General features: G+C 52.7%; 2 protein-coding genes across 11 annotated transcripts; both read right to left on the reverse strand.

Moving 5' to 3' along the window:
- Positions 1-2,447: 2,447 nt before the first annotated feature.
- VSTM1 (V-set and transmembrane domain containing 1) lies at positions 2,448-28,780 on the reverse strand. 5 transcript variants are annotated; one of them, XM_079118232.1, is made up of 10 exons: positions 28,627-28,780; positions 24,454-24,489; positions 24,039-24,323; positions 23,045-23,338; positions 19,445-19,483; positions 4,227-4,319; positions 4,108-4,135; positions 3,899-3,933; positions 3,780-3,811; positions 2,448-2,662 (listed from the first exon to the last, which is right to left on the reverse strand). In XM_079118232.1, exons 1-10 carry the CDS (start codon positions 28,658-28,660, stop codon positions 2,555-2,557), a joined length of 984 nt encoding a protein of 327 aa, XP_078974358.1. In that variant the 5' UTR covers positions 28,661-28,780; the 3' UTR covers positions 2,448-2,554. The 5 variants fall into 5 exon arrangements, with proteins under 5 accessions (XP_078974358.1, XP_078974357.1, XP_078974356.1 ...); XM_079118231.1 differs by having other exon boundaries at positions 3,780-3,814; XM_079118230.1 differs by having other exon boundaries at positions 3,899-3,936.
- A 4,413-nt stretch (positions 28,781-33,193) lies between these two features.
- Positions 33,194-41,996, reverse strand: TARM1 (T cell-interacting, activating receptor on myeloid cells 1). 6 transcript variants are annotated; one of them, XM_079118218.1, is made up of 7 exons: positions 40,516-41,996; positions 38,685-38,936; positions 36,273-36,308; positions 35,889-36,179; positions 35,307-35,603; positions 33,896-34,033; positions 33,194-33,326 (listed from the first exon to the last, which is right to left on the reverse strand). In XM_079118218.1, the coding sequence occupies exons 2-7, from the start codon at positions 38,719-38,721 to the stop codon at positions 33,256-33,258; spliced, it is 870 nt and encodes a 289-aa protein (XP_078974344.1). In that variant the 5' UTR covers positions 38,722-38,936; positions 40,516-41,996; the 3' UTR covers positions 33,194-33,255. The 6 variants fall into 6 exon arrangements, with proteins under 6 accessions (XP_078974344.1, XP_078974345.1, XP_078974342.1 ...); XM_079118219.1 differs by lacking the exon at positions 40,516-41,996 and adding an exon at positions 39,854-40,502; XM_079118216.1 differs by lacking the exon at positions 38,685-38,936.
- Positions 41,997-51,117: the final 9,121 nt, after the last annotated feature.

A 51,117-nucleotide genomic window follows, 5' to 3' on the forward strand; every position in this document is an offset into this window, starting at 1 on the left:
TGCCACCGTGACCGGTCCAGCGCTCTGGCAGCTGAAGTGGAAGCTCATCATCTTCGGTTCTGGAACCAGAAGTCTGAGACCAGGAGTGGCAGGCCGGCTCCTTCGGGCCTGCAGGGGAGGACCTGGATGGCCTCCGGGCTCTGGGGCTCCATGGGTGCTTGGCTGGCCGGCCAGTAAAGGCCTTCCACCTCCGCCTTCTCGCTTGCTCGGGTCCCCACGTGTGAGTCTCCGCATCCAAACTCCCCCTCTGCGTGGGGACACAGGCCTGTGGACGAGGAGCCGCCCAGTCCACGCTGGCCTCTTAACCACGTCTGCAAACAAGGCCCCCGTGGGGTCAGGACCCATGAGAATTCCACCTGTGGCGGTGTGCGTGGGCATGTGGAGGTGTCGGGGCTGAGCAGCTCTCCCTGTGCGTGTCTCCGGATGTCTACGTCCCCCCAAACTCCCGACCCCCAGTGTGGCACACGCGCGTGCACACGTTCATCATCCCGGGCTGTTTTTCGTTCCCCTAACAGAATACTTCAGACCGGGTGATCTATAAAGAAAAGAGGTTTATTTGGTTCCTGTTCTGGAGGCTGGGGGTTCAAGATCCAGTGTGGCCCTCGGTGAGGGCCTTGCACTGTGTGGCAACATGGCGGCTGGCATCCCATGGGGGCCGGTGTGTGACCAGCGAGCAGGCACGTGTGGAGAGAGGAGGGACCACAGGGACACACTTTGCCACCCACCGTCACGGCACTCGGCCCTCTGCTCCGAGCCGCTTTTAAGGTGGAACCGTGATCCAAACGGCTCTTGGCGCCCACAGCTCTCCACACCGTCAGTCAGTGATCGAGTGTCAGCATGAGGCCGCACCTGTGGTCTGCCTCTGAGGTCCTCCTCCCTCTGGCTGCTTTGAGCCGTCCTGAGCTCCGCTTCCTCACTCTAAGACCCAAGCCGCAAGCTTTCCCCAAACAGGCGCCTCCCAGGTCCCTGGTCCGAGGAGACGCTGGCTGGGCCTCCCCGGGAGACCCGCCCTGGGGCAGGAGGGGCCGGGCGCCCAGCGAGTGGAGGCGGGAGGACGGGTGGCCCCATCCCGCAGCTCTCTCTCTATGCTTCTGAGGAGGAAGAGGAGGAGGAGCCTTCCCTGCCCCCTGAGCCCATGTGCTGGCTCCCTCCAGTCCCTGTTCTGGTGAGTCTTTAGAGTCACCGAGGCCATGCCTGGGACGGCCCCAGCACGCCCCGCTTATTTGGGAGGATGGAGTTCCATCCGAGCACAGCCACCTGGGATTCAACTGCAACAGCCGGGTCGCGCAGCCTCGGGGGTCCCGTGGCCAGAGCTGAGAGCGCGCTCCCTGGTCCGACTCAGGGCACGGTCCCTGTCCTCTGGTCCAGGGGTCAGCGGGTCTGGGCTCAGCGCTGGGTCTGCCACTGTTGCCCGCATGACTTTGGAAGGACGATTCCTGAGTCTCAGATCCATCCATCACCAGGGACTTGACCGAGGTGACGGACGGGTGAGACAGCCCCTGAGAAGGACTCTCCTCCAGAGGTGCCACCCAGGACCCCCGGTGGCTTTGAGCCTGTGTACCAGGTCCCACTAACATTGCACTCAGCTGTTTGTGGCCACCCATTCGGGAGTGTTTGAGAGGTGTGGAAGCAAAAGGAGAATCGTGACGTTTTCCATTTATTCAACACTCATCCCCTGAACCCCCATCCTTACAGGTGCTTAGGGCACATCGGTGACAAAAACAGTCAAAGACACCCTCGTGGACACCTGGCCCTTCCCTTGCTATCTCCTGAGCCAGCGGAGCAAGGCGCTGCAGGAGGCCCCGGCCAGCGCTGCTCCTGACTGCTCTCCGAAAGCTGATGGAAACACTCGCGTGAGCTTTAAGTTATCTTCTGTTCCCTCTCCATCGAACGAACAGGGTTTACACGGAAAGACCATTGTCCCAGGAGGCTGAGGCAGGAGGATCACTTGAGCCCAGGTGCTAGAGGCCAGCCTGGGCAATATAACAAGAGCTTGCCTCAAAAACAGCAAAAGCAAATGAAAAAATAAAAATGAGGTCATTCATTGTGAGCACTAGATGTGTGACATGCCCATTTGTTGCACCTTTGCTTAAGTGTCACTCCTATCTATTGTTCAACTTTCTATCTGTCACTCATTGGGTAAAACAGGCCGTGGAGTTGGGTCGAATCCACTTGAGAATTCTTCTTCTGTCTCCTGGAGGTGCTCACTAATTACTTGCTGACAGTGGGTCAATAATTCTTGGTTATTTCCTTGAATTGCTCAAGGGAGAAATGTGGGGTGGAGGCAGTGGGGTCTGGTTCTTGGTCTTGATGATGCATAAAGAAGTCAGACCCTGGGGGCTGGGGACATAGCACAGTGGTGCAGTCTTGCCTGGCATGCACAAGGCCTTGGGTCCAATATCCAGCACCACCAAAAAAAAAAAAAAAAGCCAGAGCTTTCTGAGATGAGAAGCTTCTTTTATTGACATGGCAATGAGCAAGGGCCAGAGAGACAAGTGGGGGTCCGCACGCCCACCACGTGCCCTGAATCCCCCTCATGGGGTCCCCTCCTCTTCTACACTTCCTGCACTGCACCTTCTCGGGATCCTGGGGTCACATCAGTGGGGACAGAAGCCACCTCGGAGGGTACGTCTTCGGTGCTTGGCTCAACACAGGTCACTTCCTGGGGAGGCATACGATGGGTTTAGAGCTGGGTGGACAGTGTGGTAGCCAGCAGCCACAGAGGCCCACATAGATCCACGTGAATCTAAGTCGCATTGAATTTGAAATTCAGGCCCTTGAGGCCACTGGCTGCCCCTCACGGGCACCGCGGCCTCCTGCGCTGGCACCTGCTGCAGAGCAGGACAGCCGTGGTGGCGGTTCCGCCGGACATCCCCATTCCAGCGCTGTGCTCGGGGAGGGTGGGTGCCCGCGACCCAGGGCAACCCATGCTCACGGGGGACTGGCGGGGTTGAGGGAAAGGGCTGCCTGCCACCCGTGACTGTGGGTATGAAGCAGCACATCAGGACCCAATTCCTCTGCCAACCATTCGTTAGTCGATGCCAAAGACCAAACGTGTCAAGTGGACCAGATCAGGGAGGGGAACGGGGCTGGGAGGCGGGGGACCTGAGGACATGCTGGCAGAGGGGGTGAAGCCTCAGCCGTGCAGAGTAAAGCTGCAGAGCCACCTGGAGAGCCTCTGAGCAGCGGCCAGGACTGCGCAGGAGAAGGTGCCCAGGTGGCAGGTCCTGCGTTAGCACGTTTACCACAGGAGCCGGGAGCCCCAAGGAGGGCAGGAGAGAGTTTGAGAGGTGACAGAGAGGGCTGTGGCCGGACGTGGCGCCGGGTGGTTTCTCGGGTGCACGCTTACCTCCAAGGCTCAGGCTCGGACTCTGACACACAGCAATTTGCAGAACAGACAGAAAAGCATAACCCAGATGGGATCAGGCGTGTGTTCTCCGAGGCTGGGCTGCCAACCTTGACGGAGACCCCGGCAAACCCTGATGTCTGCCACACCGCTGGGACCCACCGGACTCGACTGCCGTTAGGTGGGGGTGGGGGAGCCAAGGGTTCAGCCCGTGGGGATCCTGTGATTCATCCAAGACCACGAGGGCGACCACTGTTTGTGGGCCCCTGGGAACCCAGCCGCTCTGAACTTGGGCCTCGGGGTGAACGCAATGCCCGCTGGCCTCCTGTGAGTCGGGGGCTTCGTGAAACAGAGCGTGGGGTAAACCAGGGGGCAGACGCGACCCTCGCTGGCAGTGAGTGAGCGTCTGGGCATTCCCAAGGGGGGCACTCACGGGGACAGGGGTCTTTCCCAGGTGAGAGAAATCTGCCGGTGAGAGAGAGAGAGAGAGACTATCAACTGCAGGCTGCAGGTCTTCCCCCAGTGGATTTCGTCTGTCTCCTAGTCACTCACCTGAAGTCTCCTGCTTGGGAAATGTGGAATGGCTGCTTCTGAGAGAGAGAGAGAGAAGGGGGCAGGAGGTCTGGGGTCTGACGATTGGAGGGAGAGGCAAGGGCTCTGGGGAGGTCGGGGAAGGTCACAGAGCAGGCTGGCTGGGCTGGAGGCCAATCCCTGAAGGACCGGTGGGGGTCCGGGGCTGGTCCAGGGCTGTGTCCATGTACCTCTGGGTGGAGTCTCCACCTGGCGAATCTGAGGAGGGCCGGGGAAGGACGTGCTCCTGAGACTCCTCTCACTGCCCACCCGCCAGACCCGGCAGACCGCCCGCCGCCCGCCGGCTCACCTTGCCCTGTGCACCAGATCACCAGGAAGACACAGAAGAAGAGAGAGACGATGGCCAGGCCGCTGAAGGTGGCCACAAGGATGCTTCCGGGACCTGGCGGGAGAAGGGCGGGGCAGACCATCTGCTGGGCGCAGGGCCACGCCCCAGCCTGGCGACGCGGCTCGAGCTGGGCCCTCCGCTCCTCCTGCCAGCGCCTCTCTGGGAAGTGAGGCAGCGGCTGCCTGGCTGCGGGTCGGCCGGCCCCCGGGGGCAGCGCACAGGCAGAGGCCTCCGCCCAGCCTCGTGGGAGAGTCCGAACCTCCGGCTGACTGCAGCCGTGCTGCTCCGCGATGGCGAGCTAGCTCTGCGCTAGCTGCTGCGTGTTTGTTCTCCCCGTCTCCACAACTAGGCGTAAAACAGGTTTACTGCTTACCGTCTCCAGCTTGAACTTCTAATTCAATATTTTTTAACTTTTTGGTGCTGGGTATGGAACCCAGGGTCGTGCTCCTAATAGGCAATTGTTCTGTTTCTGAGCTACATCCCCAATCCTTTTAATTAATTTATCTGTTTTCAAGACATGGTCTCACTAAGTTGCTGAGGCTGGCCTCAAGTTTAAGATCCTCCTGCCTCAGCCTTCCAAGTTGCTGGAGTTACCAGTGTATGCTGCCACACTGGGCTTCCAATTTGAAAGCTCTTAACTAAACTAAATACTAGGAAATAAAGTGAGTAGCCCAAAGTCACACAGCCAGGATGGGTTCAGACTCCTGGTATGACACTGTTTTAGGCAAGTCTACTGCAAGGTCCAGATAGTTCTGTGCTGGATGCTGGAGGTGGAGGTAGGAGTACCTGAGACTCTGACCCTGTCCCAGGGACTCACAGTCGAATGAGATAGTGTGTTAGTCAGTTTTCCACTGCTGGGACCACAGGACTGACAAGAACAGCATGGAGGAGGAAGAGCTTGTTTTGACTGATGGTTCAGAGGTTCAGTCCATGATCCACCGACTCCATAACTCTGGGCCCGAGGTGAGGCAGAACATCACGGTGGAAGGGTGTGAGGAGGAAGGCAGCTCAGGATATGACAGCCAGAAGGCAGAGAGAGCCCCACTCACTAGGGACAAAATACAAACCCCAAAGGCACAACCCAGTAACCCTCCTCCTTCAGCGACTCCCAGCGTGCCTCCGGTCCCCACCCAGTTAGTCCATATCAGTGAATTAATGCACCAATTAGGTCACACCTCTTGTAATCTGACCATTTCCCCATTGAAATGGATGCATTGTCTCACACCTGAGCTTTTGGGGGACACCCCATATCTAAACCATGAGGGATAAACATTTAGCCAGTTACTGTAATGGGTAGGCACAATAATTGATGAATGAAAGTTCCAACTCGAGATCCAAGATGGCGGACTAGAGGAAGGCTGCGTTCCTTGTTGCTCCGTAACTCCGGTTTCAAGCAGAGGATATCGGTTTCTTGGTGAGGCAGTTTTTGCTGCTTATCGATCCCCTGCTGTTCACCCCATTTGTCTGCTGTGATCACCTGCAGTCTGCCAGCATATTGATGCCTTTTTTGAGTGCAGATTGCTCACTGTCAGGTGCCTATCATCCGCCATTTGCCTGCCTCTCGCCTGTCCATCGCCTGCCTTACACCTTTCTATCACCCACCGCCCGAGGTTCACCTCCCGATCATCCGATCATCCGATAACAGTCAGCAAACTGATCGCTGACTGCCAGTGGAGCACCAGCTGCCTGCTGTTGCCTGGAAGTTCACTGTGACAGTACCTGCAGGTTTGATTACACGTGGCTGCCGCCATTTTGAGACAACAGCCAGTCCCCATAGGATCCCTGGCCAGACTGACTGAGCACCATCTCCAGGATCCCTCAGCCCAAACGACCACTCCCTGCCTCTGGGGCCCTCACATCGACTGACTGCTCCCTGCCGCCAGGACCCCCAGACCAACTGACTGTGCCCTAGCACCAGGACCCCAGACTGACCGATTGCACCTGGCCTCCAGGATCCCACAACCACACCAAACACACCGGACCTCCAGGACCACTGCCTGACCAATTGCACCCCGCCTCCCGGACCTCCAGCTGACCATGTCCACACCCTGAGCTGAAGCTCCCCATTTGCCAACACATTTGGAAGCCAGAGCAGCCATCTAGGATAATCCTGGAAGCCGAAGCTCTGATCTTTAGGTGGGGCAAATCCCATCCCAAGACGCCTGCTGGAGACTTGAAGCTCATTGTCAGGTACTTCTCATGCATCAGGCTACTGAAGACTGGGAGGTTTCATTACTATATGACTGTTATACTGTAGATTTTCTTTTTTCTCCTTATTGAAAATTTTAAAGTTTTTATTTCTGTACTTTTCTTGCTCTCCTTTCCTTTTGTTTACCTGTTTCCTCAGAGTCTCTTTCTCCCTTTTTGCATGCTAACAACCAACTTCTTTTGATTACATTCTCAACCTTTCTATTATCTAGAACTTCTGTATATTCTTTTCTTATCCCACTAACAGCCACATTCTACATCTCTCTGCATCCTCTTTGTCCTCCATTAGAAACTGCAGACCTTATTGCAAATCTGTTTGTTTTACTGAAGATAACATTTGAACTCATTCTGTTTATTATGACAATATTGTTATTGTCCTCATAGGGGCTATTTGGTCTAGGATTGCATAATGTCTGATTTGGGCACTGCTAATATTGATCTCCCCTTAAAGAAAAGGTTTTGGAAACCTATAGGGCCACTATAAGCCTATAGGGGGAAATCTGCAATACCCCAGATCTGCACTGCTAGAGGGGAAGATATATGAACAACATGAAAAAACAAGGGAAGAAAATGATCCAAACAAATCTAGATTCTACAGTAATAGAATTCGATGACAGTATGTTAGAAGAAATGTCAGAAAAGGACTTCAGATTATACATGATTAAGATGACTCACGAAGCAAAGGATGAGATAAGAGAGCAAATGCAGGCAATGAATGATAATACCAATAAGCTGAAACAGCAACTGCAGGAAGAAAAAGATCATTTCAACAAAGAGATAGAGATTCTCAAAAAAAAACCAAATGGAAATCCTTGAAATGAAGGAAACAATAAACCAAATAAAAAACTCAATAGAAAGCATCACCAAAAGACTAGACCACTTGGAAGACAGAACCTCAGACAATGAAGACAAAATATTTAATCTTGAAAGTAAAGTTGCTCAAACAGAGAAGATGGTAAGAAATCATGAACAGAATCTCTAAGAACTATGGGACATCATAAAAAGATCAAATTTAAGAATTATCGGGATTGAGGAAGGCACAGAGATACAAACCAAAGGAATGAACAACCTATTCAATGAAATAATATCAGAAAATTTCCCAAACCTGAAGAATGAAATGGAAAATCAAATACAAGAGGCTTACAGAACACCAAATGCACAAAATTACAACAGATCCACACCAAGGCACATTATAATGAAAATGCCTAACATTCAAAATAAAGAAAGGATTTTGAAGGCCGCGAGAGAAAAGCATCAGATTACATATAGGGGGAGACCAATACGGATAGCAGCCGACTTCTCAACCCAGACTCTAAAAGCTAGAAGGGCCTGGACCAACATATTTCAGGCTCTGAAAGAACATGGTTGCCAACCCAGAATCCTATACCCAGCAAAACTAACCTTCAGATTTGAAGATGAAATAAAATCCTTCCATGATAAACAAAAGTTAAAAGAATTTACAAATAGAAAATTTGTGCTACAGAATGTTCTCAACAAAATATTCCATGAGGAGGAAATGAAAACAACAGTGGAGGTCAGCAAAGGGAGGAACTACCTTAGAGAAAAACCACTCAAAGGGAAAACCAAGCCAACTTAAAAACCAAAAATAAGCCAAATGACTGGGAATACAAATCATATCTCAATAATAACCCTGAATGTTAATGGCCTAAACTCCTCAATCAAAAGACATAGACTGGCAGAATGGATTAAAAAGAAAGACCCAACAATATGCTGCCTGCAAGAGACTCATCTCATAGAAAAAAGAGCCACAGACTAAAGGTGAAAGGATGGGAAAAAACCTACCACACACATGGACTCAGTAAAAAAGCAGGGGTTTCCATCCTTATATCAGATAAAGTGGACTTCAAGCCAAAGTTAGTCAGAAGAAATAAAGAAGGACATTTCATACTGCTTAAGGGAACCATAAATCAGGAAGACATAACGATAGTAAATATTTATGCCCCAAACAATGGTGCATCCCTGTATATCAAACAAATCCTTCTCAATTTCAGGAATCAAATAGACCACAATACAATAATTCTGGGTGACTTTAACACACTGCTGTCACCACTAGGTAAGTCTTCCAAATAAAAACCAACCAAAGAAACCACAGAACTCAATAACACAATCAATAACCTAGACTTAATAGACATATATAGAATATTCCATCCATCAACAAGCGGATTCACTTTCTTCTCAGCAGCACATGGAACCTTCTTGAAAATAGACCGTATGTTATGCAACAAAGCACCCCTTAGTAAATGCAAAAAAATAGAGATACTGCCTTGTGTTCTATCAGATCATAATGGACTGAGAGTAGAAATCAATGACAAAGTAAAAAACAGAAATTACTCCAACACCTGGAGACTAAATAATATGCTATTGAATGAAACATGGATAACAGAAAACATCAGGGAGGAGACTAAAAAATTCTTGGAGGTCAATGAGAACAACGATACAACATATCAAAATCTCTAGGACACTATGAAAGCGGTACTAAGAGGAAAATTCATTGCATGGAGTGCATTCAAGAAAAGAATGAAAAGTCAACAACTAAATGACCTAACATTATAGCTCAAAGCCCTAGAAAAAGAAGAACAGAATAACAGCAAAAGGAGTAGAAGACAGGAAATAATTAAAATCAGAGCTGAAATCAATGAAAATGAAAGAAAAGAAACAATTCAAAAAATTGACAAAACTAAAAGTTGGTTCTTTGAAAAAGTAAACAAAATAGACCAACCCTTAGCCACACTAACTTAGAGAAGGAGACAGAAAACTCAAATTACTAAAATTCGTGATGAAAAAGGAAATATCATGACAGACACCACTGAGATACAGAACATAATCAGAAGCTACTTTGAAAATCTGTATTCCAACAAAATAGAAACTATCGAAGACACTGACAAATTTCTAGAGACATATGCTCCTCCCAAACTGAACCAGGAGGACATACACAATTTAAACAGATCAATATCAAGCAATGAAATAGAAGAAGCCATACTACCATCCAAGAAAAGCCCAGGACCAGACGGATTCTCAGCCAAGTTCTACAAGACCTTCAAAGAAGAACTCATTCCAATACTTCTCAAAGTATTCCAGGAAATAGAAAAGGAGGGTACCCTACCAAACTCATTCTACGAAGCTAATATCACCCTCATACCCAAACCAGGAAAAGACACATCAAGGAAAGAAAGTTTTAGACCAATATCCTGATGAATATAGATGCAAAGATCCTTAACAAAATATTGGCAAACCGTATCCAAAAACATATTAAGAAAATCATGCACCACAATCAAGTGGGGTTCATCCCTGGAATGCAAGGATGGTTTAACATCCATAAATCAATAAACATAATCCATCATGTCAATAGACTTAAGGATAAGAATCATATGGTTATTTCAATTGACGCAGAAAAAGCATTCGACAAAATACAACACCCCTTCATACTCAAAACACTAGAAAAAATAGGGATAGTAGGAACATACCCGAACATTGTAAAGGCTATTTATGCTAAGCTCATGGCCAACGTCATTCTTAATGGAGAAAAACTGAAAGCATTCCCTTTAAAAACGAGAACAAGACAGGGATGTCCTCTTTCACCACTTCTATTCAACATTGTTCTCAAAACTCTAGCCAGAGCGATTAGACAGACTAAAGAAATTAAAGGGATACGAATAGGAAAAGAGGAACTTAAGCTGTCACTATTTGCGGATGACATGATTCTATATTTAGAGGATCCAAAAACCTCCTCCAGAAAACTTCTAGATCTCATCAATGAATTCACCAAAATAGCAGGCTATAAAATCAACACGCATAAATCTAAAGCATTTTTATACGCAAGCGATGAAACATCTGAAAGGGAAATGAGGAAAACAACTCCATTTGCAATAGCCTCAAAAAAAATAAAATACTTGGAAATCAATCTAACCAAAGAGGTAAAAGATCTCTACAATGTAAACCACAAAACATTGAAGAAAGAAATTGAGGAAGACCTTAGAAGATGGAAAGATCTCCCATGTTCTTGGATAGGCAGAATTAATATTGTCAAAATGGCCATACTACCAAAAGTGCTATACAGATTCAATGCAATTCCAATTAAAATCCCAATGATGTACCTTACAGAAATAGAGCAAGCAATCATGAAATTCATCTGGAAGAATAAGAAACCCAGAATAGCTAAAGCAATCCTTAGCAGGAAGAATGAAACAGGGGGTATCGCAATACCAGAACTTCAACTCTACTACAAAGCAATAGTAACAAAAACGGCATGGTATTGGCACCAAAATAGACAGGTAGATCAATGGTACAGAAGAGAGGACACAGACACAAACCCAAATAAATACAATTTTCTCATATTAGACAAAGGGGCCAAAATATGCAATGGAGAAAAGATAGCCTCTTCAACAAAAGGTGCTGGGAAAACTGGAAATCCATATGCAACAGAATGAAACTAAACCCCTATCTCTCACCCTGCACAAAAATCAACTCACAATGGATCAAGGACCTTGAAATCAGACCAGAGACCCTGCATCTTATAGAAGAAAAAGTAGGTCCAGATCTTCAACATGTTGGCTTAGGACCAGACTTCCTTAACAGGACTCCCATAGCACAAGAAACAAAAGCAAGAATCAACAACTGGGATAGATTCAAACTAAATAGCTTTCTCTCAGCAAAGGAAACTATCAGCAATGCGAAGAAAGAGCCTACAGAGTGGGAGAAAATGTTTGCCACTCCTACTTCTGATAGAGCACTAATCTCCAGAATCTATAAAGAACTCAAAAAACTCTACACCAAGAATACAAATAACCCAATCAACAAATGGGCTAAGGATATGAACATACACTTCACAGAAGAAGATCTATAAGCAATCAACAAACATATGAAAAAATGTTCAACATCTTTAGTATTAAGAGAAATGCAAATCAAAACTACACTAAGATTCCATCTCACCCCAATTAGAATGGCGATTATCAAGAATACAAGCAACAATAGGTGTTGGCGAGGATGTGGGGAAAAAGGTACACTCATACATTGCTAGTGGGGCTGCAAATTAGTGCAGCCACTCTGGAAAGCAGTGTGGAGATTCCTTAGAAAACTTGGAATGGACCCACCATTTGACCCAGCTATCCCACTCCTCGGCCTGTACCCAAATGACTTAAAATCAGCATACTACAGAGATACAGCCACATCAATGTTCATAGCTGCTCAATTCACAATAGCCAGATTCCACCAACCTAGATGTCCTTCAATTGATGGATGGATAAAGAAACTGTGGTATATATATACAATGGAATATTACTCAGCTATAAAGAATAATAAAATTATGGCATTTGCAGGCAAATGGATGAAATTGGAGAATATCATGCTAAGTGAGATAAGCCAATCTCAAAAAACCAAAGGAGGTACTGATAGGCGGATGATGACACATAATGGGGGGTGGGAGGTGGGCAAGAATGGAGGAAGGAGGGACTGTATAGAGGGGAAAGAAGGGTGGGAGGGGTGGATGGGAGGAAAAAATAACAGAATGAATCAAACACCATTACCTTATGTAAATGTATGATTACACAAATGGTATGCTGTTACTCCATGTACACACAGAAACAACATGTATCCCATTTGCTTACAATAAAAATGAATTAGAAAAGAAAGCCCCAACTCTAACCTGAGTCAAGAATCACTTTCTATTTTTCTGCCTTAAAAATGGCGCCTGGAACCCGCTCATTTACGCCCGCCCCAAGGTCCTGACATGAGGAGGGAGCTTGCTGTTGTGTCTGGAAGTGTAATGGACTCGACTACTAACTCTGCTGGCTGAGAACAGCTCACAAGTTTAGTTCATTTTCTGAATTTTCTTACGACAAGTCGACAATGAAGTCGGAAGTTTCTGGAGGGGAAAAAAAAAAATGGCAGACAAGAAACCAGACAGGAAGCCGAGCCCTGGGGCTGGCTGTGGCAGAGTGGCCATCGCCTGGTGTTGGCGGCTGCAGGGGGTTTAGAGCTGTCCAGGGCGGGCTTCACTCCACACAGCTGGGACCCCCAGCCAGGTCCAACCGTCTGGGGAAGGAAGGGGGCAGCCCTGAGGTCACGGGTGAGCCTTCATCATGTGCCAGACAATCAACTCCAGTGACAGGTTGAAAAGAAAAAGAAACAAAAGAAACTCCCGTGGCTGGCGAGGAGACCCGCTCTCCACATGCTGCAGCAGAAAGGAGAGAGGGAGCAGGTGCCCGGCAACCAGGACGCCAGCCTCACGGGGGTGTTGGAGCCAGGATTCGAGGGCAGGGAGCGCCCAGAGCACAATTTGACCACAAGAAGTGAGACATTTTCATCAGCGACCAAGGGTGACTAAAGGGAGACCCTCAAACACAGAACCCTCAATGCAGAAGATGCCTCCTGAATGATTTAAGCATGCGGCTCAAGGACCCAGGCATTACACCAGAGACCCTGCGCCTCCGAGAAGAAAAAGTAGGCCCGACTCTCCATCATGTTGGCTTAGGCGCTGAACGCCTCAATAAGACTGCTAAAGCACAGAAGTAAAACCAAAAATCAATCAAAGGAATTAGCGTCTGCATCTCAGAGAAAACATTCGGCCTTTGGTTTTTTGGGATTGGCTTATTTCACTTAGCATGATAGGCTCCAACTCCATCCTTTTGCCAGCAAATGACAGAATTTCATTCTTTAAAGTTCGAGTAGTATTCTATCATATATACATATATACATATGTATATATACCACATTTTTTTATCCGTTCACCTAAAAACCAAAGGCTGAATGTTTTCTCTAATATGTGGATGCTAATTCATGATAAGGGCGGGGGAGGCTAGGGGAGAACAGAGTTACTTTATATTAGGTAGAGGGGAGCGAAGGGAGGGGAGGGGTATGGGACAGGGAGGAGAGTAGAGTGAAGCCGGCATTATTACCTCTTGTACAAATATGACTGCATGACTGATGTGATCCTATACTATGTAAAATCAGAAAAATGAGAAATTACACTCCATTTATGTATGCTTCATCAAAATGTATAACTGCATTCTACTGTCACGTACAACTAATTAGAACAAATTTAAAAAATTTAAAAACCAAGTTGGTGAAAAAAGAAAGAATATCATTAAAATTGCTTTGCACCCCAAATGTAAAACATAAGTAGTTCTCTATTTTAAGTAAGCCTCATTTTAAAATGGGGTGTGTATGTTATTAAAAAAAAATGATACCTTTTGTGTTTCATAGGATTCACCCACATTTAAAAGCTTTCACATAATGGAATTTTTTTTAAAAATCAATAAATGGGTTGGTATCAAACTAAAAAGCTTCTTCACAGCAAAGGAAACAATCAAGAATATGAAGAAAGAGTCTACAGAATGGGAGAAAATCCTTGCCACCTGCACCTCTGAGCATTAATCTCCAGGATACATAAGAATCTCAAAAAAAACACCGAAAAAACAACCTGCTGGGTGAGGTGACACACCCCTGTAATCCCAGCGTCTCAGGAGGCTGAGGCAGGAGGATTGGGAGTTCAAAGCCAGCTCAGCAAAAGCAAGGGGCTAAGCAGCTCAGTAAGACCCTGTCTCTAAATAAAATACAAAATAGGGCTGGGGAGGTGGCTCAGTGGCCAGGGGTCCCTGAGTTCAATCCCAGGTACCAAAAAAAAAAAAAAATAATAATAAAAATTTTAAAAACCCAAATAACTCAATCAATAAATGAGCAAAGGAACTGAACAGACACTTCACAGATGAAGAAATACAATTGGTCAACAAATACATGAAAAAAATATTCAACATCTCTAGCAATTAGAGAAATGCAGATTAAAACCACACTGAGATTCCATCTCACTCCAGTCAGAATGGCAATTATCAAGAATACAAGCAACAAAAAATGCTGGTAAGGATGTGGGGGGAAAGGTACATTCATACATTGCTGGTGGGGCTGCAGATTGGTGCGAACACCCTGGAAAGCAGTATGGAGATTCCTCAGAAAACATGGAAAGGACCCACCATTTGACCCAGCTATCCCACTCCTTGGTTTATTCCCAAAGGACTTAAAATCAGCACACTACAGTGACGTGGTCACATCCATGTTTATAGCAGCTCAATTCACAGAGCTAAATTATGGAACCAACCTAGGTGCTCTCAACAGGTGAATGGAACTGGAGACCATGGTGCTGAGTGAAATAAACCAATCCCCAAAACCAAAGGCTGAATATTCCCTGTGATATGCAGCTGCTAACACGCACTAAGGGGGGGCATTCAACAGCCTGGGCAGGGCAGAGTGGGGGGACGGGAGGCGGATGGGAATGGGAAAGACAGGAGAAGGGATCGACATCACCTCCTGTGTTCATGTATGAACACGCGACCAGCGAAACTCCGTATCGAGGGCCACCACAGAAGGGAGCTAGGCCCCGTCTGTAGGGTGTCTAAATACAGTCCACTGTCATGTCACACTAAAAGGAACAGATAAGAAAATTTAAATAAGCATACATCTAGAAAGAAAGAGAATGTGGAGCAAATGTCTGTCGGCAGGAGGAGGAAGGTAGGAGATGGCTAAGGTGGTGAGTTTTACGTCATGCATTTGTTACCACAATAAAAAAGGAAGCCCTAGAAGGGCCTGGCCAGTATTCTAGGGTGGTCCTCTTCCTTCCACAGGCACAGGCCAAGCCCGTCAGCCCAGCGGGCGCCTTTTGCGACCACAGTATTTCTGAGTCCCACACAGAATACAGGTGCCATCAAGCAGAGCCAGAAGCCTGTGTGCACGGGAAATCGGATTCTAGACGAAAAGTGCCAAGGGGGTCGTCCCAACCCCTGGCCACCGTTTGTCTTACCCAGGGGACCTTGCGATGTGAGTTTCATATGTGACGCGGCTGGACTATGGCACCAGATGTTACTGTGAGGCCGTTTGCAGCTGTGATTAACACTTCAACTCAGACATTTCAGGACTTCGCAGAACAGACCACCCACCTCAATGTGGGTGGGTCTTGTCCAATCAGTTAAGGCTTCAGGAGAAAAGACTGTGGTCCCCTGAGCAGGAAGGGGTGGTGGCTCCAGAGAATTTTTTTTGATCTTTTTAGATGTTGACGGACCTTTATTTGATTCATCTTTTTTATAAGTGGTGCTGAGACTCGAGCTCAGTGCCTCACACGTGCTAGGCGAGTGCTCTCCACTGAGCCCCAACCCCAGCCCCAGCCTCGGGGGTCCTCAGCTCCAGCTGCAGCAGAGCCTCCCCGTCTCCAGCCTGCTGCTCCCAAGGTCACAGGCGAGGACCTGCAGTAAGCCTGCAGGCACAGGTGGGCCCCGCTCTGGGAGCCCTGACCTCAGACGCCATCATGGCTCTCTCTTCAAGCCTGTCACTGGGCTCATGGTGCTTGGAGTGGACGGGGCAGGGGGACCTGGGCACCAGGATGTTCAGAGCTGGGGGCCGCGGGACCCCTGGAAACATGATTTCCAGGGTGAAAATGGCCAGCTGAGAGGACACAGGAGGGTCCTGACGGGAGCAGAGGGGACCACGGTGGAGAGACCCACCCAAGGCAGAGGGTGCCGTGCTCAAGAGAAGCACACAGAGGGCACCGCGTCTCGCGGTGTTGCTGCACCTGCCTGAAACAAACTCCTCGGACTCCCAAACACCCCGAAGGCAGGTGTGGCCAGCCCGCCTCCTGCTGCAGGACACAGGCTGGGGGTCCCCCAGGCTGGGCGCTCCCAGAGCTCCGCACGAGCAGGCCACACACACCCAGGCTGGCAGCAGGCCCCGCTCCAGCCTGGCTCCTCCTTGTCCCGACACTTGAGGCTAAGGAAACAGACACGGGGAGACCTGTAGGGTCGGGAAGCAGAGGCTGAAAAGCCACAGACCGAGCCCACAGTCACGGGGCAGCCAGCCCTCGCTGCCGTCTGGGGCGGTGAGCGCCCGTCTGGCCGTGCCTCCTGGAAACGGGGCCATCCGTGGTCACGTCATGGAACCAGGTCGAGGCCTCACAACTTCCTGTCCTGTGCACTGGACAAGGGTCACCGTCTGGGACTCGCCCCATGGTCTGCATGTGGAGTCTTCTGTCTAACGGATCTCCATCCCGATGTCTAGTCCACCCTCCATCCAGTGCCCACTATTTACCTACCGTGTCTGCCTCCCTCTCTGGATATATTTCTACCTGCCTGCTTTCCTCGCACCTTTTTATCTAAGCTGTCAGATGTCGAATTGCCTCCAATCTATGCCATCGATCGGGTGTCTGTTACCCAGCTATCACCTCTATCGACCAACCACCTGTCGCCCATTCTCACTCTCGCTCAGTTTCATGCATCCGTCTTCGTGTGCGTGTGTGGTCCTGGGGACTGAGCCCCGCCCGGGGCCTGGGAGGCAGCTCTCTACCCCTGAGCTGCATCCCCAGCCCTTTTTATCTTGAGACAGAGTCTTGGTAAGTTTTCCAGGCTGGCCTTGAACTTCTGATCCTCCTTCCTCGTCCTGCCACGTCGCTGGGATCACAGGCGAGCGGCGCCATGCCCAGCGAGGCTCACTCTTCGCTGATCGGCAGGAAGGACTGACAGCACTACAGACTCTGTAAACACCCACCCCCCACCCCATTCCGGAACCGGCCCTTGTGTGGTTAAATAAAGGACGGGGCCAGGACAAGTAACCATGCCTGACGGGGCTTCTGCGAGATGGGAAATGGGGGCTGTAAAGCACTTGGTCCGAAGCCACAGCCACATGCAGGATAAGGCACAGTTACCTGGCCGCGTCCTACACGGCTGTGCGGGGCCGCCTGGCCCTGCCCACTGCTGCAAAGCCTTGGCGAGCGTCCTGGTCGGGCAGCAGCCTGGAGAGCCCAGAAGGCCTCGGCAGCGGCCCTGTGAGAGTGGGTCGGCCCAGTTCCCTGCAGCTGTGCTGTGCCCTCCGTGTCCAGCACCTCCCCGAGGACGGCTAAGACGCCACCCAGGGCCTGAACGGCCCAGCCTAGCCTCTTTCCCTCCCAGGCCTCCTCCTGACTCCTCTAAAATGTCACTTTCTCTCTAGTGTCCCTAAGAGCTGGGCTCTCGGGGACCCTCACCCAGGAACCCTCCAGAGCAGCGCTGTGTGTGTGCATCTCAGGGACACTGAGGCAGGCAAGACGCCTTTCCAGGCCTCCAGGGCCCCCCCGGAGGCACAGAGACGGCCGCCTCGCCTCCTCCTGGCCGTCCTCCCGCTTCCTGGCCTACGACTTCTTTCACCCACAGTTCCTGAGAAATGAGAAGTAAATTATTGCAAAAACATCCTCCCCACACGGCCCCACAGCCAGCTGAACAGGGCTTCATGCTGCCAAGTCCACTCAGCCTGCTCAAGCTTCACATCACTGTTCACAAAGGGCCAAAACCGACAAAGTATCCACGACACTGGAATCGGACCAAGCAATGGTGCAGCTTGAGCAGGCCGAGGGAAGCCGCAGGCACCCGGGGAAGCCTGGTCCTGCGTCAAATTCGAGGGGGTGAATTTCTTCACCTAGACATTGGTAACGGGTCCCTTTCTGGAGACTTTGAGGTGACGAATACAGGGTGGGGACTTCATGCCTCTGTGAAAGTGTATTCCACTCTTCTTAGAATTGTGATGAGATGAATGTGAACCCAGAAAGTACATTTTAAGAATTCATATCCATACCCCCTGGATGGCTCTGATTTTTTAAAGAGGTAAGTAAGTGTCCACAAGAATGTGGAGATCAACGGATTCGTGTTGCTGGCAGGAATGTGAAATGATACAGCTATGAAGGAAACAACCTGGAAGTTCCTATCTGGGACACAAGCCTGTAATTTCAGAGACTCAGGAGGCTGAGGCAGGAGAATGGCAAGTTCAAGGCCAGCCTCAGCAACTTAGCAAGATGCTGTCTTAAATAAAGTAATAAGAACTGGGATGTAGAGCATCCCTGGGTTTAATCCCCAGTGCTGAAAACAGAAAGACAGACAGGCAAGCAAACAAGCAGATCAATGTTGGGCAAGGGAGTGACTGATCAACGGGTAGGATTTCATTTTGAGGTGATGAGAATATTCTGGAATTAGATAGTTGTGATGGTTCTACAACCTTCTGAATACACAAAATGCTACTGAACTGCACACTTTAGAAGAGCGAATCAATAGGAGGAATATATCAATAAAACAAGAAGGAAAATGAACTATACAAGAGCTCAAAGCAAAAAAGCTGCCCTTCCTCTTCCCTCATACATCTCATGAGATCTCCTGCTTGCTTCTGATACTTCCATACTCCTCTGCTCTCTCTGATATCAGAGCTCCCTGAGAAAACATTCCTGGTGTGAACTGCATCCACAGAGCTGGAGTAGCAGTCACTTCCCAAGTCTACTAACATGGAATCAAAACCTTTTCAAAGACTTATGTTCATCTTGCAAAAGCACACTGGAGGCTACCCTTCTAAAAATGAATTTCACCAGCACAGACTCTTATGATACCATTCACAATTTTGGCTATTGGAGCAGATTACAGGAAGGTCATCAGCTGCTGAAAGAAAGGGTGCTTAAGTACCTCACAGGCCATTAGTCTGGGCCAGCTCTTCCAGGCTAACACCACCAACAGCCCTAATTTTTGGAAGGAACTCTAAGGACAGAATCTTAGTCAATGGCTCATGGAGAAGCAACATCAGGAAAAAAAAGGGAACGTAATAGTCTCCTCTTTTTGAGAATTTCAGAGTTTCACAATGTCTTCAATCACGTATTTTCCAAAAGCACTGCCCTCCACAGGTCCCAGACCCAAACTAGTTCCCAGATTCATCCTCATGTCTCACAAAGCTCCACTGCAGTTATCATGTGACATGGCGGATGATGTTCCTTGTGCTGTTTACCCACCAGCATTTCCAGAACCTGTAAGTGCCTCCGAGGTCTTTGCCCCAGAAAAGGCAGCAATACCTTCAGTAACCCAGAAAAAGTGAGCATTTAGATTCTTCTTGTGCTCGGTAACCAGAGGGCTCATCTGGCGCACGAAGCAGATCTAAGTGGGAAAACACTTCCTTCCTAACAATCTTACCTGTTTTTGTGGCCCGAGCTCCAGGTCCGTCACTTTCATCTAGGAAATAGGATGCAAGGAAAGGAATCACAAAGGTGTGCGGGAACGCTGGGGCCTAAGTCCTCGTGTCCAGCGAATGCGCTCAGGCCCGCTCTTGGAAGCAGAACAGAAACCGTCCTCACATGCCACAGTCCTCCCGGAGCACGGCGTCATTTTAAAGAGGTTATATTTATGACGCCACCACTAATGCCGTTCCCTTCAGTCTCTCTCCTTGTCAGCCTCCCTGCCTCCACCACCTCCAGGACCCCAAATTCTAAAGTAAATCTCCAGGAGCAGCACGCATGTTCTGCCATCTCTCCAACAGTGAATCCAGCCCTGTGCCAAGACCAGCAAGTTCTAGCTCAAAAATCTATCCCGAGTCTGATGCAGTGACACACACCTGGAATCCCAGTAGCTCCAGAGGCTGAAGCAGGAGCATGACAAGTTCAAAGCCAGCCTCGGCAACTTAGTGAGGCCCTAAGCAACTTAGCAAGACCCTGCCTCAATAAAAAATTAAAAGGGCTGGGGGTGTGGCTCGGTGGTCAAGTGCCCCTCCATTCAATCCCGGGTACCAGTTGCGTCTTGAATTACGTGTCCAGGTAAGTCCTCATCCCACGTCCAGTGGCACCACCCAGTCTAAGTGGAAATGCCCTCCACCTGCAGCCCATGGACACCATCACTCTCCTCCGTTTCTGCGAGCTCGCCTTGTGTAGATCCCGTTCACACGGGGTTTGCCTTCCTGTGTCTGGTGTACTTCATGCGAGGCGTGTGTGGGAGAGGCGTGAGCTGTCAGATGAGGAGCTCTGAGGTCTAAGGAGCAGCGTGGTGATGGGTGCGCTCGTTGACCTGACTGTGAGCATCATTACGCGATGGATGTCTCGAGTGTTGTCTCTGTCAACTAGATATTTTAATACAAAACGTCCCGTTGCCTGAAATGCAGCCGCTAGCATCCTCATGTGCTGCTCCAAGCCCCTGCTTTCCAAAGTCCAGAGGTCCTTACAGCATGTGCCACTCCCTGCTCCCTCGCCACCCAGGGCTTCCGGTCCCTCAGAGCAGAGGCGGTGGGAGCTGGGCTGCTCACGCTCCAGGCCCCTCCTGTGCCGACCACCTTTCATTCCACTCTCCCCTTCTCTGTCCTCCTTTCTGCTTCCGACCATCCCTGGGGCACGGGTACTTCTGGGAATTCCTCTTACTGCTCTCCTCCCTGGAAGGCCTTTCCCAGAGGCCAGCATGGCCCCTGTCCTCCATGCCTGCAGCACAGACCCCGGAGACCCCCACGAGCCCTAGCTCCCGTGTGCACTCCTGTGCGCCAGCCCCTCTCCTCGAGTGTGGGGACCTGTGGCTTGCGTCTGACCACAGAAATGCAAAGGTTATGGGGTGACCCTCCCGTGTTGCTAGGGACTCGCCTTCTCCCTCCCTCCCCACCCCCGTCTCTCTCCCTCTCCCCTCGTGGGCTCTGGAGAGCAATGGAGAGGAGAAGCAGACTCTCCACAGTCAAGCCTCCGGAGGAGAGTCCAGCTGGCTGGCCCCAGGACTGCAGCCGGCGAAGCCCCAAGCAGAGAACCCAGCTGAGCTCTGCCTGCCTCCTGACACAGAAACCGTGAGATATACAAGTGGCTGTTGTAAGTTGCTACATTCCTGGTTATTAGTTAGTTAGTTAGTTAGTTAGTTAGTTAGTTAGTTATACATTACCAATCACAGTTATTCTCCAGCTATGACTTTTTTTTTTTCATCGAACCCAGGCCTAATTCCACCACTGAACTACATCCCCAGCCCTTTGTATTCTATTTTGAGACAAGGTCTCTGTAAGTTGCCCAGGCTGGCTTGGAACTTGCCTCCTCCTGCCTCAGCCTCCTGAGTAGCTGGGATTACAGGTGTGCTCCACCACACAGGGTTTATCTATTACTTTTTTTATCCATTTCATATCTTGCTCTTGTTTATTTCTTTCTCCCCCAAAAAGGGTGTGTGCTCCCGTTGGCCAAGAGACCTGATCTGTCTGTTACTACTGTATATCCAGAACATATCAAAGTATCTAGGTTCATAGGGTGAACAGCTATTTTGTGCCAGGACTTTTAATTAATTTTCTTCTGTAACAAAAGCATTCACATTCTCATTTTGTAATAGGTAAGGGGCAATAATGATAAAGCGATTTGTAAAGCAGCAAACATTCTGTATGGGGAAGGCTGGCTTGAATAATTGAATCACTGAAAAGTGGTACCATCGCCTGACTCTTGGTACAATAGGCAGCTGAGATAGAGAGGATCAGGAGAGAGTAGATGATCTGCCAGAGAACACAACTGGAACCTGGCAACTAGCACCAGGAGTTTAGGTCTGGAGTGTGCGTAAAAAAAATTCTTAAGACTGTAAGAAAAAGTTATGGGGGATACAAGAGAAAACTAATTTCAGGGTGAGGAGCACATGGTTGGAGCCCCAATTATCTTGAGCCTCACAAAGGAGATAGTCAGAAGCGAAATATTGTCATCAACTCTCAAGCCCAAGCTAAGCCACAGAAGTGGACTCATGGCTACTTCCACACACTCTGGTTATTGTGAGGTTCCCCAGGGACTCTTCATGACACAGTGAGACTGACCTATTGGGAGCAACTGTAGTCACTTGAGGGAGAACGTTGATTGGTTGGCAGATAAAATGATGACAGGATGGATGGATGAATGGATGGATGGATATTTGGAAGAAAGGAAGGATGAATGGATGGATAGATGGATGGATGGATGAATGAATGATGGGTAGATGAATGGATAGATGGCAGGATAGTTGGAGGAAAGGAAGAATGGATGGATGGATGGATGGATGGATGGATGGATGGATGGATGGATAGTTGGAAGAAAGGAAGAATGGATGGATAGATGGATGGATGGATGAATGAATGATGGGTAGATGAATGGATAGATGGAAGGATAGTTGGAGGACAGGAAGAATTGATGGATGGATGGATGGATAGTTGGAAGAAAGGAAGAATGGATGGATAGAAGGATGGTTGGAAGGAAGAAAGGAAGGAAGGAAGGAAAGAAGGAAGGAAGGAAGGAAGGAAGGAAGGAAGGAAGGAAGGAAGGAAGGAAGGAAGGAAGGAAGGAAGGAAGGAAGGGTGAATGAGTGGATGGATGGGTGAAAAAATGCAAAGAAAAAGTCACGCCTTCTGTGCCTTCTTGAGATCTCAGGCACTCAGGCAGCCCCTCCCGTGAGTACCTTCCCTCCGTTGTCCTCACGACTCTCTTTTCTTCAGCTCCCTGCACCATGCCTGAAACACTTCCCTGCAGTGGGTTCTCTGAGCCCCACAGTCCACTGTTCACCTTCCCTATGTCCTTCCCACTGTACTGGTCGTTCTTTCTGGTTCCTCTTTGGCGTTAACAGGAAGTAATGTTAAGTTTATGTGGAACAGCCACTGTGCGGCTAGTTATCTTTGCGATACCCAGGAGGTCACCCCTAATCTCTATAAGCAAAAGGCATCCTCACAGGAAGTGAAGACAGAACAAGCTAACAGAGGTAAGTTGCTTATCAAGGGGTCTGGAGCATAGTAATGCTGGACACGTGCCCAAAGTCAACGTCACCACCCTGAATCCTCACCTGTCACCCGCATCTCCAGGCTGCCGCTGCGGACGGAGCCCAGGTGAGGCCAGTGGCACTGGTAGTACACACAGCTGTACTTTCCCCCGCCCTTGCTCGTCACGTTCCAGAGCGTGAAGTCCGTTTGGTTTTCTCTCCCTTCCTTGACTTGTAAGGGATCTGGGATGCCTGTTTTCAGCAGAGCAGTGACGATGCATTCAGTGCCGCTGTTGGGAATCAGACACCGGAGTGTCCTGTGACCTGGGGCCACTTCAGGGTCTGTGCTGACCAGGAGGGAAGGTGCTGGCAGGGATCCTAGAGGGCAAGGCAGCAGGAATAAAGGGAAGGGCCAGAGCAGAGATGCCCCACAAGCAGGGAGCTGCTGGGCCGCCGGCCGTTCTAGTAGCGCCTTTTATTTTCTGTATTTGATGCTCTGACACCTCGGGCCTTGCTGACCTGAAGGGACTTCCCCAGACACCGGGGTTAGTTAATCCCTAGGGATGGGAACGATCTGCCTCAGTCACCAGAGCACACACGCCAGCCACCTGCTGCACTGGGCTCTCACTCAGGGCCTCTGCCCCCTGCCACCACCCCAGGACCAAGTGCCAAGCCACCAGGGGCACCCTTGTGCCAGGGAGCAGTCCTGACTGTTCCTCTCCCTGGAAACACAGGGCAGCTGTTGTCTTCCTCCCTCTGCGGCCTGAGCAGCCCTGCCCACCCCAAGGTGCCCCCTGTTGCAGTGAGCGCCTCCCCTGGGGACCCAGTCACAGACGGTCTCAGAGATCAGCTGGGTCTCCTCCTCTGTTGGCCTGACTGCCCCTCGGAACCGTAATTAATTGATCATATTCTAAAACCCTCCCTGACGTGCACCTCATCAAGACACCTGGGGACCCCCAGCGTCAGCCCCGTTCCCACACCCGGCTCCCACCTGCCGGGGCTGTTTTGGCTCCTGGATTCCTTCTTCCCCAGCCAGGTCCCATGGCAGGAAGAGGAGCTGATGGAGGCCGCCCCTCACCTGTGACCACCAGCCGTAAGTGCCTGCTGGGCTCTGACCACTGGCGGGCGGCTGCCGTCTTGTAGGCGCAGGAGTAGCCCCCGGCATCCTCGGGCCGCAGGCCAGCCAGGGGGAACTCGGCCTTGGTTTCTGCTGAGCTCTGCTCTCGCTTGAACCCGGGGTCAAGCAACTTCCTCAGCACGAAGGTGGCGTTCTGGAAACCGGCCCGGCACAGCAGGGTCACGCTGCTCCCCAGTTCCACCAGGGAGCTGGGCCGGGCGCAGAGCGACGGCCTGGGAAGTGTCTCTGGAAAGAATCCAGAGTTAGCTGACCCTCCATCTGCGTGAGGGTGAAGCCCCTCCTGGAATTGGGAGGACTGGAGGAGAGGGCCAGGGAACGTGGAGTGCAGGACCCCAGGGGCCCCGGGGACACTCACCATTGCTCCCCCGGTCTGCACGGCCCAAGCACAGCCCTGGAAGAGAGGATGCCGTCAGAGACGCACCGTGAGCCCTGCTTTGAGTACAGCCAGGAGAGAGCGCGACAGGGTCCAGGTCTGTGGTCTCCGGAGTTCCCGGCTGCCTGTGGCCCCTGCCGTGGTCCTGGCTGCCATTCGGGGGCCACACCCAGAGGGAGACTCAGCAACCCTTTCTGCCGTTGGCATGGCTTCCGCCCGCCGTCCTCCCACCAGCTAGAGTGGCTCGCCTAGGCCTGCCCTCCTGCCTGCACTCTCCAGGGTTGTGCTGCTGTCTCGACACTTCAATGATTCAGAGGTCGCTCTCCTGGGGGTGGGGGTGCGTAGAGGGCGTCCACTCCTCCAAATAGACCACCCGCCCCCTGGAGATGCTTCTGGTCCCCACCCTCGGGCCATGTGCGCCACCTGCTCTAGCCCCCCTCTTCCGCTCTGTTCTTAGGTCAGCCAGGGAAGGGACCTCAGGAGCCCCGGGAGTGGAACGCCAGCCTGGGGTTTCTCTGGGAAAGTTAGGACTTCTCTGGCACCATGGGACTGTCTTGGGATGTCTGTGCTTGTTTTGACCCAGGTGGTGACTCAGAGCACAGACGCCAGCCTCCCCCGGAAGGGGTGAGACTGGGCCTGGGAGAGAACTGGGACAGTGTGAGCAAGAGATGGCCTGATGGCAGGTGGGGACTGTCCTCCTGGGACCCAGCTCACGGCCCCTCTGAGACCTCCCCCAACCCTGCCTCTAGGCTCAAGTCTACTCGGCTCTGCTGTCCACAAGCTTTGCTCAGTGAGTCCTGTTGTTCCTAATGAGGGCCACGGTCACCTTAGAAAGGGTGACTGACTACCGTGGAGAAGTCCTTTAAGGGGAAAAGACCAGGCATGCAGGAGAGCTGGAAGCAGCGCATAGGCAGCACGTGGCTGGGTCTGGGTGTTGGCAGAGGTCTGCTGGGGAGGAAGGGCAACATGGAGAACTCCATTTCCCAGGAAATAACCAGAGCAGAAGCCACCAACGAGTAGGCACCTGTCCTTTACAGCCTCTTCCCACACCTCAGCCTGTTGGGAGCGGTGACAGAGGGTGGGACAGCAGCGACTGGGATTGGGGGTCTCTGGTGACCCCATGGTGTGGCATGCCTAGTGCCTGGGGGTGTTCCTGTGCAAGGCACAGGATGCTCAGCTGCTGTGGCAGTGCCCTGCATGAGGAGGCTGTGCAAGAGTCCTGTGGGCTCTGACCTTGACCTCAGGCTCCCAGCTCCGGGAAGAAAGGAACTCTTAAGCTAGACAGCCACAGTGTTTCAGCAGCTCGCTTCCCAGATCCCTGCTGCCTTACAGTGACTTTAAACAATGGGCTTTCCTGAGAGCTGCACCAAGCTCCTCACGGTGCACTTTGCAACTGTGGATTACAACTGGGAAAAGCTGCAGGGATGTCCTGGTCTCTGTAACTTTGCTGAGTAGAAAGAATAACTGTTGCACAGTCTTTAACCTGGAAATGAGACCCATATGAATAAAGATTGCTGGTGAGACTCTTTAGAGCTGCAACTCCATGAGAGGGCAGAGTTCCACCTGATCCCAGCCTAATCTTCAAGATCTGTGTCTGTCAATCTTTATTTTCCAATCCCCCTTTGCCCCTCGCCGACGCAAGAGTTTGCCTGCTGCTAGCTACACTGGCCACTTGTCATGAGCTACTGGGTGTGTGGGCAGCGACCATGGACACATCCACGCTCAGCAGACACCTTCCGCACACCAGCTACCTGCACGGCAAGTTATTAGTGGATCTTTTACACACTCTCATCCTTAACTACAACTGCCGTTTCTCAAGCACCCGCCCTTACTGCACATTTAACATTGGCCCTGTCTTTGTGTACGTGTCTGCATACTCGAATGCAGAGCCATGCAATCCCCTCACGCATTAGGGGCCCTTGTTTTCAGTCAAGTGGGGAGGGCGATGCTAGAAACCTAGCTCCCCAGCCAGCACAGAGGGGCACATCTGTAAGCCCAGTGGCTTGGGAGGCTGAGGCAAGAGGATCGCAAGTTCAAGGCCAGCCTCAGCAACTTAGTGAGACCCTATCTCAAAATAAAAAGTAAAAAGGGCTCAGGAGGTAGCTCAGAGGTTAAGTGCCCCTGGTTCAAAAAAAAAGAAAAGGAAGGAAGAAAGAAAGAAAGAAATGTAACTCCCCAAAAGAGGATGGCCATGTAAACTGCCAACTACCAGATTGCCAAACACTAGCTGCAGTGGGACAGGTCCTTTGAACACGGCACCTGGTGACCTGCAGGTTCTCCATAGAGAGTTATTCAGCCGCAGGAAGGAAGAAGAACTGATTCATGCCATGAGGTGGGTGAACCTCAGAAACACTGCGCTAAGTGAACGGAGTCAGACACCTGGCCACCCAGGTGTGATTCCATTTTATGCTACGAGCAGAACAGGAGAGTCCAGAGAGACAGAGGGCAGATTAGAGGTTCCCAGGAGCGGGAACCGAGGTATGGGGAGGAAGCACCAAGAGCGCTGGGCTCCTGCAGGCTGATGAGGGTCTCGGAGCTTGACAGGGGCTGCCACAGGCCACTGGGAATGCACTCAGTCACCGCGTCGTACCCTGGAAGTGGTTGGTTTTGCAGTGCAGGATTTTACCGCCATACCTTTAAGTTTCTATGTGCATTGGCATTCTTACCCTTTCTAGACCTACACAGATTTGAATATAGAAAGTTCACCCCGAATTATATGAAGCGGAAGGCTGATACGGAGCCCTGGCTGGTGTGAGCACCTTGCTGAGCGGCCCCAGCCAGCACGAACGTGCCAGGCTCTGTGCTCCCGGCGGTCATGTCTGGCTCCCCCGGGAAGCCGCTGGGCCAGACAGAGGCCTGGGAACAGCGGGCAGTGACCATGGACACATCCACGCTCAGCAGACACCTTCCGCACACCAGCTACCTGCACGGCAAGTTATTAGTGGATCTTTTACACGCTCTCATCCTTAACTACAACTGCCGTTTCTCAAGCACCCGCCGCCTTGCACCTTTGTAAGGTCACACTCAGGGAGGAAAGAAGTCCCCACCTCTCTGCTGGTCCAAAGACATCCAACACTACCAGGCTGGCCTGACCTGCATCACAAACCTGCTCCTGGAACAGTATCACAGCCAGAGGGGGAGGGCGTTAAGGGTTCACCATTGGTCCCAGCTCCCACCACTGTGGACAGGCCCGTATCCTGCAGAGCTGCAAACGTGAAGTTAGGCTAAGAGGGAGCCATCCTGCCGCAGGCTGGGCCTTGCCTCCAACGTGACTGCTGTCCCAGTAAGTGGAGGAGAAGAGACCTGGGGGCAGGACCAGCTGTGTGAGGACAGAGGCAGAGATTGCTGCGATACGTCCACATGGCAAAGAATGCCAGGGTTGCTGGTGCCAGAGCCTGGCAGAGGGGCAGGGAGCAGAACCCCTCGGCACCCTGGGCAGGAACCGGCGTTGCCCACACCAGCACCTGTGAGAGAGTGTGTTCCATTACGCCAGGGCAGTGGTGCTGGGTACAGAGGCCACAGGCAATGACCACAGGATGGATGAGGGCATCCCCAAGCTGCCCTGTTCACTCTGGCCTGCAGCCGAGGCTTGGAGCAAGGTGACCAACGGCCATCTCTAAGGCGTGAATGTGCACAGGGGAGAGGCACAGCCCAGGAGGGAAGAGCCGCGACCAGAAAAGGAGGAAGGAACAGGACAGAGGAAGCCCACGATGTCCACCAGGCCCCACACCCACAGCACACACACCCGCAACCGGGAGGAGCTGGGGGCTGGGAGGAGCTGGGCTCCAAAGTCCAGGGCACCTGCAGGACAGAGCCAGGACCATGAGCCCCCCCTTGCTTTGCACAGTCTCAGACCCGTTTGGTAAGAGTAGGCTCAAACTGAGGACAGCACCTGCCCCCCTAGTCTGGGGTCCACAGCAAGAGGGCACAGTCGGAGGGCAGACTCGAGATGCCAGCGGAGTGGTGTTTCTTCTGGAGTAAGCGGGCGTCTGTGTGCCTGTGCACCCGGGTCCTCGTCCCTCAGGCGTGGGCCCCAGCCCTAGTGCCACCCCCTCTGGCACACCTGTGCAGGGCCACGGCCTTCCTGCACGCCCGCCTTCCCGGCTGTGACTCCCACTCCCCATCCAACCCTGCGTCCCGTCCCAGGAGACCTACCAAGGCACAGCAGCCACAGGGATTCCGAGCTCATAGCTCCAGCCTGAGCCGGTGCCCTGGCCGCAGCTTCCAGGCCCAGCCGGCTGGGAGAGGCGGTGCTGCCCCTGCCTGCCACGGCGAGTGGGCACAGAGGACACAGGCTGTGCCCTGGGGCTTTGGCTCTGTCGTCACTGGGGCAGCAGGCGCACTTCCTTCTTGCAACAGGCTCAGGAAGCAAGAAGCCATCGATGACCACACGTTCACAGAAGCCGTGGCGCGGCCCCACCCTGCCCAAGCCCCCCACCTCCTCGGGGGTCCTGCCCAGGATGATTCTAAACTAGTTCTTTACATATATTATAGTTATTATATTTATATATTATACATGTATATATCTGCATTAAGAGGTTTTTTTTTTTATTTGTTGTTTTTAGATATTGGAGATAGTTACAGGTTCACAAAAAATGTCATCTCTCCTGTTTCCAAAATCCAAGGATCTCAAGTCCCTCCTGGAAACGGGGCAGGGCCTGCGTGAAACCCGTGCACAGCCGCGTGCTTCCAGGTGTCTCTGGATGACCCACGATACCCTATGCAGTGTGAACGCTGGGTGGACCACCGTTAGGCTGGGCTGTTTAGGGAATGTGGACCAGGAAGCTTTTCTCAGGGTAACTTCTCCTGAAGATTTCCCGTCTGTGGTTGAATCTGCCCGGGTGGACCCGCGGCTCTGAGTGCCACTGCCACAGAGGGCCCACACACCTTCAGCCGCCCGCCCAGTGGACAGGACCTTTCCAACACCAGAGAGCCGGCATCGGCACAGACAACCCATGAGGTCACCGAGGTCACTCAGATATCACCAGCCTCTGCCCATCACAGAGAACAGGATAGCAGTGGGGGAGGGTGATGGATGTGTCTCTGTCCTTGGTGGAGATGACTGCACAGCTGTGCACTTATTAAATACATAGTTCTTTTACATGTCAGTCCTACCTTTATAAAGCACTTTAGATTTTTATTAGTTTAGTTTGATTTTTTATGGACAAATAATAACTGGATATACTTACGATGTACAATGTGATGTTTCAATACATACACACAGCGCAGAATGACCAAGTTAGAGTCAGTAGCACACCTGTCACCTTAAAATGTCTCATTTCCCTGGAGTAAGAATATCTGAAACCCCTTCCTGGTAACTGGCACAGGACCAGCATCAAAATACTCCAGAACGGAAGGGGACAAGTCTCCCCGCAGCTGATCTGAGTGGCGCCACGTGAAACTTGAAGGCTGTCAGCCCAGGGTGCTCAGGAGCAGGCAGGGGCCTGAACTCTGGGGCAGAGCCGTCCTCTCCCTGTGTGCTGGTCTTATTTCTAGATGCAGATGGAAGCGTGGCAGGAAGCCCACGCCAGGTGAGTACCTGTGTGGAGAGGAGAGAGCATCCCAGCATCTGCTGGAACCAGCCGCCCCGGAGGCCGGGGGAGCCACCTCCGAGGCCATTTCTCACGCTCAGTTGGGAACTGGGTAGTGGTGCTGGCAAAGATGCAGCCAGGCACCAGCAGTGAGCTGGGCTCTAGAAACCTCTTCCTGCCGGTTCACACTCATTGGCAACACTCTCCTCTGCGTCTTTATAGAGTATCTGTAACTTGCATCTTCAAGTCAGAGTCCTGAGAGGGTGTGCATAGGCAGTTTTGTAAGATATTGCCAAACTTCTCTGGAAAGGTGAATTGGGGAATGAGGAGAGAATGTTCAACCGGCACCAAGTTAGTCAGTCGGCGCTCCCAGCTTCTCCTGCACAGCAATGACAGCGGATGGCTTGTTTCAAAATAGCTTTATAAGGATTTTAATTGTCAATTACTTGTCAATAAAACTCAGGGGAGGGCTGGGGCTGTAGCCCAGTGGTAGAGCACTTGCCTAGCATGTGATGAGGGTTAGGGTCCCATCCCCAGCCCTGGGTGCACACCTGTAATCCCAGGCGCCCAGAGGCTGAGGCAGGAGCAGAAGCATTGAGTTGGAGTCCAGTCTGGGCATCCTAACGAGACCCTTTCTCAGAATAAAAAGGGCTGGGGATATTACTCAGTGGCAAAGCACCCCTGGGTTTGATCTCCAGTATCGAGAGAGAGAGAGAGAGAGAGAGAGAGAGAGTCCGTCCTTGGGGTTCTTCACTCAGATGGGCTATAAAGCCAGAGCTCTGGTCACTCTTGACCAGATAGCAGCCCAAAGCATCCTAAGCAGGAGCCATGAGCCTTCCCACTGGGACGGTGGGTGGAAAGCCCTCCTCCTGCCTGAGCATACCAGGAACATCTGGGTGGAGAAGGCCAGGCAGCAGGGCACAGCCAGGAAGAGCCCCAGGGCTCAAACAGCAGCCTGAAGAGGGCAGAGGACCAGCAGGCGACTGTCCAGCAGCTGGACAGTCACTCACAACACTCACAGCAACAGCTTCCAGGAAGAGGCGTCCCAAAGATGATGACCAAAGGGTGCAAGACTCAGGGGTCACTTGAACAAAGGCAGCACCATAAGCGGAAGTGGAGAACTTGCCGAGAGTCTGACCTGGAACATCCCCAGAAGCTTTTGTGTGGGAAGCTCGGTCCCCAGCTGGTGGCCCTGTTGGGAGGTGATGCGGACTCCAGGCGGTAGGGCCTGGCGAGAGGAAGTAGGCCACGGGGTGGGCCCTGTACTCTCGCTCTGCTTCCTGGCCCTCAGGAGGTGAGCCCTCTGCTCCACCCTCTGCTCCACTCGGTGACATTCCACCTCACCACGGGCCCAAGATGGAGCCCAGCAACTGTGGCCTGAAGTCTCTGAAACAGTGAGGGAAACCCACATTTCCTCCCTTTAGCATATTTTGTCAGGTGTTTTATCACAGCAACAAAAAGTTGACACACATTTATGAGAACAATTTAGGTCACACTTGGAACTCGATTTTGATCAGCGTGCCTCCACAGCTACAAGAGAGGGGCCACAGCTACTTTGGTAGAAACTTACGAGTAGAGTTTCATTTACTCAGTGGTAAAGTGGCTTCTGCTTAGGATGATTGGGGCTGCTCTCTGGTCAAGTGTGGCCAGTCCAGGTGAAGAGTAAAATGTGGACATTCAAAAGCATCTAGAATAGCCAGAATGGTTTGTAAAATTTGATAAACCCATACTCTCTGTTTTTAAGTCTTATTTAAAAGCTGCAGTGGTCAATGTAGTGCAGTGTGGATAAGAGAGGTAAAGTAGATCAATGAAGCAGCACAGAGAATTTTGAAACTGACCCACTAACCTGTAGTGAATGGAAAGGCTTTTGGTTTTGCTTTTTTATTATTATTATTAAATTTTTTAATTTGTCCTAACTAGTTATACATGACAGTAAAAGGCATGTATGCGTCTTGATAAATCATGCTTAAATGGGGTCTAATTTCTCATTTTTCTGATTGTACATATGGCAGGATCATATCAGACACGCTGTATATGAAAAAACATTCAACACCTCTAACAATTAGAGAAATGCAAATCAAAACTACTCTAAGATTTCAATCAGAATGGCAATTATCAAGAATACAATCAACAATAAATGTTGGTGAGGATGAAGGGGGAAAGGTACACTCATACATTGCTTTATTTTTTGAGACAGGGTTTTGCTGTGTTGCCCAGGCTGGTCCCAAACTCCTGGGCTCAAGCGCTCTTTCTGCCTCTGCCTCCCAAGTTACCGGGACTACAGACCCACGTCAGCGTGACTGGCCCAGTAAGTTGAGTTTTGAGCAATAGTGCCATGGTGGTCCCAAGGAAAAATACATAGTCCTTTCAGGAAATAGCGCTGAAATACCCAGAGAGTGCAGGTCAAATCATGAGCCCGACCCCTCTTGAACACCAGGATGAACAGAAAGGGGGAAATCTGTGGTGCAGACAGGGATACAAATCCTTCACCCTGGGGTGGGCAAACATTTCTCAGCTAGGATACAGAAGCTTTACCATAGAGGAAAAAATACTCATGGTTTATCAGTTTCACCAAAATTCAAAACCCTTGCTTTTCAAGAGATGTTCAGGGGCTGGGGAGGTGGCTTTGTGGTAGGGCACTTCCTAGCATATGTGAGACCCTGGTTCGACTCCCATACAGAAAGAAAGGGAAGTTAAAAACTGAAGATAGGGCACGGACTGAAACCATGTCCGCACGATGCATATAAACTGATGGGCTTGCGCCCAGATCGTGTATTTGTCCATTGCAAAGTTAAGAAGATAAAGAACCCAGATAAGCATGTCCAAGGATCCGGGCTCCAGCCCCCCAAAAAAGAACTCAAAAAAAAAAAAAAAAAAAAAAAAAAAAGGTTGATAAAATATCCAGTCAGCAATTTATAGGAATATAAATATGTATCTCACAAGAGATCCATCTGTATTATGTATAAATGCATACATAAATATGTATATAAAATCTTGTATATTTTATCTTCTCAACATCCACTCTTAGGAAAAGGAAAATGAAAGCCACAATGACCACATGAATGAGCTGGGGTTACAGAAAGAGGTCCACACACACGGGCTCGGCTGAGGGTCCAGGCGGCAAGGCAATGCCAGCGGAGAACAGAGAGCCCTCATGTCTGATTACGGTGATCATGAGAATGACTTGCTGGGCAGGGTGCCCAGCCTCTGCTCTGTCCCTGGTGAGGAGGAGTCCAGAGGAGGGGGACGCCCTTCAAAGAGCTGGGCGAGCTGGTGCAGGATGCTCTCCAGGATTCATGGGCGCCCTGGGGAGCTGTGGGGGTTCTGTGGGTGCGAAGGACAGGCCTGAGTTCAGAAGAGGGTCACTGATCCCCCACCTCCGACGGTTCTGAAGGAGGCCCTGGCTCCCTGCCCTCCCGGGGGTGGAGAGCTGCAGGAGGCTGGCGGCCTCTTCCCCATCCCACCAGGACTGGGGCTTCGGTTGGCATTTCTCAGCGACTTAGAGGTGTTAAATGTCCCTAAAACCAACAAGACAGTCCCACATGGGGAAAAAATCGTCCCTGAACTTCCATCTGTGCCCGTGTGGAGGAGCCAGAGAGGGCGGGTGGTGAGCCACGGGCCTGAGCACCTTGGTGGCTAGTCGGCCACGCTGCACCAGGTGGCCTCAGCGGGCAGGCTGGGCTGCGTGGGGGTAGTCCTCTCACCATGAGCGGGAGGACTTGAATCGTGCACAAGCAATGACCCGATTCTTCCGCCCAGGCTGACGGAGGCAATCAAATTGGCAAATGAGAACGCTGGTACCCAGCCGCGTATTCTGTCTCTGCGGGTCAGCGACACCCCATCAGCCCTGGGGAACCCCTCCGGCGCCAGGAGGGGCATGCTCAGCTGCGTACCTGGCTGCACTTGGAGCTCCCCTCGCGTGTGCCAGGCTTCCAGCAGGAGGAGGCCCCCGATCAGCAGGACGACAGCCGCCACTCCCAGCCGGACGAGGTTGCCCTTGGTGTAACCCTGGGACCGGGTGCCTGCGGGAACTGAGAGAAGGGCTGAGCGCCGGCCACAGAGGCATCCCTGCTCCTTGGTGGCTCCACCAAGTCTCACCCTGACCCCCGCTCCTACTTCCTGGCCAGCGGTCAACTGGACTTTCAGTGAAGTTTAGCCCCTGAAAACAAAACGTGGGGTTTCACGAGAGCAGACGGCACCTACATACGATCATCTTCTGTCCTTTCTGTTTGCTCTGCCTCCATCCTCTTCCCTCACTGCACCTTCCTGCCTTTCCTTTCCCCTTTTCCCTCCGGGGATGAGGAATTACTCCTTGGGGCAGCACGCAGGACCAAAGGAGTTTCCAGAGCCCAGAAACCAGCGGCAGGGCAGCCTCACATGCGGGCAGCTCAGGGGAGCCCGCTGGCACCAAGACTGCTCGCACCAAGCCTGGGGTCACTGCCATCTGGGCTCCGCCGTCGGAGAGCGGTGGCTTGGCTTGGCCCTGGCTCCCGCCCTGACTCAGCCCACCCCCAGAGCACAGTGCTCATCTCCAGGGCAACAGGGTTCCCTGCAGGTGGAGCCCCTAGGGAGGACGGCGAGTCCCTAGCGGGTTGGGGAAGCCCTCTGCTCCTCTCACGAATGACCATGCAGACCTTGCTTTCTTTTTTCTTTTTCAGTAACAAGGATTGACCCCAGAGGTGCTTACCCACTGAGTCACATCCCCAGCCCTTTTTAGGTTTTTTTGGTCGGGCTGGCTAAGTTGCTGAGGTCGGCTTTGATCTCGTAGCCCTCCTGCCTCAGCCTCTGGGTTTCTGGAGTTACAGGCATTGCCACCACGCCTGGCCAGACCTTTATTTCTGACTATAAAACAGTCGCACTCTGCACCCTCAACAGCATAAAAGGGGATTCACAAAACTGTGGGAGGAGAGTGAGCAGCAGCTGGCGAGGCCGCCCGCTGGCCGGGACAGATCACTCGGGAGAGTCCCAACAGTGGCCCCAGTGACAGAGAACCTGCACCAGACCAGGAGCAGGAGGCTGCAGAAAATCAGGTCGGGAACGGAGAGCCACTGAGAACAAGATCCACTTCCCAGGGAAACCCACACATGCAGAGAGGCAGAGAACCTGAGGCGGATTCTCCTCCTGGCAGATTCAGGACGTTGAAGGACAATGCAGAAATGACCAAGGGCACAGAACCAACAAGGCAAAGGAGTGGAAACGGAGAAAGGGAAGGTTTTTAAGAGAAGTGACAGACTAAGAAATGACAAAATTAGGACAAAAATTCTCCAAGCAAAATCGAGTCCTCGAAATCATGTAACACCTCACCTGTCACCAGGATGTCAAGGGAAGGACTGGGGTCTGAGGCCCAGAAGGGAGCCCTGGCCTGGTAGTAGATGCAGCTGTAGGTCCCCGTGTCTCGGACCGTCACATCCCGAAGGGAGAAGTCTGCCTCCCTCCCCACGGGCCTGTGCAGCTGCACCGGGGACGGGGTCCCCGCCTTCAGCAGGGCAGACACCAAAGGCGCCACCGCAGTGTTGGGCATCTGGCACTGCAGGGTCACCTCTCCCCCTGCGGTCACCATGCCCGCTTGGTGGACTTGGAGGGAAGGTCTAGGTAAATATCCTGCAATGGAAGGAGGCTCTGAGGTCGTGGGGAGAGGCCCCGGGTCCCCGGCTCACCCTGGTCTGGCAGGAGGTCCTCGCCACACCTGACCTCTCCCACCGACTGCTCTGGACCCAGGACAGAGATTCCTCCCACCACACGTCCTGGATGCAGCCAAGGGATCCAGCTCTGTCCCAGCCCACCCCGGCTGCTCTGGAGATGACTGCCTCTCCCCTCCCCTCTCTTCTCTGCCTCGGCCCGTCTGGAGATCACCACGTGCTATTCTGAGCCAGCCCCACCTCTCACCTGTGACCAAGAGCAGAAGAACATTGCTGGCCTGGGATGTCACATAAGGGGACCCTCTCCTGAAGCATTCACAGGTGTACCGTCCAGCACTGCGGGGGCCTAGCTCAGTGAGATGAAACTCAACCGTGGTCTCAGCTGCATCAAGTGGCAGCCTGGTGTCCAAAGTAGCAGATCCCTTTCTGAGAACAAAGTCAACCCCCGGGACGGGGCTGGAGCATCGCAGAGTCACGTTGCTCTTGGTGGGGACCACCGAGCTGGGCCAGGCACTGAGGGTGGGCTTGGGAAGGGGCCCTGGAAGGAAGCAGAGCTCAGGGCTGGGTCACAGAAGCCCAGTTAGAGAGAGGGGAGGGCCGGGGACCTTGGTGCTGCAGAAGGGTCACTCACCATCTCCACTCGCGTCTCTCTGGCCAAGGCACAGTCCTGCAAGAGAGCCGGTGACGGGGAGGGATGCCTGGAGCCGGGTCGCCCCAGGCTCCTGCTGAGCCCGACCCTGCTTCCCAGGTTCCCGGGGCTGCGCTGTGCCTCTGGGAGTCTCTCCACCCCCTCGCCGCCTCCCTGGGCTCCCGCCTGCGCTGCACACGCTCCCACGGGCCTCCTGTTATCTCCGTCCCAGGTGTCACGCTCTCTCACTGATTCTGCCACAGCCTGGGGCACAGGGCCTGACTCCCTGTCTCCGCCCCAGGGGGTGGGCATGCTGGAGGACCACCGGGCAGGCTGGAGGCCTGCTCCTGACGACTCGGACCCTGTGTGGGGCCAGGGGCCTCCTGAGACCTCCTCACAGAGATGGCTGCTTGGTGCCTGGGTCGAGGCCGCCGAAGGTAGAGACCCTGTGGCCATCATAGGAGCTGCGAGAGGGTCCCCGGGGTGCCCTGGAGACACTGACTGGGCGGCTGGAAGGCAGGTCTGGGTGGCCCTGCCTCCTGGTCGGCCATCAGCAGCACCTGGTGACTGGGGTCAGAGTGTGTCCCCTAAAGTCTCCTGTGCTGGGAATCAGGTCCCCAGGGGACAGTACTGAGGTGGTGGCACCTTGGAGGAGCAATGTCAGGGCAGTGCCCTCTGAAGGCTGATGTCCCTCCCGCAGGACCAGGCCTGCTCCACAAGGGCAGGTGCTGCCCCGCCAGCACACGTGCCCCTTCTGCCTGTGCCGTCCCTCTGCCAGGTCAGCACAGGACACTCTTGCCAGATGCCAGTCCCGTGCTATTGGACTTTCCAGCCACCAGAACCGTGAGCTGCCACAGTGTGGATCTGCAGTGTCCCCCCAGGCTCCTGTGCTGAGGCCTGGTCATTGGGGATAATGGGGACCCTGTACTCTTCCCCTCTCTCTCCTTTTGCTTCCTGGTCACTGCGAGGTGAGCAGCTTCCTCCATCATGGGCTCATGCATGATGTACTTTCCTGCCACAGGCCCAAGGCCATGGCCAACCAACCCTGGGCTGAAACTTCTGAAACCACAAGCCAGAATAAACCTGTCCTCCTTCTAAGCTGATTACCTCAGGCATTGTCACCAACAGAAAGCAGGCTAAACAGGAGCCACTGCCTCAGGGATTTTGTTACAGCAACAGAAAGCAGACTAAGATGCTCCGTTTAAACAAGAGTCAGAGACTTTACAGGGATGGGCCCAGACGCTCCTGGCCACAGGGCCCCCTCTTCCCCCACGCTTCCGATACCTCACCATCACATCCACTGCTGGACGTAAGGATGGGCTCCGGGGGAGGGCTCGCAGAGCCGGCTTTCACCCTAACCCTGAAGGACTCTGATCGGTGTTTGCATGACCTCTTTTCATGCCTTGATACTCCGGCTTGTTTGGTGCCTGTGTCAGCCTCAAAAAAATCCAAATGGATATCCCAGAAAGGGGAAAGCACCCCCGCCCGCCCCACAGGTAGCCGCATTTGTAGGAGAGTCCAACTGGATGACCCTTACCCTTGGCTGCCCATCAGGCTGGGGACCTGGGGACAGGCCAGTGGACAGAACCAGCCCAGAGCGCCAGCCAGGATTCCTGGGATGGGCTCAGGCAAGGGTGCCCCAGCTGATTCGAATGTGAGCCACGGTGGAGAACCCCCCGCTAAATGACTGACACACACAACTCAAGACTGGGACATCAACTCATGCAGAAAGGAACTTCTGAGTGAAAGTGTCCTGACGTGACCACTCACAGTGGTCCTGCCTGAGTGCCCAAACACGGGGGCACGTTTTGCCTGAGCACTGAGATCTCTGTGAAGTTACCATCAGGCCGTGTGCAGACATGATCTTAATAAGGAGATCGGGCTGCTTCAGAGATTTCCTCTTTCTCCGCCTTATATGGAGTCAACGGTCTTGTGTCTTTGTAGTAAAAGGAGGAAGTTACCAGGCTTTTGTGCTAAAATTACATGCACTTCAATAAAAAAGACATTTCATATTTTTAAAAGGGAAGTAATAAATAGCCAAACAGTGGGAAATACCCCCTTGCCCATCCACTGATGAATGGGTAAGCGAAAGATAGTCGCTTAAATGGAATTCATTCACACACACACACACACACACACACACACACAGAACAAGGAAATGTCCACATGCCACAGAATGACTGGCAGAACCCCAGGACGTTGGCCAGGGGAAGCGTCTGGGCAGAGGACAGGTTCTGCGTGGCTCCCCTCCTATCTGGTACCTACAGTAGGTCAACTCACAGGAACAGAAAGCAGGGGAGAGAGGGTCAGGGAGAAAAGAGGGACAAGCCACTGGTTAGCGGGTGCAGTTTATGCTGGGATTGCAGCTGTCAGTGTTATGTGCCGCCTTGCCGGGGCCAAGGGATGCCCAGAGACCTGGTCGAACATCTGGGGTTTCCAGAGAGATCAGCATTTGCACTGGGGTGTTGAGTAAAGCAGGTGGCTCTCTCTAAGGCGGGTGGGCGTTCTGCCGAGGGCTGACAGAACAAGCAGGTGGAAGGAGGTGGGATGCTCCCCTGCCTGCTTGCTCGGGCTGAGACCACAATGTTCTGCTCTCGAACTGGAACCTGTCACTAGCTCTCCTGGGCCTCCAGCTTGCAGATGGCAGATCATGGGGTTTCTCTGCCTCTGAAATTTCATGAACAAACTCCTTGGAATAAGTCCCCTTCTAGGTCTATGTCTGTGTCTATATATCTCTCTCTCTATGTTATTCCACTTACAGTGAAATACTATTCAGTCATAAAGAGGAAGGAATGAGATTTTCATGCATATAGTTAGGGAAGCTCTCTAGAAGAAACAGTTGATGGAATCAAGTCAGAGATGGAAGGATAACAAAAGGTATCATAATTAGCCAGGCGTGGTGGTGCACACCTGTAATTTCAGCTACTCAGGAGACTGAGGCAGGAGGATGGCAAGTTTGAGGCCACGCTGGGCAACTCAGCAAGACCCTCTCTCATAAAAAACAAGAACCATTACTGAGCCCTGTGCACTCACACATGAACCTGCTAAGCTGACCTTGAAAGATGAGGAAACTAAATCCTAAGTATCGGCGTTTGCTGACACCCTACAACTGGTGCACACAGGAGCGAAGGTTCCGGAACACCCGCTGCCCATGCTCCAACTCACAGTCCCCAAAACACAACTGAAGCACCCCTTCATCACACAGGCCTGCGACATAAGAAAAGCTCCAGGAGCCCAAAGTTTGGGGGTCAGAGAACAAGAGTGACAGGAAGAACCCAAAGGGTGACCTCTCGGTGGCTTTGGGGCGATCAAGCTTCGTTTGTTTCTGGAAGCACTTATCCTGGGGGCAGGCGGACTCCACGGCTGGGCCCATTCTGAACTAGCTCTACCTCCTCAGATTTCTCCAGCTCCAGGGCCCTTCAGATATCCCCAGGACACACCAAGGACCCCTTCCACACAGGTCCCCTCAGTTGACCTCCACGGCCGCGTGAAACAAGGATCACGGAGTCGACAGCCCCGTGTGGAAATTCGGTTTCCCCGAAATCTGTTCACTCCACGTTGCAATCTCAAATTAAACTCCTAACCTGTAAAAGTGGACCTAACTTGCTCTTGCAGGTTTTAGAGGCCAGGGTCGGATCAGAATGGAGTTCCCCAAGTATGGGACGTGTCCTGCCGGTGTTTTGTGTGACGATTTTAGGCAGGAGGAAGGGCAAGAGACATATCGAATCCTACCTCAAGACCGGTATCTGTCACCTTCCGGTGTCTCTCACGATACTTTTGATCACAACAGGAAGAAAGTCCATGTGAAGCTCGTCTCTGCTGTACGGCAGCATAACTAACTGCCCACAGAAAGCAGCAGGAGCGGGCTCAGAACCCTGCCCGCGACACTGCTCGGCCAGAGCCCCGCGACCTTGCTTCTTCCCATCAGAGCGAGTCCTCAGGTCTCTTTGACCCTGCGTCTTGCCTACAGAGCTGAGATACGGTTCCTCTCCTCAGCACTTCGCTTACACACACTCCGAGTGGCACTGAGAAGACCGTGCAGCCGGTGAGGCCTGGTGGCAGAGGTACTCAGCGAAACAGGAGGTGGGCCTGGGCTGGAGCCAATGCCTTCAGCGCATCAGCGAGGCCCAGCTCCTCCTGTGTCCTCAGCGACCTGAAGCTGACGCTGTGACCCCCATCCGTCCCCAACCTCTCTCCACTACATGACTGACCCTCGGCAGCCCAGCACAGGGTCCCGTGAACTTACTGAAGCAGAGGAGGGACAGTAGCTCTGGGATCATATTGGCCCGCCAGCTGTCCCAAGCGTCCTTCCTGGGTTCTGTGGCCCACAGACAGGCAGGGCCAGAACAGCACAGCCTCCCGGCCCCAGGGAGTGGGCAGCACCCGCCCTGAGCGGGCTCTTCGGTTCCTCCCTCCGGCATCCAGGCTCAGGAAGTGCACTGATTGCAACATGTTCCTCACACGCCCGTCTTGGAGGACCTGACTCACAGCACGCCCTCCTCTGCCTCAGGCACACGTCGGGCATCTGATTGGAAACCCCCAAACCTTAGCACTTGGGCCTGCAGAGTTGGTCCCAAGGAGGCCAAGGCACTGCAGGTGTGAAGCCACTTGACGCTGCCTGCATTGTCCTGTGCTCACAGCTCCAGCTGAGGAAGACCACAGAGCCCTAAGTGACTGTCCACCCATAGGTCCCCCCCAGTGGGTATGGATGGTCAAGGACTGTCCACCCACGGGCCACCCAGTGGGTACGGACAGCCAAGGCGGGCCTTACTTTGGCTTTGCTTTCAGGGTGGGTCTCGTTTTTAACACAAGTATGTTAGGGCTGGGGTGCGGCTCAGAGGTAGAGAGCTGGCCCAGTGTGCGTGAGGCCTGGATTTGATCCGCAGCACCACAGGATAAAGTAAACAAATAAATACATTCACTTGAAACTGGACGTTCACTGAAATCCTGAAAGGATCATTTCTACGCCACTGCTCTTCCCTGTGTCTTTGTGGTGCCCGTTCTGCCCCCTCATACTTCTCTCCAGCTTCCACCTATGGCAAGAGAACGTTCCACCCTGGACTTTCTCCGTGTGGCTTATCTCACTTAGCGTGACGTTCTCCAGTGCCTCCCGCGTGCCAGCAAAGGCGTGATTTCACCTTGTTTATGGCAGAGTGGAACTCCAGTGGGATCATCAACACCGTTACCTGTTGACGGGCACCTGGCTGATTCCGTAATCTGGCCATGGTGAATTGTGCTGAGGTGGAGGGGGCGGGAGGAGGGACAGGAGAGGGGAGGAAAGTGGGACGAGTTTGACAAAACCATGCTGTGTGCATACATCAACATAGGACACTTTTATGTACATGTAGAAATCGCCAATTCGAAAATAAATAAACGAGTGACGGGAAGATGAGCGGAGGAAGGAGGAGGGGGCGGGAGGAGGGACTGAAATCAAGTTCCAGACTTACGTGATTTTGTCAAGATGAACCCGACTACTAGGCATGTCTATCATGCTCTGATTTTAAAAAGGATTATTTCTGAAGTTGGCAAAAAGATGCTCCTGGCAATTCACCAAGGACATCATTCAATTTCCTTTCCATTTGCTTTTAGTCTCACACAGCACGGGATCCTGCAGTCAAGATGGCAGGACTCTGTTCTGAAGGCCTGCTGACCAAGGCCTGAGCTCCTGGCAGCTGAGCCAGCCCCGGTCCCTGGCCCGTGACTTCTCCAGCACAGCCCACCTCAGCCCTGCGCAGTCAGGAAGGGCGTTAGGGCCATTGAAACAGCCGCTGAAGACACAGCCCACCTGCCAGGCCACGTTCTGCAGGCTGGAAGAAAATCGCCAGAACCCAGCAGAGGCGATTCCCAGGGGGCACAGACCAGGCAGGGCTCGCCGGAGGCCACTTCCAGGCCCCGCGGCTCCGGCAGGGGCTGGCTCCCGCCCCTCATCCCCAGCCCACGGGTTGGCATGAGGTTTGGGTGAAGTCTTACGGAGAAAAGGAGATCCGGGCGGTCAAAGAGGCACTGGCACAGATGGAGGAGGAGAAAGAAGTGGCACAAGTCCTCAGGAAAGCTGTCTAAACGTCACTGATGCAGCCAGGCGTCCACCTGCCCTTCGACCCAGCATTCCTCTCAGGCGTGACCAGGGAGAGAGGATCGCACAGGGCAGGGCGCAAAAGACGAACCTAAGGTACCTAAGAATGCGGGCAGCCTTGGCCTCAGAAGTACCACCGGCCAGGGGCAGGACGGGAGGTGATGTTGGAGGTGCTGTCAGAGGCCCAGGCCTGGGCTAGATGGGAGGTGGGCTTTTCCTTGAGACCTACTGTGTGCATTTCGAATTCACCGAGTCAGCTTCAGATGGTCTCAGCACAAAAGCCGACCACTACCTGGTTAGCTTGAAGGAATCACTCCACGTCACGGTCATAGAGTGGTATCCCCTCCACCCCACAAATATATGCAGTGACAATGTGTTAGTTTACTATCTTAAAGGCGCAGAAATGCTAAAAAGAGGTAACAGGTAAAATGAGGTCATCAGGGTGGGCCCCAATCCAGTCCCACTGGTGTCCTTCCAAAGGGACAGGCAGTCTGAGGGACACGGGGGGGACAGCGCCACCTGCAGGCGGAGGAGAGAAGCGTCCGTCCCTGTGCTCTCCTTGATCCTGGACCTCAGGCTGCGGGTGGGAGAGAAGACCCGCCTCTGCTGTCCAGCCACCCAGGTGTGCTCCTTCAGTATGGCAGCCACAAACCACATGGCCTAAGCAGCTGCCGGGGACGAGGACAGCAGACTGAGCCTGCGGGAGCCTTCCTCCAGCTCTCCCGGCAGCGGCCACGCCGGGGAAGGTGCAGGCCCTGCCTTCTGTCCCATTCCGAGCTCTCAGAACAGGGGAAAGAGCAGCTCGGGCCACATCAGTGGGGACAGGAGCCGAGCGGTGTGGCTCCTCTGCCAGTTCGAGGGCCACCTTCCGTTCCTACCAAGGACCTTCCACACGAGTGTCTTACAGATGATGTGTTTTTAGAGTCTTTAAAAGAACAAAGAATATGTGGGTCAATTTCAAGAAAAATATCACACAGGAGAGAAGGCAGGGGTCACATACATACAACAAAAGCCACTGGAAAATCCAGCAACAGCTGGATTCTGGAAGCTGGAAAAGGTGTGTGGGCTTACGGTTCGCTCACCCACGGGCCCCGCTACCTACCCCACAGGCCCCACCAGCCCCAGTTGCCTCCCTGCCCCGCCTCCACTCCAAAGGGCCCTGCTTTCCCCCAAGACCTGGGGATTCATGGTGGCCCCCTCACCCCTCATTCAAGAATGCTCCTCCAGGCTTGCTGTGGGATCGGCAGCAACGTGGTTCAGGTTTTTAATCCCCTAGCTTACCCACGAGGCCTGTTTCATGGTCAGGGCAGGAAATACCCGCTCGTCCAACACTGTCCCAGGGGCTGGACCCACACAGTCCACCAGCCACACAGGGAATTCAGGCTGCCCTCTCGGAGGCAGAGACACAAATCCACACAGAGGATTGGACGCAAGTCCAATCCATGACCCACCGTCCCCTCCGGCAGGACAGAACGCAGCGGGACTCACGCGGTCCAGAAGAGCAGGCATGCCTCCCTTTCTCACAGCCAGCTTTTCTGCTCGAGCAGATGCAAGTGGAGCTCTGCGTCCAACTCCCAGGCACCCTGGGCCAGCGCTGATAACCGAGAGGACTTAGGAACACCACAGAGGAAGCAAGGGTGGAGGAGGAGACGAAGTTCCAACAGGCCCAAGCAAGAGCATCATGCTGTTAGCAGAGCAGCTCCACAGGGGGACTTGGGGGCCGTGCCCACGTCTGGGGAGGTGTAGACGCAATGTGGAGAACACAGGTGCTGGATCCCAACCGGGCTGAGGCCCACCTGCCCCTGGAAAAATCTAGAAGGCTGTGATCACCTGCTCTTGTAATACCGCTCTCTGAGTGATGAGAGGTTGTGGTCCATGTTTTCCACTTGCTTCCTTGTGCTTTCTAAACAGGCTGAAAGCAATATGCTGATTTTACCATTTCACATGTTTAAAAAATTTTTAGAGATTCCACATGGAGTGGTGTGGGATGAGAAAAAGAGACAAGTTGACGCGGAAAGTGAACCGTGAGGGCTTTCACATACACGCAGACGGGACGCATGGGCTTCCGGGAGCACACAGCCACATCCCTGCCCCACCTGCGGCTTCAAGGCTAAAAATCAAATCAGTTCTGACCCAGCGATTCTGCTTCTGAGTATAAACCCCAAGTAACGGAAAGCAGGGTCTCAAAAATCACCACACACTCATGTTCAGCCAAAGATGGGCCAGCCCAGGTGCCCCAGGCGTACGAGGAGAGACAGCTCGCAGTCCCTCCATGCAACAGAATGTCGTCCGGCGTTGGAAAGGGAGGAGATCGGGAGGCCAGCCACCCCAGGGACGAGCCATGAGGACGTCACATCAGACAAGCCAGATCCGAAGGACAAAGTCCCTGTCATCCCAGGCACCTGGAGCTCCTAGAGGAGCCAGGTCACAGGGCCAAAGATGGATGGGTGGAGCAGGGGTGGAGGGGACTCGATGGACAGGTGCAGATGTTTTACCACAATTTGTGGAGTCGAGGGGGTTGAAGTCAGAGGGTCTGTGTAAGAAGCCCGCTGTAGCCTCCCTGCTGCATCCAACCTGTGCTGCCTGTTCCCTGACCACTGAGGTCACTTCCGCCCTCCCCGGGGCACACCCAAGACCACCATCCCAGCAGCTGGGGAAAACAGCATAGAGCCATCTGCGGACGTGCCCTGCCCATCAATCATGGCCAGGAGGCAGCACCCAGGGGCAGATGGATGGGTGGGTGCCTCAGCTGCCCTGAGGGTCGGCCTGAGGAGCAGTGGACGCTGCCTCCAGAGCTGATGGAGCAGTCCCTGCCAGCTGTGAGCTCCAGCCACGCTCCGGGGGCCGCCCAAGCCCCCCACCATCCTCTCCCGTGTCTCCTTCCTTCCCCAGAACGCAACTCGATCCTGAGTCCTCGGCCCGGGGTCTGTTCCTGGGGAGGCTGCTGCTGGGCCGGGTTCATCTTCTTCTGGGTCGCAGCATCATCCTCTGGGGGACGTGGCACGGGCTCAGCAGCCCTCGGGGCAAGCGAGGTGGACTGGGCCTGGCTCCCGCCTGGGGCGCTGCACTGTCCCAGCCGTCGCAAAAGCCGCGCTTCGAGGTTAGCGATTCCTCGGCGAAGTCGTCTTCCTCATCTCAGAATAGTCCAGGGCATGGCTATCTTTATCAGAACGAACCATTTTAAAAACAATCTCACCACCACAGGCAACATCACACCAGGAGAAGTCACAGAGCTTCCTTGATAGCCGCTGATATCCTGTCAGAACTTGAATTTGATGATGCCTTTCAAATGTTCTTTTTATCATTTTTTAAAAATTGGGATCCAAATAAAGTTTAAAAATTGCATCAGGTAGGTATGCTAATTTAAGTAAAAGACTTTTCAATTTCTGCATTAAAATAAGAAATCAAATAAGTCACCGACCGGCCTTAATTATTTTTTTTCCACCTTGCATTTGGAAGAAGAGCAAATGCCCTGAGGCTGTTTTGTCTTGATGCAGCTCACTCATCTCGCTGTTTGGGGACACAGAAAAATCAATAAGGCAACAAATTATCAAGGAGTAAAACCAATGATAATGACAGGTATTACTTGAAAAGTTATTTTCAAAAGATGTGAAAATGATTTTTAAAAGGCTTGAGAATCCAACAAGACCCTTTTATTCAAACAACGGTTCTGTGTACAGATTCATCTGAACAGAGAAGGGAACGCAGTCATGAATATTCATGCGATTCTCCATATTGCACCAGAAAACAAGATTGATATTCTTGGGAATGTTCTCAACTCAACACCTTATCAAATCAATTCCTTAAATTAGTCTGATGACTCAGAAGAATCTTTCCCCTTATGTAGTATCAGGAAACCGAGGACATCTTCCACCTCTCTTCTTGACGTCCTTTGGCTAACTTTGAAGACGGGCGTGCATTTTAAACGCTAGGCTGTGGAATTCCATCCGTCCACAGTGAAGGCCTGGTGACGCTCCATTTCTCTGGTAGCGATGGAGGAAGGACTGTGGGAGATTTGCTTTGGTAAGAATGACATAAGGAACAGACAGCAGCGGTTTTCAGCCTCGAGCCCCGCCCTGGCTGGCAGGCATCAGCTCTGAGCTAGGGAAGCAGAGGTGGGTGCTATTCGGCTCTCCCATGGTGCTCAAGGAGACAGACCTACTGTGTGACGCCCTCTATGCTGTGATTGCAGGCTGTGCGTCTGCCCCTTGGCATCCATGGGCACTGGTTCCAGGACACCCCACACCGCACAGATACCCAGATCTGCAGATGCTCAAGTCCCTCATGGAGATGGGTGTGACAATTGCTTGTAGCCCCCACGGTCCTCCTGTGGGCTCGACGTTCATCTGCATGACTTCGAGTACCTGACAGAACGTAGGTGGTTGTCACGCTGTGCTGTTCAGGGGATGACCACAAGGGCAGAGTCTGCGCCTGTTCACACACACGCATCTTCTTGCTTTGTTTTCCAACTGCGGTTGGTGGAACCTGCAGATGTGGGGCTCGTGGAGATGGAGGCTCCAAGGGCATCCCTAATTGATGAGAGGCCCAGGCTGCCGAGCCAGCCTACGTGCAAGGAGGTGCCAAACTCAGTCTGTGAGAGCGGATGCTTCTCAGTTCTCTGACCCAGCACCCATCTCCTGAGACACTGCGCCCCCTGTGGTGCCACCAGGGCCCGGGGCTCTCCCTTAGGCCTGCCGCTGGCCTCTGCTGCTCTTGTGCAGGTGCCGTAGAAGACACTAACAGAGCTGGTGTGGTGGCCTGTGATCCCAGCCACTCCAGAGGCCGAAGCAGGAGGGCTGCAAGCTCAAAGCCAGCCTGGGCAACTTAGCAAGGCCCTCAGCAACTCAGTGAGACCCTGTCTCTAAATAAAATACAAAATAGGGTGGGATGGGGCCCAGTGGTAAAACATCCCTGAGTTCAGTCCCCTGTACCTTAAATAAAATAAAATAGCACGAGAAGGGAAATAGGCCAGGAGCTTGGAGAGAGAAGGTGAACAGATACGAGGAGGACGGGGACGGTGGGTAGGAAAGGAGTTGCATACAACAGGCCAGGGGGGAGGAGGAGGAAGGAACAGGGAAAGCGGAGCAGGAGGGGGCAAGTCGAGGGCAGGCTGTGAGGAGGAGGGAGGACCAGGGCCCAGGAGACTGGATTGCGGCCAAGAGGGTGCCGCCTACAGCCTAAGAATCTGGGGCCAGGGTGTGAAGTTGATCAGTCACCCTCGGACCCCGCTGTGCCCAGGACACCGTAGGTGCTCACAGAGGGAATGCAGCTGCACAACAAGAGGTCTGACTGCGAGCAGAGCAGTGAGTGTCCACCGTGGCCACAAGGACAAGTGTCCCCAAGTTCAGCTGCAGGAAACTTACCTCCACTGCAGCTGGGCAGGTGGGCGGAGGGCCTGAGGCAGGAGTCTGGCGCCCCAGGAGCAGGGTCCCCCCTTCGTCCCCCCCACTCCTACGCCCTCCACCGGCGTGGGTGCTGCAGCAAGAAGGCCCTGGCTAGATGCCGCCCCCTTCTCTTGCACTTCCAGCCCCCAAAGCAATGAGAAATACAATTCTTCTGTTTATAAATGACCCAGTCTGAGGTCTTCTGTCATGAAACACAAAACAGGCTCCGACCCAGAGCCCAGCAGAAGGGCCCTCTGGATGGCAGAGGGAACAGCAGGAACGAGAGCTGGATCGGGGTCTCCAGGAAACCTCCCCCCAGTCTCTGCCTTCAGAACTCCAGGTAGCAGAGAAGAGGCCGGCGTGCAGGCCGCTGGACACCACACCTGCCGCCAGGGGCCTTGACAAACAGGAAGGCAAAGCATGCCAGGCAGACTTCCTGCAGAGAGGAGGGACCCCTGCCAGGTCAGCGGCACCTTCACCTCAGCTGCGCGTGACAGACGGACCCACAGAAAGTGCCCCAGCCACACGGGCGCACATCCCTCCACCTGGAAAAGGAAGGGGCTTCCCTCGCCAGCCTGAACGGTTGTGAGCTTGGAGGACATCTCCGGCGCAGGAGGCACTGAGAGGGGTCAGATTCAGGGACAGAGGTAGATGGGTGACCTCCCCAGGGCTGGGCGCAGGGGGCACCAAGGAGCATGTGTGGTGGGTGAGCTTCGGTTTTACCACGGGTTCTGGAGACGCTGGAGGCGATGGTTATATGACATTGGGAATCCATGTCACAGAGTGGTCCCTTAAAAACGGTCAAGATGCTGAAGGGAAGCGTGTGTGATGTATCTGGGGATGCCTGAGCCCCCGCCAGACACTGCAGGTTTTAAGAGGTACAGGATGAGTCCCCAGTGTGTCACCCTGGACCCCCGATGCTCCTGGGGATTCCCTTGTCCGGCAAGCTTGAGAACCACGGGCCTGGAGCACAGGCCTCCTTCCCACCGCAGGGCCCTCCCGGTGCCGTTTCCTGCATCTGGAGACCCCCGCCCACCGCTCACCCACTTTTGCTTGACCACCTTCCCTCAGAAGCCAGCGCAGGAGCCTTTTCTGCAGCCAGGCTGTCCCTACCGCCCCACTAGGTCACCGGCTCTCACCACGGCCTCCAGAAGCTCAGCAGCTGCCCTTGCCTGTAACATTTCCCCCATTCGCCACCACAGCTCAAATCAGGGGCAACCCTTGTCTCTGTCAGGTCTGGTGTTTGACGCTGCAACTGGAATCAAACCAGGTTCTCAAACCCTTGCAGAAGCAACAAAATCCAGGCTTCTTGGGCTTTTAACTTTTGCATCCTAAGTGTGGGAGGAAAACAGCAACGGGTGCTAATGAGCGCCTTCTGATTCCACAGAACCAACTCACAAGCTCCTGCTGCCTGGGAAGGCAGAGGTGTCAGAGATTCCACGTTGCCAGGACAACAAGGCACGGCCTGAGACCGCCACTCAGCACCAGGTCGCCCCTTGAAAGGCACTGCCACCGTGCTGGCAATGGTCCCTGATGCCTCAGACTCCCACAAGGTTATTCTGTGCAGGTTAAACTCCAAAGGACAGATTTATAGGAGCAGAGCACAGAACACATGGGCAATCATAATAAATAGCTATAGAGCTCCACACTGCACACGGCTATAAAACACATTTATGGTCTTCTGAATATTCTCAGTTCATCACCTAATCAAATGAGACTCTTGAATTAGTTTTATGGCACCAAATAATAGCCTTCTCCTTGCTCTCACTTCCAGGCCTTTCTCCGTCTCCCTCCCCTTCTCTCCATCTCGTCTTGCTCTCTCCCCTCTCCCATACCTGTGAAAGAGAGGCAGCCTATTCTCAATCTCATCCTTCAACTCCTTTTGGTTAGTTACAGCAACTTGAATTCTTAAAGCTAAACTTGGGAATTTTATTAGGTAGCTTAAAAGCCCAAAGCGGGACCGTCAAGTTCAGTTTTGCTGGAGGAAAGCAAGGTATGGGTCACTAGGACGTTCACTGGTGACAGTGCCCCAGGAGGACACGCAGCAGTCAAGCTCACATACAGCAGATGAGGCAAGGACAGGGCTGCCTGATCCAACTGGGGGGGGGGGGGGGGTGGGGGGAGTGGCTTTCAGTTTCAGACAAGGTCTTATTTGCCTAAAGAGCAAAAGGAAGGACCTGTCCTCGGTGCCAGTTGCAGTTCCCTGGGAACCTTGATGCCAGGTGTGTGAGCTGCGCCCTGCAGACCACTGGGTGTCCAGAGGCTCAACTCCAATCATCTGACACTGGTGAGCCCAGACCCCCAGGTCAAGGGCCCTGCCCCAGCAGACTGCCCCCATCCCAGGTGCCACCTGCGGCAGCGGGTCCCCAGGTTACTATGCTGCTGTCTGACCGGCTAGAGGTCCCTTGACCTCCCTTCATATTTGAGAATTTGCTACAACAGCTTGAGAAATGCAGGCAAAAGTTCCTCCTCCTAGGGCCAGTTTATTATAAAGGATGCTAGGAAGAAGGATGCACATGAAATCCAGAGGGAGAGACACTTCAACATGGTCCAGAAGGGTCCTGGCACAGGAGTGGGTTGCCCCATGTGGATGTGTCCACAGCTGGGCCACTCTGCACCCACCATTTGGGGCCTTCATGGAGGCTCCAGTGCAAGGGCATGCTTGATCGAATCATCATCCGTTGGCTGGTCACCCCCAGCCCCTCTCTCCTCCCTGCAGGTTGGAAAGTCCCAGCCCTCCAATCACCTGGTGGCTTCCTTTGGCAATATCCCTACAATCCCAAGTCACCTCATCAGCATAAACTCAGACAAAGTTGAGGGGGCTCCTTGTGAGTCACAAAAGACGCTCCTGCACCCCTGCCACTCAGGCAATGCCAGGGGTTCAGCAGCTGGGGGCCAGGAATGAGGGTTGAAGACAGAGTGTGCATCTCTTCGCGGACACAGAATCCCTGGAGGGCAGCAGGAGTTGGTCTCACAGCCCAAGCTCGAAGCTGTGCCCTTTCATGTTCTGGGAGGATCACAAGAGACCCGTTATGAGCCTGGACTAGTGGCAGTTTGAGGCAATTTTTTATTTTTCGGTACCAGGGATTGAATGAACTCAGGAGCGCTTAACCTCTGAGCCACATCCCCAGCCCTTTTATTTTTTATTTTGAGTCCGGGTCTCACTAAGTTGCTGAGACTGGTCCTGGACTTTCGACCCTCCAGCCTCAGCCTCCTGAGTGTCTGGGATTACACGCACAGTCCACTGCACCGGGTCAGTTTGGGTCTTTGAGCATCTGGATGAGCAGATGGTTTCCAGAGTGCCACTGTGCAGCTGGCCCTTACAGAGGCAGAAACCTTCCACAGAGCTGTAAAATAAGCAATGACACATCATCCCTGGAGGGAGCTGTCA

Source organism: Sciurus vulgaris (genome assembly GCF_902686455.1).
Source record: "Sciurus vulgaris genome assembly, chromosome: 17".
NCBI lineage: Eukaryota > Metazoa > Chordata > Mammalia > Rodentia > Sciuridae > Sciurus > Sciurus vulgaris.

Excerpts from the sequence above, each read along its gene's own strand:
- VSTM1 (XM_079118229.1), bottom strand. The coding sequence starts at position 28,660 with ATGAGCTCGGAATCCCTGTGGCTGCTGTGCCTTG. Across the intron at positions 23,339-24,038 it reads CTTACGGCTGGTGGTCACAG|GATCCCTGCCAGCACCTTCC; the intron begins GTGAGGGGCGGC and ends CTTGCCCTCTAG. Across the intron at positions 19,484-23,044 it reads CCTGGAGATGCGGGTGACAG|ATGAAAGTGACGGACCTGGA; the intron begins GTGAGGATTCAG and ends CCTATTTCCTAG.
- TARM1 (XM_079118216.1), bottom strand. The coding sequence starts at position 40,690 with ATGCCGGAGGGAGGAACCGAAGAGCCCGCTCAGGGCGGGTGCTGCCCA. Across the intron at positions 36,309-40,515 it reads ACTGTCCCTCCTCTGCTTCA|GACTGTGCCTTGGCCAGAGA; the intron begins GTAAGTTCACGG and ends GCTCTCTTGCAG. Across the intron at positions 36,180-36,272 it reads GAGAGACGCGAGTGGAGATG|GGCCCCTTCCCAAGCCCACC; the intron begins GTGAGTGACCCT and ends GCTTCCTTCCAG.